The following is a 72,089-nucleotide window of genomic DNA, read 5'->3' as shown; positions in this document are numbered from 1 at the left end:
CATTCTCTTTGTGTCTTCATTTGTATAATTCTTCTATTTATTGTTGTTTTCCCATTTGATTTTATATGTAAGATTAATCTTTCAGTTACAGCCAAAAGTAATTTACTTGTTCTATAAAACATTTTAAGTTAATATACTTATAAATTAAAAAACTAAAAATGATGTTTCAAGTAAATAAAATATGATAGATAAAATTAAATTATGATAAAAAATTTTCTGTCCTTCACTTTATTGGAGCACCTCTATTGAATTAGCTAAATATTTTTCTCCCTTTTCAATAACTCATGTGACCAATTGGAGTGAAAATAATATTAGAACAAGTTATTTCTAGGACTTAACTTGAACCAAAAGAGTGAAACATGTATTCAAAGTAATAATAAATGTTAATCAATTAAATTTATATCATTTTTGTTATGCCCAATTTGTACAATATTATATAATTGAAGTTCCTTTAATATCATAGAATATAAACTTGAGTATGAATTTATTTATTCAGTTATCAATTAATAGTAAATACAAATCGTTAATGTAAACAAATACAAGTGTTAAAGAATTGTGTTTCTTTTTTATTTTAAATATTAAAATGAGATAATAAAGTTTTACAAGAAGGAGGAGTGTAATCTTTTCTAAGGATATCTGTTGCAGCAGGTGCTTTATGGTAGATGATGTTTTAATGTGTTAATTGTTGTCTCATCAACTATTATACTTATACTTTATATATATTATAATGTTAAATGATAGTACTATATACAATAACAAATAGTATTATATATAATAACATTAATATACTTTTATATAATATTATTTGACAAAGTTTTATAATTATTTACAGTTAAATTTATCTTTGGTAAAATATTTTTGAATGGGTGTCTTAAATATAGCATGCTCCCACAACAATAGGTGAAATTTTTTTTAATGCAGTTGGTAATCCTACCTTACCTGGCATATCAACCTATCATATTTGATAGTTATTATCTGGAAATTCTTTTTTTTTTATATTTTTAACTATCTTATATTTGCTAAATTTGCTCAACGAAATCATGCTATTAATTCAAAAAAAGTGTAGAAAACCAAATATTTTGTACTTTTTTTGTTGCAAACTTGTTTTCTAAAATAAATTATTAAAATTAAAGCAAACCTTATCATTTGTATTTCATAGTTTATTTTCCCACAAATGTAAAAGTCATTTTAAATTTTAAAAACCAAGTGTGATTGCAATGATTAGGTTATTTACCATGGTTTTACTAAATAGTTATTAAAATTGAGCTTTCAGACCATCAGAGAGCATTAAGAGCCTCTAATTGACCATTTTATTTCACCAAAAATTAGAAAAAGCAGATGAAGTATCAACTGCTGAAGTGCAATATTTTAAGATTATAGAATTTCATTATTAACACCAAGAGGTTAATTGTTAAATATTAAAAGAAAACTGTAAAGAACATATGCTTAGAGTCAATAATATATAAAATAGAGGTGCTTCATATGGCAGTGAAAAAGTCTACAAAGATTGATAATATGCATCATTTGAAGAAACAGATCAAATTATGATCAGATACATTTTTGACAGTTAAAAAGCTTAAACCATCAGTTTTTTTAAGTTAAAGCTATTTTATAAAAGTTGTTGCCAATCCTCTTAAATTAACAATAGTGTGTAGGATAATTGTAAGTTTTTCCTCTAAATAACAGATCAGTGTAATCCAGTGTATTTTTGTAATCCACTGAGCTATTAAAGTCATTTTATGAATATAATGCAATTGCGTAATGGGATTAAAAGTTCTTAGTTTTTTTTTTATTGGTTTTTGTATTTTGTATTTTTTTAAACTATTACAATTTATTAAATTACATCAAAACTAGGTTAATTGAAAAATTAAACATTATAGAAATGTGCAAATACTATAAAATGTTTATTTTGCTTCTGATTTTAAAACTCCTGGTTTTAAAGTTTATTTTCTTTTCTTAACATTTAATACTATTTTTTTGGTCTATAAAAACTAAATAAATAATAAGGTTTGTTGCAAATATTTTTTTGCAAATATTTTATTTTTATTTTTAAGTTTGTATTTACAGTTTCGCATGTATTAGTTATTTTTACTGTTTAATAGTTGAGTAGTTAACTAAAATGTTTTGGGTAGGTTTTTGATGCAGTGTTAAAATGCATTTACAAAAAATTTGCAGAAAAATGAATTGAAAAAAGGGAATAAAGCTTTTTAGGCTAAAAAGAGCAAAATTTCTGTAGAAAAAATAAAAGTTGACTATTGAACAACATTTAGTAATAGTTTAAAAAGTCAATCAAGTTAAACTTAAAAGCTTTAGTTTTTATTTTTAATATATATATACATATATATAAAAGTATCAAAAGCTTATTCAACCAAAATGCATGCACATGCATTTTACAATAAAAAGTTTAAACAATAATTTATTTAAATAATCCCTTTTTTTACACTTGTTTTGTTTACAGAAATTTCTGTAAACTTATTCGATAAGTTGTGACCAACCAATTGATAAGTTGCAACTTGCCACTTCTTGTTACTTATAGATTGTGGCCTTTTATTACTGGTGTTACTTATTGATAAGTCACCGCTTATCACTTGTTGTTGCTTATTAATAAGTTGCCACTTACCACTTGTTGTTGCTTATTGATAACTCCCAACTGGTTGTCAGAAAGTTTTTCCGTATTTTGTTGACAAAAAATAAAAATTAAAATACAAGACAGGAATTTTTTTTTTTATTACTTGATAGACTGCCTGCCCCAACCAAACTCTCAGTGGATGTAGCAGCACTCCCTTGCGAGTCAGGCTATTTGTTAGTCAATGTAACAGCACTCCGTTGCGAGTCAGGCTATAAGATAGTTGATGTAACAACACGTACATGATTTACAGTAAAAAAAATAAAAATAAAGACATTTCATTAAAAAAAATAAAAAATAAAAACATTTTATTAAAAAAAATAAAAATAAACATTGTTTATATTACTAAAAACATTGTTTATATTACTAAAAGCATTCAGAACGTTTTTAAAAACATTTTGGTCAATTAAATTTGCGTGTTTGCAGTTTTTTTAAAAAACGATTAATTTTTAATTAAATTAATGGTTTTAACTTTCTGACAACATGGAAATGTTGGACGAAAGTCAAAAGTAATTAAAAGTGACATATTTGTTGGCATAAGAATCATTTTTACTCCCAAATGCAACAATTTATATATATATATATATATATATATATATATATATATATATATATATATATATATATATATATATATATATATATATATATATATATATATATATATATATATATATATATATATATATATATATATATATATATATATACACACAGTATCGGACAAAATGAGTGCAACCAAATAATGCTAATTCAGTTTCTTTATATAAAAGTGCTGCATTTTTTCAATTTAGAGAAATAACTATGTAACTGTTTAGAGACAAAGTTCTTCAAGTTTTATTCATCACAAAGTTCATTATTTGTACACGAAAATTAATAAATTAATCAAGAGTAATAAAAAAAATTTCCTTCTGGACAAAACAAGTGCAACTCGACAAGATGTTGACTAAGCTATATTTTGCTATCAATATTTCGTGGCGAATCCTTTGTTGTTGATCACAGCCTTGCATCTTCGAGGCATAGATTCGATCAGGTGATCAATGAAATTTTGTGCAATCGCTGCCCAGGCCTTTTGGATTTGTTCAAACAGTTGATCCTTATTACGAACACCTTCACGATTAATTCTGCGGTTGACGATCTCCAGGTTCTTGATAGGGTTAAGATCCGGAGATTGAGGTGGCCAATCCATCACCGATTGGTGGTTGTCTTAAAACCACTACTTGACTACTTTTGTAGTGTGTTTCGGATCGTTGTCTTGCTGAAAAACCCATTTTATTGGCATATTCCATTCAGCATGAGGTAACATAACATCTTTCAGGATATTTTTATACATGAAACAGTCCATTATTCCATCGATTCGATGTATTGGACCTAGACCGTTAGCAGAAAAACACCCCCAGACCATTACATTGCCTCCACCATGCTTCACGGTCTTATGGCAGTAACGTAAATCGAGGCGTTTTCCTGCCGGTCGACGTACACAGCAAATGCCATTGCTTCCAATGATATTGAACTTCGATTCATCACTGAACAGGACAGTTCGCCATTTTTGCACATTCCAGTCAATATGAGATGAAGCAAACAGGAGTCTTTTCTTCTGGTTTTTTAGTGAAATCAGCGGTTTCTTTGCAGGGCGTCGAGAAAACAATCCGGCTTCAACAGCACGTTGTCTGATTGTTCGGTCCGATACAGGCAGCTCTAATTGCTTTTGTATCTTGACTGATGATATGCAGGGATCCTTTTTGACGGATCTGACGACCATAGAATCCTCTCTAGAAGTGGTGGAAGTTCCAGCTTTGTTATCTGCTGCCAACTTCCCCGTAGAACGATATTTGGAACATAGTCTTGATACAGTCCATTTTTTCACGCGTTATTTATCACAAATACTTTTTTGTGACATTCCACTTACGTAATCGCCAATAATTTTCTTTCTTAGTTCCAATCCAAGACTGACGGGAGCCATTTTTGCACTTGAAGTCATAAAAATAGTAAAAATAAACAATCACGCTTCTCAAGGCTTACCGTGTTACATTTACCTTGTGATGATACAATAATGCTCTGTGGAACACAGCGTCTTGGTTGGATGTGGACTGTATTGATGTAATGAAACACTTGTTGTATTTCACTTCTTGTATTGATGTTCTTCGATAAAACACTTTGATAAAACTCACTTCGATAAACTGTCTTGATAATACTGACTGATTGACTTCCATATACTGACTGAATTACATGTCGATTTACATGTCTCTTATATAGTAAAATGAACCTGTGTGAACCTGTTCTGGAAGATTCTAGATGCTTCTTTTCAATGCTTCTGGAAGCTTCTGGATGCGTCTGGATGCTTCTGAATGTTTCTGGATATTTCTTGATATTTCTGGATGCTACTGGATGCTTCCAGATGCTTCTTTTGGAAACTTCTGGAAGCTTCTGCATGCTTCTGGAAACTTCTGGATACTTCCTTTAATTATTAAAAAACTTCCGTGATGTTGACACGAACCAGACTTAAGAAAATGAAACAAACCAAAAAAGTTGCACTTGTTTTGTCCGCTGCAAAATGGCACTTGTAAATGAAATTCTGCCTGTGTGCTGTCACCTGTCAGCTGATTGCTCATGTCATGGCATGCTATGACTCCAGACTCCTGAACTGTTTGCTGTGGTAGTATAGTTCGTTTCCTTTTTAAGACATGTAAAATTAGGAACACTTTTTAGCATTGTCCAATACTGTATATATATACTTGTAATAAAGGTTGCATTTGTCAGGAAATAAAATCAATCAAAACAAAACAATAGTTGAAAGTGTTGTTAAGTTTTTTAAAGTGCTCTTTCATTTAGATAAATAGAAATTGATTTTTTTATTTTTTTGTTTTTTTATTTTTATAATTTACATTTTGTTTATAATTTTTTTTTTAATTTTTAGATAAAAGTTTTTTTTTCAATGACACTTATACAGAAAAAATTTATTGAAAATTTACATAGAATTGCTGGTTTTTTTCAAAACTTGAATAAAATATAACATAAAACTAACAAAGTTTAAATTTTCTATAAATAAAATTCAAAGTTCATATGCATGCTAAATAATGTGTAGCTATGACATAGTGATTAGAGATCTGCCCAAGAACCAAGAGGTCTGAGGTTCAATGCTGGCTCCAGTTCAATAAATAATAAATAAAAGTAATAATAATTTTGATGATTTTTTTTTTAATGTTTTGTTTATTAATATTATATTAAAACAATCAAAAAATCTTTCCTCTGTTATTATTTTTATTAAAAAGGTTATTTTGATAAAGTTTAACATATTCTAAGATTTTTTTAATATTTTAATTATATCTTAAGTTTATTTTATTTGTAAATAACAAGTAAACAATCTCACATATTATTCAAACTTTATTTTAAATGTGATTATCATTTTTGTAACAATATGGTCATACATAATATATGTTATGCTCCTAGGGGGTAGGAAGGGAGACATTTGTGAATGTGTTAAAAAGGGGAGGGGGTTCAAGTTTATTTTTATAATCTCATCTGCCCATTAGTGCAGGCTTGTCTACTTAATTTGAAAAGTTTGTCTATTTTCTCCTTAAGCAATATTTAAATAAGCATACCAAGCACCACAAAACATGTGAAAGGGTGTTGTGATTTTGAGACAACTTAAACAGGACACATTAGGCCAATAAGTTTTTTGAAGACAAATAGAGCTTGTTATTGTTTACAAAAAAATGATAAAAATATAAATAAAGATACGAAGAGTGAATGATAAATTACTGAAAATAAAATCAATGTTTCGAAAATTGTCATTTCAGAGGAAAAAAAACACAGTTGTCTGTTTTCACTTTAAATTAGCTCTAAAAATCTCCAATGATGAATGCTTCTAAATATTATAATTTCTAAATTCAAAAACCTCTTAAAATTATTAAATGTTATTTATCAATTTATAATCGTGATATTTTCAAATAAATTAAGAAAGTATTCATTTTTCAAAATATATGATAAAACTAATTAAAAATAGTTCAAAGATAAATACTTTACTTTTTTGAGAGTGAGGGGATTAGAAATGTGTGACAGATTGTGACAGGTAAAAAGTATTAAGATTAAAGATTGATAAAAATAGGTTGATGTACTTTATGAATGACACTAATGGTGTTCAAATTGCTTTCATTTATTAAAATGCTTAAACCCTGTACAAATTCAAAAGTGTTATGTACAAATAACACTTTTAAATATGCCCTGTAGTTCCCTGGTGATTTAGGCCGTTCCTAATTTGATAATACTGATGGTTTTTTTCAATTTTTACATTAAGGGGTGATATTGGTTTAGTGCTCCATTTTTTTAATCATTAGTTTTATTGTCTGATTTTATAATGAAAACGCTAAAGTATTGGTGTTAGTTTAGCCTTAAAAGCAACAAGACTCTTAAATAGTATAAGCTTTAAATTATCTTATTTTTTTTAAATATGTCTGAATCAAAATTATCTTGACGAGGCAATTTTTTTATTATTGTTATGATTTTTGATTACTTAAACTTTTTCTAATTAATTTTATACTTTTTTTTATTCTATAATATTTAAACAGAAATAAAGAATTGTGTCAATTCCAACCCTAAAAGTTCATTTGTAATAAATTTTTTTATTGACAGTTTCTCTGCTATGATTATATTGTGTTGTGAAAAGCTTCATTTTATTATTTTCTGTTTAATTCTTCTTATATTTGGATCTATATATTTTTTTAATTTATCAAATACATAAACAAAATTATTTAGCAACCACATTTACTAAACTGGTTGCTGGCATGCTGTTGTTGCAATGATAAAAACGAGAAAAATTGGTTACTAAGATAACAACATGCTTGGATACTAAGATAACAACATGCTTTTTTTTTTTTGTAGGGTTAGAGTATTAGGAGCACCGTAAGCAACAATTGAAATATTTTCAAAAATAAGCTGGATCTAAAATTTTTGTGAATAAACAATTTTTTAGGGATCACTTCTCATGATCATTTAGATATTAAGGCATCTGAATTTTTTCTTAAAAATGCAGAGGTTTTAAAAATAATTCATATTACCCAAACCACTTGGTAGTATGAGCACTTAAAATTAGTGCAAAAAAAAATAACATAAAGTAAAAAAATACAAACCTGATAATTAGAACTAATTTGCAAAATATAATGATTCATTATTAACAAAACTTATCATTTGAAGATCAAATTTTAAGCCACTTTTTGCTGAAACAATACTAATTTGTTATACGCGGAAAAAAAAAAAATATTTATTCACTATTTTTTCAATTTTATTAACTCAAACCTTTAAAAGTTAAAATTACAAATTTTTTCAATTTTAATTACAGAAAGATATTTAGTATTGTTGAAATATTAAAATTTATACTATGTTTTGTTTTTATTCCAAAAGCATTTAAAACCACTGAGTTTTTAAGACTTTAAATTAGGTAATTTCATTAAAAAATACTGGGTAATTTGAGCATGGGTTTACACAAAAGTGGTATCTTTAAATAAAGTCAAAACTAAATGTTTCTATGTATTGTTTTTCTAACAAAATTTTCATTATTTTAGCATCAAAATTTTGTGTGACAGATTTATTCAAGTAATGATAAATGTAATGATAATATTTTAACAATGCAAAATGTTTAATATCGCTTTAATTAGATGAGAGCCACTAATTATTACATATAAATTTACACTAATTATACTTTTTCCTGTTATCACCACATAAAGTCAATTCATAAAATACAAATCAACTTTTACTTTACTGCTTGCATCTTAGAATCCTTTTGGTATGCTCATATTACCAACTTGCTTATATTACCCCAATCTAACCTAGATGGCTTTTTTATCTGTTCTAAAATAAAATAAAATTTGTAATAAATTTGCCATTTTGAGGATACTAATTACACTTGTTAAATTTTTAATGTTTGTTGTTAAATATACTTATAATGTTTGTTATTAAATATACTCATAATGTTTGTTGTTAAATACACTCATAATGTTTGTTGTTAAATATACTCATAATGTTTGTTGTTAAATATACTCATAATGTTTGTAGAACATACTAGTTATATTAAAATTGTCATTGAAAATCATAACCATGTTTGTTGCTATATTTTAAACTAATGTCATGAAATTATATTTCTAATATATATTACATCCTAATTGGTTATAGTTTTTTTAGTTGTAAACTTCACAATTTTGAATTGAATTAATAAAATTTTAAAAATTATTATAAAACTTTGAAATTTTCAAAACATTTTTTACCATATAAAGTACTTAAAAAAAAAGAAAAAAAATGTGTAAGAAAAACAGATAATAATAGTATATAATTGGAAAAAATGAATAGCAAGTACTGTTTGCAACAATTGTAAACAGAAAATTCCTAACAAAGGAATAAGTAAATAATGTATCTTTGAAACAGATTTGATTTTAAGTATTGAATTTTACTAGTATAAGTTTAGAAAGCTATCAAGTAAGAAACATTAACTTAATATTGTTTATTCATTGAAATTTAAAAACTCTGTACAATATAGTGTATATTATGTGAGCTTTTATTTGCGGTGACTTTTTATTAAAATCTTTTTGAAATGCATTAATTATAACCAGTATTATTTGATAGATTTTTTATAATTATTTTATAAATCATATTAGTTTGTAGATCGTAAATTGTAGTTTCATTTTTTTCAGTTGCTACCATGTTAGATGAATTAGTACACAAAACTGACAAGTAAGAACAAGTTGTTATAAAATTTTTCATGCTATAAAAAAAAACAGAAGGTTGTATTTTTATTTGTCTTGTCTTACATTGTCTTCCATAATCCTATATTTATCTTTTTTTTTTTATTTACTTGTTTGTTGTTGTTATTTTAATTTTTTGTTTTCAAAACATTTATACTTAAACATATATTTGTGAGATATTTATAAAAGTTTATAGGATTCTGAAATCGAATACTTTTTAAAAAAATTTTCAGTATATAGTTAAAGTTAAAGGAATTGAAAGAACAAAACTTAAACATTTAACCCTTAAACTATTAAGACCGTCTACAGATGGTCATCACTAAAATGTAATACTATTCAGATTAAATAAAAATTTGGTTTTGAGGTCATTTTTCGTCGGTAAAATGACAACAAATTTGAACACCTTCTTGCTTGATTGTTTTGGTTATTCTTGTTGAGAATTTTCTCAACAAGAATAACCAAAATGACAAAATTCAAGTTATTTCTGTTTCAGTGGTTTAAGGGTTAAGCTAAAAGAATATTTTATTATACCAAGAAAATATTTATTTAAAAAATAACTGTAATATATATATATATATATATATATATATATATATAGAGAGAGAGAGAGAGAGAGAGAGAGAGAGAGAGAGAGGCAGAGAGAGAGAGAGAGGCAGAGAGAGAGAGAGAGAGTGAGAGAGAGAGAGAGAGAGAGAGAGAGAGAGAGAGAGAGAGAGAGAGAGAGAGAGAGAGAGAGAGAGAGTATGTATTAGTATAATTTTATTGTTTTATTTATTTTTTATATATTTTTATATAAATAATACAAAATCCTTTTGAAACAAAATAAATCAATTATTAATGGCTTACTTTTTATTCTTTTTTTTTTTAATTTTATATTTTAATATTCTCAAAAAGAAAGTTTTGGCAAAATAAAAATTATGTTTAATTATTTTGTTCTTATAGGGAAAAATTACAAATAAATCTTTCATCTCTAAAAGAAAAATTAGAATGGCTAAATGCATATCAAGTTTCTTTGAAAAGAGACGTCATTCAATGGCTGAGGTAAAGAATAAACTTTTATAAATCTGTTGTAACACATTTACAAAAAATAAAATATTTTGTAAATGTGTTGTCAAATTTGCAAAAAAAAAAAAAAAAAAAAAAAAAGGCCTTTTAGGCTGAAAAAGCCAAGTTTTTAGAGATAAAATAAAAATTAATTATTGAACAACATTTAGTAGTAGTTTAAAAAGTCAATCAAGTTAAACTTAAAAGCTTTAATTTTATTTTTAAATATATATACATATATATAAATGTATTAAAAGCTTATACAACCGAAATTCATGCACATGCATTTAAAAATAAAAAGTTCAAACAGTAGTTTATTTAAATAATCCTTTTATTTAAACTTGTTTCGTTTTCAGAAATATCTGTACACTTGTTGGATAAGTTGCCACTTACCAATTGATAAGTTGCTATATGTTACTTGTTGTTGCATATTGATTATGGCCTTTTACTACTGGTTGTTACTTATTATTAAGTCACCTCTTACAACTTGTTGTTGCTTAATGAAAAGTCCTTTTGTGTAAATTTTTAAAAAGAGTAAAAATATGGGTAAGCTATCAAAATTTTTTTCCATTTTTTGTATAAACAAAGTATTAATAATGTCATTTTCATGAACTTTGAAACATGATTTTTTGTCCCATTTTATCTCACAGTTTGCATTTTATTCTACATTTGTTTTGTTTCTTAGTAACGTCAGGGTCAGAAGCCACCGATAAATTTTTAAAACAACCTTTTAAGTTCTGAAACTGATTTTTTTTCTTAATAACTTTTGCACATTCTCATTTGGCTGTAATTTCCTTCATGCTTTCCTCTTTCCATGGGTTCATGTTATTGCTTAGCTCAGTTAAGCTAAAGTATGTCCTAGTAGTTATTAGCTGGTGTCAATCTAACCTAGAGTATTTTTTATAAAAGAATTATAACAATCTCCTTATGTTTGTATGTATATATCTCCTTATGTATGTTTCTTTATGTTAATTTTCTGATTCAATGACAACTAATATTTTGTCATGTTGATTCGAAATGTAGTCAGTTTTCTATTTTCCTCGATGTGCAAAAGGTATATAACTAGATTGCTGGTTGTAGTACCACCTTCTTGACCTGATAAATTTGCAAAATCCCACTTAATTCCTATTCTTTTTCTAATTAACTCCAGCATATACTTCTTCACTACTTTAAGAGAATGGTACTACTGGTTTTCTTAAACTCTGACTATGAATGGTCATAAAAACCAATCATAAAGTAGTCAAATCCATGTAATGAGTAATGCATGGAGTATTTGTAAAAACTTTACATTCGATTCAGCTATTGGACTTAATTGAAAAATCTGAGTTTGGTGATTTTTGTTCCTATTTCAAGTTAATTCCATCAGCATCAGAGTTTGTAAGTTTTGGCGAGCAAAGCATTGCCATGATAACATTTTTGGATTTTTCATTGCAAAGCTGATTATAAATTTTATGTCCTCCACTGCCTTCATAACCAAGTTTGATTTCAATCACTAAAATTTTTTAGTTCAAATGTGACATTGGCATTTTTAATTAAAGAATCTGGAACACTCTGATTTTGGTTGACTCTGAAAAAGAAGTGTAAACTCTAATATATGGCACAGGTAGGAGAATTGTTCTCAGAGGAGTGATCCATGTTAAGAACATCTATGGGACAATATCTCTCGAAAGTCAAGAAGAGGTTATCCCATCTTTTTCTTTGCCTTAGTGTAACAACTTCTGAGTTGTATCATCTTGATTTAACTTTGTTTATTGACAGCAAAACCTACATAAAAAAGGTTAACAATAAATGTATTTAACATTCCATAATAATTATGTTCATTTGATTAAGTTATTTCTTTATACATTTGAAGTTTATGTTTACCTGCAGTTTTTCCAGTTTTATGAGAGCTTCCTTGTCAATTTTGATATGTTTTGCATATATAGCAAGGATAGAAATCAAATAAAAAAAGGTTTTTGGTTTTTTAGTTTTCATAACAACTACATAATAAAAATCTCTCTTTCTCTCTCTCTCTTTCTCTCTCTCTCTCTCTCTCTTTCTATATGTATATATATATATATATATATATATATATATATATATATATATATATATATATATATATATATATATATATACACACACACACACACCCACACACAACCCTTGGAATTAGGAAAAATAAAAATGACCTCAAATTGGTAGAGGTTGGCAAAAAAATTTGACACAAAGGGAATACCATAAAACATTGAAATGAGATCAGCAATTTTTTGCCCACCTTAAACACTTAGTTTGGCAGTTAGGTGGCATTGCCAAATGTCAACCCTAATTCTGAGGGTTATATATATATATATATATATATATATATATATATATATATATATATATATATATATATATATATATATATATATATATATATATATATATATATACATATATATATATATATATATATATATATGTGTGCGTGTGTGTATATATATATATATATATATATATATATATATATATATATATATATATATATATATATATATATATATATATATATATATATATATATATATATATATATATAATATTTATCAGAGATGGAAACTAATGAATTACATTTACTCACGTTACTGTAATCGAGTAGTAACTTTTTAAGGATTTTTAAAAATGTGTTTGAAATGAATAAGCTTTAGTAAAGTTTTTCATTTTACTTAAGTTTATTTATGACATACTATAATTACATGGCTGGGTTTGTAGGTTTTTAGGTTCTCTTAATTTTTTTTTTTTTTTTTTTAACTGAGAGACCTGTTTTTTGAAAAAAAGTTATCAGGTTTTTTACAGAATATGCTTTTGAATAAGACCTTTATAAATAAAAATATGTTAAACCTTTTTTTTATTTAAAAAGATCTTATTCAAAATAGTAAACGTTGATAGTTATATTATTAATAAATGTCATACCACTATTTAAATGTTGATCACACATAAAAATTGTGTTATCCACAATTGAGGAGCTTTCTGGCAACATCTTGGATATTATTAGTATTTAAAAATAATTTGTTTTGAACCAAATCTAGTTAAGAAAAGCTCTGTGATACATATAGTGCAAGATATTTTCCAGATAACTGAAGCCCCCTTCTAGTGACCAAATTTGTAAACTCAATGCAAATAGTGACTTTTTCAAGATTTAATAAAACTTCACATTCAGCACAATAAATTTTTTTGAGAGTTTTTCATAATAATTTTCGAAATATAGGTCGCTGTTTCCTTGCTGTCATTGTTTAAATCAACCTTTTCAAAATCATTTTTAAAATTGATTTCACATAAATTATCTTGACTGGACTCTGGTTGAAGATATAAATCCCAGTAATTTATATACTTCTTGATTAATAACTTTATTTGAAGAATCTTTTCTGAAGGCTCAATTTCACATAAACCAACAAGAAAATGACCTCCACTTCTTTGTTAATGTCTTGAAAATCAATGGATGTAAAGTTTTAAATGTGAGTTTATGCTCCTTATTTAAAATTGCCTCTAAGTTTTTATCCTCTTCATAAACTTTACAGAGAAGATGAGATCATCATGATGATGTCATCATCATGATGATGTCATCATCATGATGATGTCATCATCATGATGATGTCATCATCATGATGATGTCATCATCATGATGATCTCATCATCATGATGATGTCATCATCATGATGATCTCATCATCATGATGATGTCATCATCATGATGATGTCATCATCATGATGATGTCATCATCATGATGATGTCATCATCATGATGATCTCATCATCATGATGATGTCATCATCATGATGATCTCATCATCATGATGATGTCATCATCATGATGAGCTCATCATCATGATGAGGGCATCATCATGATGATCTCATCATCATGATGATGTCATCATCATGATGATCTCATCATCATGATGATGTCATCATCATGATGATCTCCTCATCATGATGATGTCATCATCATGATGATCTCATCATCATGATGATGTCATCATCATGATGATCTCATCATCATGATGATGTCATCATCATGATGATCTCATCATCATGATGATGTCATCCTCATGATGATCTCATCATCATGATGATGTCATCATCATGATGATCTCATCATCATGATGATGTCATCATCATGATGATGTCATCATCATGATGATCTCATCATCATGATGATCTCATCATCATGATGATCTCATCATCATGATGATCTCATCATCATGATGATGTCATCATCATGATGATGTCATCATCATGATGATGTCATCATCATGATGATGTCATCATCATGATGATGTCATTATCATGATGGTGTCATCAGAGAAGATGTCATCAGAGAAGATGTCATCATGTTTCACCAGCAGTAACTGAGTCAGTTCATTTATTCCATTGAAATGGAAAGCAGAGATTATAAAGCCCTTTAAACTGAGAAGATTATTTTGAATATTTTTTAAGAGAAGAACACTGTTAAAAATAAGGTAAACTTCCCTGTCTTTATATTGAATAAAATGTTCTTCTTCAGCTTTACCAGTTTCAAAGCATTTAATTACCAGCCCATATCCTAATACATTTACCAAATGATTATCAGCAACTGAACATACAATAATTTCAGCAAATTTCAAAACTGATAAACTTTTTTCAATTTCAAGGAATATTGTATCTCCATTAATTTAAGTTTGTGGACAAAAATTTATGACATAAGGAATAGATTCTTTAATCATAAAAACAAGTTTACTTTTAATAAATTTACAATTTTTATCCAAACCAACTTATCTACCACCACAATACTCACACAATACTTACTGTAAAAATATTTCATTAAGCATCAAAACACAATCACTCTACTTTTCCTTCCTCAAAAATGTAATTTAAAAGCTTTTAAGGGCTCAATACCTCCAGCTGCTTTTTTTTTTAAACAGACAATGGTACACACTAAAAAATAAAGGTAGAAATTTTTAGTTAAAGTAGGATATGTGATATACCTTTAGTAAGGTATAATTTTCAACCTTAAAAGGTAGAAAATTATACCTTTAAGTTAGAAAATTGTATGACAAATATTTGCTTTTAATAAAATTTTCTACCTTAAAAGGTAGAAAATTATACCTTACTAAGGATATATCACATATCCTACCCTAAGGTAGAAATTTCTACCTTTTTTTTTAGTGTGTAGAGGTACTTTTTCTTGTGCGAGAATGTATACTTGCTTAGTAGTTTAATGTTGCAACAATGAAAAATGAAGAACTTCAGATGAATATGGTTTTCTACCTTTTGGTTTAAAATATTGGATACTATGAATTTCTAAAATCTAAAGCAGCACTGATTTTTTCTTTAAAGGGAACTTATCAAGAAAATAAAAACTCTGATATGATCTCTTAGTTTAATTGCAGGTAAGGGTAGGAGGGGCTTGTAAAATGTGGATGATATTTTACCTTGTGTTAGCATCATAAATATGCTCAGTCTTGTTCTGCAAAAATGTTTATCTTCAGAAAGTGCATCTGGTTGTAATAACCAGATGCACTTTCTGAAGTGTCAACTAAGACTATTAAAAATAAAAGTATATGTATATATATATATATATATATGTGTGTGTGTGTGTGTGTGTGTGTGTGTGTGTGTGTGTGTGTGTGTGTGTGTGTATTTTTAAACAATTTTAAAAATATACTCTGTTCTTTTAAGAACATTGAGTGCTCAATGTTCTTAAAAGAACAGAGCAATTATAAAGTAGTAGAAAATAACTTAACAAAAATTTTTTCATTCAACACTGTGTTTCATCGATAAAGACTCATCAGAAATCAGATTTCTGATGAGTCTTTATTAATGAAACACATTAGATGTTAGATGATAAACACATTAGATGTTAGATGATATACACACTAATTTAGTTTCAGGAAAAACTAATCTGTTAACTCTAAATATTTATGTTTTTTTAGAAGTTTATAATTTTTCCTTTTTCTCTATGTACTAAGAAATTTTTTATTAATTAGTTATTTATTTTTAAGGTAATTTTTTAGACATCGAATTTAATGTATTTTTTTCAGTTATTTCCATGAAGAAAAACAAAAGATTTCTGCTCTGACAACAAAATTGGACCAAACTTTTAAACTCCTGAATAATCACTTTGAACAAGAGTCAATTAATGTGAGGCTTTTATATTTTTTTCTCATTTGGTAGAGTTTAAAATAGCGTAGTTTACTGTTATAATTTAAAGCTTCAGTTATAGTTTAAAGTTTAAGTCGCAGTTATAGTGTAATGAGCAAGTTATGATGTAATGAGCGAGTAAAGTATTTAACACTATTACGATATTACTTTTAGTAATTATTTTTATTGAACATGATACTTAAAAAAGTAAAAGTAAAAACACAAACATTACAATATTTAAACTTTAAACAGTTAAAGTTATTTAGTACTCCATTCATACTGACATTAAAACAGGTATATATACATACATACTTGAACAATGTGCAAGTATTTAATACTATTACGATATTACTTTTAGTAATTGTTTTTATTGAACATGATACTTAAAAAAGTAAAAGTAAAAACACAAACATTACAATATTTAAACCACTTGAATTAGTTGTAGAAAACTATTTAATTCGATTAGTCAGGCGTTATTTTTTAGGAGTTAAATTATTATTGTAAAAAGCTATAAAACAATACTAAATATTGTAGTAATATTGTGTTGGATATTTAATAAATATCCAACATAAACTAATTAATATAAAACGACTTTGTGTTCGTTGTTTTCGTTGTATTGCTGTTTTATGAAGTTAAGTGTTTATAACATTAATAACATAAAACGCGTTTAAAATAAAACAAATTAAATGAATAGAAATGTTTAATTTAAAACAAAATGCATAAGCATGCATATCCATAGATCAAATGAGTAGGGTCAAGGCAAAAAAACATTAGATATCACGTTTTTTACAATTTATTGCTGTTATTATTAAAAATCTAAATATAATAAATGTACTATTAATTTAAGTAAAATAAATTTAAGTAAAATACTTTTTTTAAGTAATTTAAGTAAAAATAGTTTTTTAATTTAAGTGGTTTAAAAATTAAAATTAAAAGGTAATACTTTCATTCAATTTTTTCGTTCATATTGTTTTGTAACAAAAAATGAGAAAAAAATTAATTTTTAGTTTAATGTTTGTAATAACCACTGGTTTAATTTTTAAAATTTTTGTTTCTACTTTCTTTGAAATAGAATGTTTCTACTTTCTTTGAATAGAATGTTTCTACTTTCTTTGAAATAGAATGTTTCTACTTTCTTTGGAATAGAATGTTTTTACTTTCTTTGAAATAGAATGTTTCTACTTTCTTTGAAATAGAATGTTTTTACTTTCTTTGAAATAGAATGTTTCTACTTTCTTTGAAATAGAATGTTTCTACTTTCTTTGAAATAGAATGTTTCTACTTTAAAAACTATTTTCAAGAAACAAAAAAAAATTTACTATTCAAAATGTTTACAATTTAAATAAAATTTTCTTTCTCACTTGCACTATGTTCTAAATCTGATATTGTTACTGCAGCTAGATATATGTTTAACTTTCAGGAATGACCCTCGCTATGCCACTGGGTATTACAAATGCCGCTGCAATTAAATTTATGATTTTTTTAGAATTCTAATGAAAATCTCCGTGTGAAAGAGTAAATGATCATGCTTCTTTTCAAAAGATAAATTTAGTGTGGCGTACTTCATGAACCTTAATTAAAAAAACTTAGACAAAAACATTACTTTTAAGAATTGCCAAAAAAAGCTAAATTAAAAAAGCAACCAAAATAGGTGTGAAAACAACCAAAAAAGGTGTGAAAAACAATCACGATATGCTTAATTCGAAGCCTGTTCACCATTAGTTTTTTCTTTAAAAAAATATTTTTGCAATTTGCATTTTGTTTGTTTTTATATATAGCATATACTTAATATGTTCAAAGACATTTTCTTATTCAAACAAATTTGAATTTGAAATATGAACTTTTGAAAAACTTAAAAGATTTTTTCCAAGTTTTTAATGCTTGCTTACAGTAATTTTAAATTTAATTGAATGGAAACTGCAGCAACATCTGTAATATCCATTAGTATAGCAAGAATCATTTTTGAAAACTAAACATAAATTTATAGTAACAATATGAGAAATAGAACGCAAGTGAGGAAGAAAGTCTTTCTTAAATCATAAACATTTTTAATAGTTAAATATTTTTTGTTTTGGGTCATTATTTTTTTGTTTTTTGAAAATAGTTTAAAAATTAGAAACATTCTATTGGAATATTAAATGAGTAAAATAAAAACTAAATTATAATCTATTTAAATTTTAAAAAATAAATAATTCTTATTCTATTCAAAATATATACTTTTTTTTTTTTCTTATTTTGATATATACTAAACTTATGGAAATATAATTTGGTTTATTAAGTTTGGTTTATTAAATTTTTTTCTCTCACTTTATTTTATAGTAAAACAATTTGAACAAAAAAATTGAATGAAAACATCAACTTAAAAACATATTGGATGAAAAAATTATTCATACTTAAATTTTTAATAGTATGCAATAAAACAATACATCTTTTTACAGTGTCAGTTCCATACCTTATTTTACACTTTTTTTGACCAAAATCATAACAAACCTTATGCGGTCTTAAGTAACAGTTATATCAAATATGGCAGCAAGTTCAAACTCCAACAAACTTGTAATGGAGTTCTTTTGTTACAAGATTTTAAACTTTGGAATATATGTATGTATGTATGTATGAATGTATATATATATATATATATATATATATATATATATATATATATATATATATATATATATATATATATATATATATATATATATATATATATATATATATATATATATATATATATATATATATATATATATATATATATATATATATATATATATATATATATATATATATGAATATACATACATACATACATACATACATACATACATACATACATACATACATACATACATACATACATTCATACATACATACATACATACATACATACATACATACATACATACATACATACATACATACATACATACATACATACATACATACATACATACATACATACATACGTACATACATACATACATGAGTAAGCAATAGCAATATTAAAAAATTAGAAAATATTCTCACAGAGTGAAATATTTTCTAATTTTTTGACAACTTTTTAACAATTTTCATATTTGTGTTATTAATAGTAGTTGACTTTAAGTAAATGTTTTTACTCAAAGGTACTTTTCATTACTGCATTGATAAAAGTCATTGTCATTGATAAAAGTAAAAAAATCTTAGTAAAAAAAAAAAGTAAAAAAAAGGTTCATTAGATTTACTGCATTGATAAAAGTCTTTGTCATTGGTAAAAGAAAAGAAATCTTCAAAACTTATGTCATGATATTTTTATAATGAAATTTTACAACTTTTTATCTTCATAACTTCTAATTTTACTCAAAGTGCATTTGCTGCATATGAAGAATGAGCTGAAATTGATCCTGTAAAGGAGCACATAGAAAGAAGTATTTTGTATGAGTATAAGCATAAACTTCAAATTGAGAATGAGGTTTTGTCAGATCTCATGTGAATGTAAATGTGAAGTTTTTTTGAACAACATTGATGAAAATTCAACATTTTGGTAGTTGTAATCACTTAGCAAGATTATTATTTTGGATTAAAGCTGCTATTTTTATAGAGGTATCTCATATAACTTGCACTAGTGCTTAATCTAACTGAATTACTAGATTACTTAATCTGGATTAACTGGATTACTTTATCTAACTGGATTACTGGATTGCTTAAACTAACTGGATTAAAAAAACACTCAAAAAACAAATGCAGAAGTATACAATTTTTTGTGTTCAAAAGAACGAGGCTATTCAAAAAAAGCTCAGAAACTCCAAAAAGAAAAATTAAATCCTAAAATAAATTTCAGACAGCCAACTAAAATTCTTTGAGGTAGTAAATGTGTTTGTGATTAGGTAGTAAATGTGTTTGTGAGGACTTTTGTGAGAAAATTAAAGATTTTATTCCAAAAAGTTGTTTTTTTGAAAAGATAAATTTGTTTGTACCTGCAATTTTAGAAATTGGGAAGAATTTTGTAGAAAATTGTGATCCAGAACTTGAAATTAGTAATTTGTCTGATTTTTTTGCATTCCTTTTTTTATTCAGAGAACAAACCTTTATTAAGAAACTGTTGAACAGTCAAATAGCGTTATGTGGCATAATCATTGTGTTGGACGAGTTATAGCATCGTGGTTCAAATCAATTGTTGATACTGTTGACAACATGGTTTTGATTTAGAACACCATTTTGATAATATCACATAATGGGTTATCAAACAGTAGATACACCATGCTACCATGCTAAAGTAAAGTTTACTTTCATTGTTCAAAAAAAAAAAAAAATCATTCAAATTGTACATTTTATGAGTCTGGATTATTAATTGGTCAAATTCCATCAACTGATAACTATAAACATGATAAAATGAACAAAAATCAAGAAAAAATGTTAAGAAAATTTAGCAAATATTGTTATCAAGTTCAAGGTCAAATGACAATAACAAATTAAAAATACTGTTAATTTTTTGTATTTACATTTGAAAGTAGTATCACTATTAAAATCAATTTTTATAAACTTTTCTGGGACAATATATGCAAAAAGTTATGCTAATTATGCTAATTATGGGATAAAAATGCAAAATATGCAAAAAGTTAGCTTTGAAGGTAGTTGTTTGTTTTTGTTTTTTGTTGTTTTAGAAGTTTAAAAGAACTTTAAAGATTTTTTTTAATAATTAAAAGTTATTTTTTTATTATTTGGTCAAAAGTTTCTTATTATTTGTATGTAAAACTTTGTACTCAAATTTTTTTTATCTTGTTTATTAAAATAATTTATAAATTTGTGAAACTTTAACCTTAGTTTTTCATTATAACTTCTCAAAAAATTAAATTAAAATGTTAAACTTTCAACAAATGTATGAGAATTTAACAAAAATGAAATTCAGTTTTAAAAATTAAATTTTTAAGGAAAGTCAGAAAAGATCTGAGAGCCTTATCACAGAGCACCCAGATATAGACAATTTATGTAGTTGGTTCCCCTTGGATCATAAAGTCCTAAAAGAAGGAGGCTTTTTTCTGTCACAAAGCAAACAATGTTTTTTTGATAGTATTTTTGACTTTTTGATGCAATCATCTTTCTTCTTTTACATCAGGTTTCAGATGTAGGGTAAAACCCTTAATATTGTGGGAAAAAAAACTTATTCAAAAGTTTGTCAACCTGAGTGTCTCAACAGATACATTTTTTGATAGAGATTCCAGATTATTTGAAAATTTTAGACACAAAAATAATTAAAGTATTAAAAAATTTTTTTTACAAAAATTATTTTTTATTACATTATTTCTAAAATCTCTATTAGAAATGGAGACTGAGGATGATATATTTTTGCATAATTTTTTTTATTGACAATATAAGAAGTTTTAGCCTAAATGTTAAGGAAAGGATTTGAGTCCAAGCATATTTGAAATCTGGCTACAAAATAGAAAAAATTGCATGTTTGAAAATAAACCAAGAAACACTAAAAAGCATATAGTTTGCTTTGCAACAAAATTGCGTGTGTGTGAAATTGTTAGTCTTTTTGGAATAACTAAATAAGTAAATAAACATATAGATTAAAGAACATATTTTTTGAACAAAGTTGATGTGAAAAGCTAAAAAGAAGTGAAAAGAGGTTAGTAAACATAGTTAGTGGATGTTGTTTTAACTTTTGCGGAATAGGCTTACAGTTAGAAAAGTGTCTATTTACTGTTTTAACTTTTTACTTGCTGCCTTTGCTAGCAAAATATATTTGTTTCAAGTTTTTAATAAAATTTTAGTAATGCAGTGTTTTTTGTAGTACAAAAAAAACCAATATTTATTGCTATGCATTTAATGTCTATTATTTATTGTTTTATACTTTATAGGCTCCTAAACACATACGTGAAAGTACTCAATGTGCAGCCCTGTACTTGATTGCTAAAGACATTCAACCCTTCTTGTGTGTTCATGATGATTGGTTTTGTCACTTTGCTCAAGCAATGATTGATATTGGATTGAATTATGAATCAGTACAACTTAAGAATATTATTTGTTATAAAACAACACTGTCTTAGACACTACTGCCAAAGTTATACAAAAAATGTGTGCATGTGTTCAAAAGCTAAAACTCAAACTTGCTGGGGATAACAACTGATCACTGGACCGATGACATTCTAAAATTTGGTCACGGTCAGTTTGTAAGATAAATAGTTTAGCCAATGACAGAATGAGTATTTGAAGGCAGCTTTTCTGCTTGGCAATTTGAATGCAGCTTGAATGAAAAATAAATTATTCATCCTTTGCACAAGTTATCAACACCTATTGTTCCTTCACAAATACAAATACTTGTCTTTCATCAGTACAGAAGATTGCAATTTTGTTTATTCAGAGATGCATAGTATGGTAGACAAAATTAATTCTTCAGCACCTTAGGTAATACACAAGAGCTCAGGCAGTACAGATATAGACAGCTTTAGTGAATGCAGTCATTCAGATAAACTGCCTCTTTCAAAAAAGAGTATAGCTGACCCTGAATTGTATGATTTGTTGGCAGATTTTAAAACAGCTGCCACTCCAATTTTCTAAGGCTAACAGTAATGAAACAAGACATAAGTTTGACAAATACTTGGTTCTTCCTGTGACACCATTTAATACATTTCAGTGATTGCAATGCTTGCCTTAACCATAACATTAGAAATGCTGATATTTCTCAAAAATAATATGCAGCCCTGATTACTAGACTGACAGTAGACTATTTAAGCTACCACTATTTATATTCAGAAAGTTACTGTTTTATGTTTTTGTGCACTTTAATTGCAACATTTTATTTTTTGAATTTTTGAAGTTGCAGAAGTTATAGCATTGCAAATTATTTCAAATGATTTGCAATTTTTTAACTACTTAATATTGCTTTAATTTATTTGTGTTTTATTATTGTAAATGAAACTAATAACAAATAATTAAAAAACAATTGTGTTGATACCAAACCGAACCAAACCCAAACTTAAGTTGTTATCGAACCAAACTAAACCCAAACTGCGCTTAAGACCAAAACAAATCAAACTTGAACATTAGATATAACTGAACTGGACACAAACTTTAAAAAAAGGGTTTGATTCCCATCTCTAGTAGAAATGCATTAAGTCTAAGTTTTGCATAATAATGGATAGAGCACTGTGACACTAAATAGTTGCAAATTTAACAATTAAAGTTGCTTTTAATTATTTATAAAACTTTTTAAAAAAATTAGGTTTGATATATTTTGTAAATATTTGTGGAATAGTATATATAAGAATTGAAATTTTTTTACATATAATTTTTTTAAAAATAATTTTTTTTAAAAAGTGGAGTTGGCTTTTTTTTTTCAAACTCTACTCCAGATATTTTGAAAAATGTGGAGTAGAATTTTGAAAAACAAATTTTTTAGAACATTTTTTAAAAAATGTGAAGTGAAAAAACAAGTATGAACAAAATAAATTTTTTGTTATTGCTGCATGTAGATTACAAAGTCATAAAGTTTTTCAATCTTGCTGAAATATCAACTGAACTAATCCAATCCAATTAAAATCCGTATTTATTGTAAAAATTCCTCTTTTATTAATTTCAAGAAAATTTTCTCTAACTGTAAGCCTATTCAGCAAGCTTTACATGTATTAGCTAAACTTCTTTCAAGAAATCTTTTAAAAAAGATAAAGAAATAAATTTGAAAATTGTTAAAAGAATTTATTGCTTTTATTTCTATTTAATTTATTACTGAAAAAATAAAGTTACATTAAATTAAAAATAAATATTATATGTCATAATTAAATTTATTAGGTTCATTAAAATTGCACAATGCGGAGCAAACTAACAGAATATTATCGATAATGGTATTAAGTTTTTTGGCACTTCCTGTGACATAATTCGAAAGGTTTTAAATCTTCTTCTAAACAGTTTCATAATTATTCTAACTTTAGCAATAGTACTAGTTTTGCTTACATCACCAAATGTCCTTTGTGAGGTGCATCTACAACCAGGTGAAAATAGTATAAAATAAATTTTTCTTGCAACACTCTTCAATAAGATTAAAACCTTTATCAGCCATCAGTGTACTATAACTTGGAACTTGATCAAGAAACTTAGAGTGTCATCTTTTATTTGACCTGTAAATGAAATAAATATAATACTTGATTTTTGTGCAACAACAATATGAAACTTTATTGCGTTATGATGTTTATATTCAGACTAAGTTGCACTCTGAAGTTCTAAGTCTTTTGGTGTTTCTATGAAATTTTTGAACAACCAATAATAGCAAATAAGTTTTTAAGCTGATGAAATCTTTCAGGTGATGTTGCAATTAATGTTCCAAGGTCTGGTGCATAAACAAAACTTTTCAAATACTCTGTAAAACCCTTAACCAAGATTTGAAAATACTGCTATGTAATCCTTCTGAAATACCAAAGCAGTCTGTCAAATCTGTTGTTAGTAACCCCATTCAGAGTTTCATCAAACTTGAAAACTATATTAGAGGTGAAATTTGTTTATAAAGTTTGTGAAACATTCCTTGATTTTTAAGATTAGTATAAAACTTTATATTTTTTTCTGTAAATAGTTTTTTTATAAAGTTGAAGTATATGTTTTGTTAAATTGTAAATAATAGATAACAATATTGCAAATATTAAATCTTTGATGCTCAAAACCTTTTTAATTTTTTTTAAATTAGAATATGATTTTTCATGTCACAGTTTTCTACATTAATATACAGTTCAAAACTTTCAGATCCATCAGTTAAATGGGAAAAGGCATTTAGCAGTAATAGAGTTTTAGTATAAGTTGGGTTATTGAGCAAAGTTGTTAAAATGCATTAAAGTTACCAAAATAACAATTTCAACAATTGGCAAGGAAAAAGAACCCAAAGCATTATCAAAAATGAGTCATTAGTAGGATGAAAGGCCTTCTAGGCCTTGGGAAGGTTCACTTCATCAATACTTTATTCACTAACAGAAAAAAACCTTTTTCCCGTTAGTGAATAAAGTTTTGATGAAGTGTTTTATTGTGGCATTTATTGAAGGCAGAGTTTATAAAACAATGTTTTTATCTAGTTTTAAAACTATAAATCTTTACAAAGAAATACAAGCAAAGATGATATGATCACAAGTAAAGATGATATGGTTCATAGTTTTTGTGTTCAAGATAGATAGATAGTTTTTTTGTTTAAGATAGATAGATAAATAGAGTGTTTTATAGGCAAGAAGTTGTTTGATGTATTTTATTAGGTTGAAAAAAAGTTCTAGAGTTATTTATTTGAATTTGAAGATTTTGCTTAGAATGCATTCATCCAGAAAAAATCATAGTTATCATCATAAGTAAAATGGAATCTTCTTTATATGTACTCCAAATTTATCCCATGACACCAAGTTATGTTTCAAAGTTAACTTTGCAGAGTTAATGTTTTTGTTTCTTTTAAAATAATCTAACAAAGCAAAAACAACTTGACAACTAGAAAAAATAGGTAAAATAGTTTACAGAGAAAAACAATTGTGACTAGTTATAATATAAATGTTATAGTCAAGTTGAATCTTAATCAAGTTTTTAAAATTTCTGGAACTAATATGGAGAATATAATCAATAATGTGGATAATGGAAACAAATTCCACTAAACGCTCTTTCAATACTTTTTTTCTCACAGTGAAAAGAGGACAAAAGACTAAATTTTTTTTTAAATCTGCCCAGTTGTATGGTAACAAAAGCACGGAATTTTATTATAGACCAGACCTTTGTAAATTGTTTCAAAAAATCAGAGGTAATGATGGTTTTTTCAGAGATAATTATGATTCTTTCTGTGGTTTAGATATTGAGGAGGATGTTATGGAAAATTAGGAGAAAAGAAAAAAAAGATGAATTTAAAAGAATTGTTAAAAGAAAAGTTTTCAACATCCTGACCAAACGTCATTGCTTAAGTTTCTGGAAACAACAATAAATCTCCAGAAACTTTTGAAACTAAAGAAACTCCATGAAACTATTAAAGAAAACTCCATGAAACTATTGAAACTGAAGAGATATTTGATAAAGAGCATGTCGATGTTTTTTACAACAAAACCTTGAAACTTTGAATGAATATATGTTCGATATATGTCTTCACTGTATTAAATGTAAAAGTCTATATTTTAACTTTGCAGATTGTTGGCAAAGACTTATAAAGGTGCAAATTGTGTCATTTATTTACAAGCTCATAAAAGACAATCTATAATTACAGACTTATTTTTTAAAATGTAAAACTTGTATAATTTAAAGCACATAATATATTTAGGATTAAGGATCACTATCGGTTTCATTTCTATTTGTTTATTTGACCAGAATAACTCAATTTAAAAAATTTAAAAATTTCACAAATTCGAACTTTTATTTTATTCATAAAATTCTAATCAGAGATTGTACTTTATATGTAGATATATATTTATATATGTAGATATATATTTATATTTGGTATTTTATTTATTTTTTAGTTTGATGATGAAATGAGCAAGTATATCTTTTGGTCAAGGAATTTAATTGACTTTAATAAACTCCAAAAACAGTAAGATTTTTTTTTTGAAGCGTTTTATATTTTAAAATATAAATATAACAAAAAAATAAATATAAATATGGTAAAAATTAAAAAAACAAACATTTTGGAACAAAAAATATTTCCAATCCAATTACAAAAGAAAAAGTGATGATAATTATTACTGGTTTTTTTATTGCAAAAAGATTTTTAAACTGTTATGTTTTGCTTTAGCAGTTAAAAACTAAAAATGATTAACATATTTATTTACATCTTACCTAGAAGATTACCAATTGTATTCTTTTTTTTTTTTTTTTTTTTTAATTGTTTACACATACGCACCAATTGAAACATTTTTAAAAAATATTCTGGTAAAAAGTAATTGATTTTTTAATAAAGTATTTTTTATAAAAAGAATCATTTTATTTAATGTCTAAAAATATTTATAGTCAAAATATAAATGACTAAATTCCAAAAGTAAATAATTCAAATACCATAAATACCTTTTTTTGCAAAGATTATTGAACAACTGTTTTGTTGCCAAGTTTTATCGTTTTAATCCACAATTTTTTTAATCTGTGTTTTTAAGTCTTTTTAAATAATAATTGCTTTTTAAGTGCAATACAAAACTAATAGATATCTAATCACATAATTATGTTTTTAATTAGTTATATTTTAATGTAAAAAAAAATAAAAAGTATAATCCAAAGTGTATAAAGTAACATAAGAGTATGTAAATTTACCTGTATCTGTAATTTCTTTTTAAAAGTTGAAATGAATATGCAATTTAAAGGATTTTAGAACTAAGTAAGTTAAACCACTGTGCAATAACTGAAAACATTTTTTAGTTTAAGGAGCTGATTAAGTTATAGAAGCCATATCAATTATTACCATTTGTTGAGATGGTTATAGCTTTCAAATTATTAGTTTACATAAACATTTGTCATAAAAGTAATTTAAAGAAATTTTAATCAAAGTTTTTGTTACCAGTTTTTAGTAAAGTTTTTTAATCAATGTTTTTGTTATCAGTTTATTAACGTTTTTTAATCAATGTTTTTGTTACCAGTTTTTAGTAAAGTTTTTTAATCGATGTTTTTGTTACTAGTTTTTAGTAGAAGTCCTTTGTAGAAGTCCTTTGTAAAAGTCCTTTGTAAAAGTCCTTTGTAGAAGTCCTTTGTAAAAGTCTGTAGTTGAAGTGCTTTTTAGAAATCCTATTTAGAAGTCCTTAATAGAAGTCCTTTGTAGAAGTTCTTAATAGAAGTGTATTGTAGAAGTCCTTAGTAGAAGTCCATAGTAGAAGTCCATAGTAGAAGTCTTTACAGTAAAAAGATTTCTTTTTTAAAAATATTGATTGTTCTAAAGCAACTTTAGTGTCATCCTCAGTAAAAAAGTTACTTTAAATGTGTTAAATTTTCTTAAACTGTTAGCCAATTATCTACAAAGCAAATTTCAAATCACAAAAAGATTCATATAATACTTTAATATTAGACAAACTAAAGAAAAAATAAAATAGTAAAATTCAAAGAAGCAGTAGCAAGTTCGCTACTATAATATTATATATGATTTATAATATTAAATAATGATTGTGAAGATTTACAAAAGATTACAGCTTTAGTTAATTAAAATTCCGGAAATAGTTATTGGGAAAATTGTCTTGAGGGTTTAAAATAAGATGTTAAAAAAGTTTTAATATAGAAAAAAATGTATAAATTAAGAAATACTTTTTATATTGTGTGCATCTTTTAAAGTTGATTATACCCCTCATCCATTACGTATTGAATGCTTTTTGCAGATCCCTCCTCCCCCTAATTTCCCTTAGATACTTTATAGTCTCCCTTAGATACTGTACATGACCACAAAGCCCTTGATTTCAGCATAGGATCTTAACTTTAAAGACCTATGTCGAGTTGAGCAGGGCATATCAGTAGTGGAGCATAACAGCACTTTTATTTCAGCTGATAATTTTTTTTGATAATTAATTTTAAATTATTGTGCTTCACTATTGTAAAAATTTATTTTAGTAATACCAAAATTTATTTTAGTAAAAATTAAAAATTAAAAGTGCCAAAATGCATCAGTAAGTTGGCGAAAAAACAAAATTTGCGTATTTTTTTAAGCGATATAACCTCAATTGATTTATCTTTAACTATTGCTAATTTGCTTTATTTATAAAATGTTTTAATTTTTTAGACGGTATTTTTTATCCTCTTTCAGAATGTGGTTTTAAAAAAATATCTGGAATTGAACTTTTTGATTAGTAATAATTTTAGTAAAATGACTTTTGTGGGGCGTATGGGGACAACAAGTTATTTATATAATTGACTATATTACTACCATTTTATGGTGCTGTTTACAGGATAATAACTTTATTTTTAATCTAAAATATTATTTTCCTTTTTTAGAAATTTAATATTATTAGTATTTATGTTAATATTATTAGTATAGTAATTAGTATTATTTTTATTTAATATTAGTAATAAATTCAAAGTAATTGTTATTTTTTTAACTTAACTTCAATGATTTTTAGTATTTAATGTAAAACAAAAATGGTAAGAAAATTTTATAAGATAAATCAATCGTCTTAAATGGGATCAAACTTTTATGAAAAAAGCAGTTTTAGCTGTGAACCAAAAGGATCTTAGTATAAGAAAAGTTGCTGATACATATGGTGTATCTAAGTCTGTTTTACACCTACGTATTGCCAATAAGCCAGCTGATTTAGATACAGTAGCTCATCATATTTTTGCAATTCGGTTTTTTCGAACAATTTTTATCAATAGAAGCTGAACAGAATCTTTTATTTTACATTAAGTCAATGGAAGAGTCATTTTATGGATTATCAATAAAAGATGTATGTGCAATTGTATATGAATATTGTGAAAGAAATAAAGTTCAACATCCTTTCAATAAGGCAACTAAACTTGCTGGTAAAGACTTTGTTGCTGGGTTTTATTACAAAAACCTGACTGAATTGTGTCAAATATCTGAATTGCCAACTATATTCCTAAAAACATTGACTAACTAGAAAATCACCTTCATTAAGGGAGGTGAGACATCCCCCCCCCCCCTCACACTCACCTCAAATTGTCTCTATAAAATGTCTGTGTGTGGGTTCAGTGGCGGATCATGGTTTTTTGGGGCCCTAGGTTGATCAAAGCTTTGGGGTCCTACTCTAGCACACCAGAAGCTAAATTTTCTAAATATCTGAAATTGCCTAATTGTCCAATTCTATTAAAACTAAAGAATAACATTTACATAAAAACTTTATCATAGTTACAAGTAATTATAACAACAAATTCAAAAAATTTTTCTCTTCTGCACTTAACTGATATTTTAACTGAACCTTTCATTCGTCATTGTTGATTTATATTTATTTTTTATAAAAGCCGTTTTTGAAAAAAACCGTTCTGCTTCGCAACTCGTTATAGGTACTGCTAGTTAAACTTTAAGAATTATATAAAGATTCGGAAATATATCAATAAAGGTTTTTTTCAAAAATTAGTGTCAATATTTTTGAAGCATTGATGCAATCATTTTGTTTGAAGCATACCATATCTAAATAATGCTGAAGTTGGCTGAATTTACTAAAATAGTTCTTCTCCGATATCATTTTTATATAATGACAACGAACTCTATTGGTTAAAGTTAAATAACTGAACCTCTTCTGCCCAGGTTCATCAAAAGTTTGAATTTATCTCCAATATTCTTATATACAACGCTTCTTTTTTCAAGTTCAGCCCCCAATTTATCTAAAAAAACATTAAATACCTCTATACAAAACTTATCCCTTCCAGTAAAAATATCTCTTCTTTTTTCTCCATCCGAATATATTTTTGTTCTTACTCTTTTATGGGTGTCACTAAGATTTTTTTTAACTTCTGGACTCATTTTGGCTGCTTTGTTTTCAAAGTCTTTTATTTTCGGCTCGGAATCTTGACGTAAAGATTTTATATATAATTCTAGTAAATGGAGTAAAGTGTGTTTTTCACAAACATCTAAACCAGAATTATTTTGTTAACTTCATTAAATTGCTCTAAGATTATTTCCCACCGGTTAAAACTGTTGTTTCCGCTTCGTAAATCTTTTGAATAAACTTTTTGCCTCTAATTAACATTCTGCTTTTTCGGAACTTTTATCAAATATGTATTTAAGGGTATTGAGTATTTTTTGATAGCTAACTTTAAACGCATGAACTGAATCATAATGAGAAGACCATCTGATGGTGCTTAAGTTTTTTAGTGAAAATGCCAATGATCTCAACGCCCTCTTTCACTCAAATTTTTCCAACAGTGTAGCACTTTTTGTCATGACCTGGTAGTGGCAAACCTCTTTCAGATAAAAAAATTTTTGCTGCTACTACCCGTAATAAAATATTGTAGTAATATTGTGCAGTTTTAATATCCTGTTCTTTTAACTCTATATCTATTGTGCTCTTATTCGATTTTCGTGCAAAGTAGATTATCATGGCTTTTTTATAGTCATCTGATTCTTCATGGGTTAAAAAATTTTTCTTTTATCATGGGATAAAAAAAAACATTCATGGGATAAAAGAATTTTTCTTTTATCCCATGAATGTTTTTCCAATCTTTCTAACCGATGCCAGCACAGCAATGTTTCCTGAATGGGGAAATAATTTGCATGGTAAATAAAATGCTACTCCTTTGCATAAAGAATAACAAAGACAAATTTTTCACAACAGTTTGACCTTTTTTCATGAATTAATTAAAAAAACTGTTCAAAAAAAATCTGTTTTGATCTTTATAATTTCGCTTAGATTCTGGATATGAAGCAACTTCCTTTTTATTTTGGAAAATTCAACGATGGCCGGTTTAGGCAAAAATCGACTCAGAACTAATGAACTTTGGTCAGTATCCTATATCGCTATAGTTTACTCTTACAACAACAATATCAGTAATTTCAGACAATTTTTCTATTTCTTCTTGCATGCAGCTCTTATCTCTGTCCTGAACAAGATTTTCGGCTCGACATTCGGTATCTACGTTGCCCTCAGCAGTATGCTCTTCAATTGGTTCTACATCATCAGTTACATTTACCACTTCCGAACATGTCATTTCTTTAAATGTTTCACCTGCTTCGACAGCGTTGGATTGGAAAAAAGCTGGGTAATTTTGGAACTTTTGATGTTTTAACCTTTTGTTCTTTTATTTTTTGTCTTTGACTACCACTTAAACATCCGGACAATTTTGACTATATTTATAAGCTCCTAATCTTCAAAATAAAATTTAAAGAAATACAAGAACAACTTTGTTTACAAAAAATATGGATGTCCTTAAATTACTTAAAAGGGAATTTTAGTGTTAAAAAGTATTTTGTATCTATATAATATATATTTCCGAATAATAATACAAAATCAACTATTTTTTATTTCCGAATAATAATACTTTTTGCTGAGATCGCACCCGAATTGCACTGCTCGCAGCTATTCATTAAGTACGATTTGTCTAAAATATTTTCAGTGGTGATTAATTGTATTATTTTTTTATTACCTTATTTCTTAGCTCAGCGCAGGCGGACATTAGTTTGTAGTTTGGTGCTGGGACTCTTTCTCATTGGAGGCCCTTTTTCTAATGGGAGAACCGCTACTCTGTGTCTTTATGTGACAAATATTTATTTGTAATAAGGTTAATTTACACACTAACTTGTGAGTTTGATTGGCCGAGAGGTTAATGCAACGATTCCGCGGCGGAGATCGTATGTTAGTCGAGTCATAATTTACTTATTATTTTAAAAAAAGTTTGTTTTGATGACGAATCAAGTAAAAATAAACTTTACTTTAGGCGGCCGTTTTTTTCACTCAAGCCTCTTTAGTAAGTTTCACTCATGCCTCTTCCGTAAAAAGCGAGTCTTACGTGAGATGAGTAATATTGAAAACAAAGCCTAAAACCCAGAGCCGGGGCTAGGCTATCCTGCACATCCTAATGGGGTAGGGGGTAGGGGAGGATTAAACAAATTTAGGGGCCCTTTTGAAAATTTAAGGAGCTTTTTTTTTAGCAATACCTAGCCCTTGAATACTAACACCCCCTCCCCCTCTCTATGCTTTTGTACACTATACCCCCTCCTTCCTATGAGCGTTCGTACTTTATGGACGACACCTTACTGGGGTGTATCTTTTTTAATTTACTATATGCTTTAATTTGCACACAATTAAATAAAAAATTTTATAGTTTTTTAATTACGGACCTCAATTTATTATGTGGTTTTATAACATTTTTTCAGGTTAGAGTTGTTGGAAAATATCATGCCCGAGCTCATAGTTACCGCAAACGAACAACAACAAAAACTTGAGTATCTCGAAAATTTTGACATGATGCCCTCCGATTAGTCAAACAGTGTTGCTCACCTACTGAATAAACAGGGGGAAGAGGGGATAAATTATAATTTTAAATAATTATGAGGGGATAAATTATAATTATAAAGAGAGGATAAATTATAATTTTAAATAATTATAATTTTAATTAATTATTTAAATATATATTTTAAATAATTATAATTTTAAATAATTAAAAATTTTAAATAATTTTAAATTAATTAAATATATAATTTTAAATAATTAATTAAATATAAATTTAAAAAATTATAAATTATAATTTTAAATAAATTAATTATAAATTATAAATTTAAATAATTAAACATAATCTAATAATTTGTAAATAAGTATTTATAAATTATTAGTTTTTTGTTTTTTTATAAACCGAACATAGACGTGTTTTTTTTTAAAAGAACTTTCTCCACCAATGAAATTCCTTTTGTAAGCTTAAGGTGTTCTCAATTAAGAGACTAACATGAACCCATAAAATGACTGTGTTTATTTCTTTTAGTGTTTATATGTTTTTAGAGTTCGAAGTTTTTTTTAAAATTCCAATTCTACTGTTTATTAAGATCCATAAGACCAACCCTTCCCTCCAACCCCTTCTCCGTTTATTCGGTGGGTGAGAGTAGGTTTCTAATATATGAATAAAAGTTTTGCAAGTGATATATTTTAATTCAGACTTTAATTCAGTCTAGAATAAATGTAATTACCGGATGTCAATTATGGTTTGTTATTTTGATCTTTTTTAATATTTGATTGTACATTATATTTTGTAAAATTTATGCAAAGCACTATTAAAAGTATTTAAAAATAGTTTAGTTAATCAAAAAAATTATTTTATTATTATTCATTATTGACAGTGCTGAGCATAGCTTGGTGCTCTGAACTCAGGAATTTAATTTTATGACACACTCAATGCAATTAAGGCATGCTACATGTTTTTTCGAACTCAATACCCCCCCCCCTCCCTCCATAGTGCTTCACCATCTTTAAAGTATACAAAGTGTTGTTTTCTTGCTTTATAAGACGCCTAGCAAAGTACTCTTAAATAAAAATTAGTGATGTCACGAATATTCGGTGACTAGTAATAATAGGCAATCGTTTAATCGTCTTTCCCATTAAAGTTAAACCATGCTTTAAGTTCAGGTTGTCGTGAAAATAACATTTTTAATAAATTTAGAGTTTTCTATACTAATTCAATCTATAGCATTTTCTGAAATTACCTCAGAAGTGCAAGATATACTTGAGCTGGTTATTTTTGAACTTTTCTGAATAGTTTGAAGAGTATGAAACTTTTAGGCATAACTGTAGTTAAAATATTTGTTGTATCAGTCAACAAATAATGTATGCTGTGACACAACCTATTTATAAATGCCCATAGAGTAGTTGACTTATGCACTACAACAAAGCAGGTCGGAGCCCTCAATATAATTAAGTGTTGCCGAAAATTCGTGGCATCTCTAATAAAAATGTTTCCTTTTGGAAAAGCGTTTTATGGACTGACGTATCCAAGTTTAATAGTTTCCAGTCTAGTGAGAAAGTACATGTTAGGCGTCCTATGAAGCTATATAACAACCCTTTGTATACTCTAAAGACGTTGAAAGACAGTGGAGGTAATATTAAATTTTGGGGAGCTATGTCCCGGTATGGTATTGGTCTACTGGTCAAAATTATAAAAACCACCAAGAAAAAAAAAAGACAAGGCTTCAATATGTTTGTTTACTATACATTAAGTTTTTTTTTTTGTTTGAAGTTTGTTTTATTAATTTTGTTTGCAACGATTGCAAGAGATTGCAACGCCACCTCCCTTGTTCCATTTAAAGTGTTTAAAAGAAATTTTTAGAAACTTTTACTTAGATGTGGGCGACTTATTATCTAATACGAAGTTAAATTGAACAGAGAACTTTTTGATAAGAGCATTTTTGGATCTTTCCAATTTTTTGAAATACATATGATATCAAAAAGATAACTTACAATGTAATAAAAAAGTTTAAAAGCTTTAGAATTTGATTGATCTTATGTTTACACTTAAAATGCCCAAATCATTTTTTTTTTTTTTTTAATATATTAAATTCGCCATATTACCATATAAGGAAAAGACGGAGTAAAATGACTTTTTCTATAATAACTCAACAAAAGAAAACTTTAATTTTCTTTTGTTGAGCATACATAGCTTTTATTTTGAAATTCGCGCCGCAAAAATTAGTCTATAATTATTACAAACTAATTTTTTGCGGCGCGAGTTAGTTTTGCAATTTTTCGAAAGGCGTTTGTTCAAATTTTTCAATTATGTAGTCTATCATAAAAATTAATGCCATATAAATGTAATTTTAACTCGTTTCACTCTGACGTGCCAAATAAAAGAAACCTACTTCTTCGCGAAGAAAAAAACTTAAAATAACTTTCAACGTCCCATCCCCACTTCCTTACCCAACAGGACTTTTTTATGACCTTTTTCCGTTTATTAAACTTGTAGTTGTTTTTTCTAAATACATATATATTTACAACTGCAATGTAACTAGTAACCATTCTAAAATAACAGATTGATGGTACAGATGTATATATAAAAAAATATATCGTAAGCATAAAGTCTAAAATGTACAAAGCAAGTATCCAAGAAACAGTCGTATACAACTTCGTACTTTTTCTTCGTACAACTTTGTAATCGATGTAACTAGGATTTAGAAAATTTTTTTAATTAAAATTTTTGTTATTCTTTTTTTTTTTTTAATATTAGATTACATTTTGGTTTGGGTTTAGATTTTTGTTTTGAATAAAAATAGTTTAAAATAATTCCTTATATTTTTTTAATTTAATAATTAAATTTTTTAATTTTATTTGATTGTGATTTGTTATAAGCAAGTATTTTATTGTATAAACGGAAACCTCGATATGAAATCGAGAATCTTGAGTGTTTTTTTGTTTCCAATTTTCTTGTCGCACTTGTTATTTTAACACTTGTTAATTTTATTTACCATGCAAATTATTTGTTAAAGTTTTTTTTTGAAAAAAGTTTGACGTAAAATGATAAAATCTTATATGCGTATCTTATTTTCTTGTTTATTGGAGTGAAATAGTATTTATTTAGTTTTTTCTATACTTATTGTTAATTTATTTCTCTTAAACCATAAGTTTAGCTTTTTTAGCTCAATATTTGTTTTTTAAAAATTTAAATAGGTTTTCGACAGTAACAGATCCAGGAATTTATGGTGGTGGTGTTGTGTGTGTGTGGGGGGGAGGAAGGAGGAAGGGGGCGGGATCCGTCACTGGTTTTCGATTGTTGTTGAGGAGTAGAACAATCTGCAAACATTGTAGTTTTATAGCTGTTTGATGCATTTGGAAGGTCGTTATTATAAATTAGAAACAAAAGGGGAGCAAGTATGGAATAGGGCTTCTAGTTCGAACATGTTCCGGTTCGAACAAATAAAATTTTGCTATTTGTTGCGAGGTTCAAGTTCGAACTTTTTTTCTCTAAAAATTCGAAATGTATATATATCAAAATTAGGTTCTTTATGATCTTTTTTTTACAGTTGAATCAAAATCTTTTTTAAACTGTGACTTTTTTTAGATTTTCTTTACTCTTAATTTTTTTTGTGCAAAACTTTTTTACAAAAGCAACACAATGATTTACTTTTAAGTTTTAAATTAAAATAGTACGCTACATATTTTAATTTTTAAAGAAATTCCATGGTGATACCCCTAAAATAGATCGTTTAAATTTCTGAGTTAAAAAAACAAAGACTAGTTATTATAGCTTTGACGAGCTAAAAAAAGTTATAAGTTGAATGAAATAAAAAATATGGATAAGTTTAAAGATGTAAGCACAACTAGAAGATTTGAGGCATGGGGCTATTTCGATTATTTTGAAGAACTACAGAGTTCAAAGTGTATACCCTGTAAAATTATTTTCAAAACACCTGGCTCAACAATAGCAACTATTACAAGGGATTTAAAGACAAAACACAAAATTAAAATTCTTAAATGCAACAACTCTGTGCCTGAAGCTGCAGCAAATATTGCTGCTTCCATAATACCGCGAATTGAAAGTTTTTCCAAGGATGTCCATAAAACACTACCTGATATTTTGAGGCGACTATCAGCTATTGATGGAATTTCACACCATTGCACAATGAACTTAAATTTACATGATAATGAAGGATTTCAATTGCTTGGAATGTTAAGAAACCAAGGTACAATTATAAGAACAAAAGCCATAAAATTGATCATTGGTAAGCTTATTTCATTTGATTTAAATTTGAACATTGTAGCTTCTGTTACTGATGGAGCTAGCTTAATGAAAAAAATTGGTCATGGCGCTAAACCTGAGCATCAAATATGTTACAACCACGCTATTCATCTATGTGTAATGATTTGTCGTAAATGAACTTTGTGTTGCTTTAAAACCACTAAAATTGGCCATTAATACTCTTTCAAAAGGAGATGCTGATTTTTTGTATTCTGAAATTGTGATTGAATTTACAAGAAAAAATTTTATCAAGCTAATACGCCTAAAAGTCAACTTGTTAAACAGATATTTGAATATAGAATAATTGAAAGTTACATAAATGTAAAAAAAAATGTCGTATCATCTTATTACATTTATATCATTTTATATTGAAGTTGTATACAACTGTTTCTTGGATACTTGCTTTGTACATTTTAGATTTTATGCTTACGATATATTTTTCTATATATACATCTGTACCATCAATCTGTTATCTTAGAATGGTTACTTGTTACATTGCAGTTATTAAATATATATGTACTAAAAAAAAAAACTTTAAAAGGAGCAAGGGAGGTGGCGTTGCAATCTCTTGCAATCGTTGCAAACAAAATTATCAAAACAAACTTAAAACTTAAAACAAAAAAAACTTAAAACAAAAAAAAACTTAATGTATAGTAAACAAACATATTAAAACCTTGTCTTTTTGGTTTTTTTGGTGTTTTTTATAATGCTCCCAGAAGTTCTTACAGTCTTGTCACAGAGCACCGCGGGAGAGCATTTAACTAAGAATTTCACGTTTCCTTGCTTACTAATGACGTTTATTGGGCTAGAGTTGACGTCAAACCACGAATCTTTTCGTTCTGAGCCATGGCTGCACATGGTCAATAGAAAAATTAAATAAAACTGGTAACCTTTTTTTAATCTTTTTATTTTTTTATTTTCTTCAGGTGTATAAATGTATAAATACATTTTTTTATCGTGAAATACAAACAAAGTTATCACGTATCAGATTGATAAAAATACATTTATAAAACATTCAATTATTCTATATTCAAATATCTGTTTAACAAGTTGACTTGTAGGTGTTTTAACTAAATGAAGTTTTTTCTTGTAAATTCAATTACAATTTTAGAATACAAAAGACCAGCATCTCCTTTTGAAAGAGTATTAGTGGCCAATTTAAAACTACTAAGGTCTTAAAGCAACACAAAGTTCATTTATGACATCAAGCTCATTTTAGTTAGAGTAAAATCAATATTCATACCAATCAGATCTATTTTTACTTGTTTGCACCTGTAAAAAACGTTGCTTTTGGAAAACGTATTGGGTTTTATTTATAATTTTGTTCGAATTTAAGTATTTATATACTCTATAATAGACTATTTTTTAATGAAGTTTTGAAAATACAGGAAGGATTGAGATTGGCTAATAGCTGCTTAAAGGCTATATTTTTTCCTGATTTCTATATGGTACAGTTTTATAAATTTTTAACTTTTTTGTTTTAATAAACAATACCTGTTTTAAGTGATGAATCAAATATTTGGAAAATAGAGTAACGTATCTCCTTAAACACATCTAGTACTGCTTACAAGAGATGTCATCAACACCTGAGGATTTGGTTCTTTTGAGAGATTTGATGGCTATTTCAAGTTCGTTTTAATTCGTTGAAGTTTAAGGAGCAGCGAGAGATCATTAAATAACTTTCAAATGGGCATTAAGTTCTAGACGCAGGACCAGCACCAATGTTGGCGAAGTAGGTGTTTTATTCATTTAAAATATTACTCTTTTCTTATAAATCTTTTTCATTACTCTAAAACGTATTTTGTTACAAATAGCTTTAGGGTTAGGTGAGGTATTCTAAGCCTATTTTTACTTATTTCTGACTTTGAGCAAAAAATATATATATAGCAAAACAATTTTTTTTTATTGAAGAAAACTATCTTAAAATCACGATTAAACATCATTTTTAGTAAACTATATCAAAAATTTATACATAATTTTAAAAGATGTCTGACGAGCATTAACTTGACTTGTACTTTATAGAGCAATATTACCCGTTTAGTGGGGCAATGTGGGTCTAAGTTACATATTTACCTTTTTTTAATGAAATATACCAAAAAACACATATTCTTCTAAAAGCACGGAAATAATCAACTTTTATTTATTGAAAAATCATGAATTCAAATTTTTTTTTTTAATATTAAATTTCAGAAAATATTACCCCACTCTTCTTTACTTTTACCAACTATTTCCTTCAAAATGTCCCTTTTTTTAAATCTCTATTTGGTTATTGTACATAACTGGAATAAAATATGTATTTGTAATCCAATATTTTCCAGCAATCCAATTACAAGTACTTATTATTCCAGACAAGTACATTGTACTTGTCTGGAATAATAAGATTTTTTAGATTCGTTTTTAATTTTTTAAAATAAATTTTTAAATTGTTTGTAAATAGACAAGTTGGATTCAGTTATATTTTTTGTTTTTTTACGGAATGTTTTTGTTATAGGGATTTTCTCATTTCTTTTGTGATCCATGGACAACTTAGATATTTTATTTTTATTTCGTTTTTTTTTATTATTGGAAAGCTCTCATTATTTATCTTGTATTGCTAATACGTCGTCAATGGCAGTTATCAAGTTAGAGGTTACCCTTGTCGGTTTGTTAATGATAGGAAATATACCAACCTAAAGCAAATCGTCAAATAAAATTTTGACGATTTGCTTCAATATAATCGAAAAAGTTTCTTTATTTTAATGCTATTATGAGTACCAGATCGTTAAAGCAAAAAGTTTAAAAGTAAACAGCCGCCAAAGCGAGCTATTTCTAAACATTTTCTATTAACTATGCACCCTGTTTTTTAATTGAATAAAAATATATATCAAGAGTTAATGCAATAACAATAGAATTAATTTAATTTGAAAAGTCAATTATACAAAATTCCATTTAATAAGTATTTTTAAAAAATTAGTAATTAAAATTTTATACTCACAAATATTATAAACATTAAATAAACTTGTGTAATCAATACTAGTAACATAAATTTAGTATATACTCAATCAATTAGTATATACTCAATCAATTTGTATATATTCAATCAATAAAAATAACAACAATCAAACAGCTTATTAAACAGCTGGCAAAGATAAATGCAAAAACATTTCTCGTTCGTTAAACGGAAAAAATTACAATGTAATCCATTTACGAATTTTGCCCACAAAGTCACGAATACTGACAAATGACCTTATATAAGATTTGAAAATGTTTTGCAAATACTCTATGATGTTCGTCTTTTTCATTATTTAACCAATTTTATCTAGCTAAATAACCCTTTTTTTCGATTTTAGTAATTTTTAGTTTCCAATGAGATGCAATTAGATTTTGAAACATTTGTCATAAACTCAGAGAAATTTTTTAATACTGAATAAAAAAGGTTTAGTTCCTGTATTAAAAGCATTAAATCTTTTATTGCAATTGTAAAATATTCAAATATTTTATTGAAAACTTCTCGCCTATATTTTTACTTCGGAAATTTTTTCTCCGCATTTTTTCAGCCACGCACGAATTTCATAAAAATATTTGTGAGCTACATACTAAACAAACTCCTGGTGTCTAAAAGGGATGAACAAGATATTTTTGATGCCGTCAACTTGCATATGCTTGAATACCTATAGCTATGCAGTTGTCTTTGGCTTTTCTGCCTAGAAGATATGAGACAAGTTTTGTGGGTTAATTTTGAACAACTTCAAAAACATTTACATTTTGCTTTAATAAAGGACTACTGAGGATTTTGATATTGTAAATTCGTCACTCTCTTTTAGAATAAACTAAATTAGCATCATAAATTAGCATCATAACTTTTAACTTTATACAATCTAGACTATTTGAAAATAAGTAGAAATTGATATAAGATATTTTTAATATGAATGTCTTTATCACGTTTTCCTTTAAAATATATATTTTTTAAACTTTAAAAAAATATATATATATTTTTTTTGTTCATTATTCAATAATCTAAATAATCAAAATATATATTTAAATATATATAAATATTATTTATAACACTTCTATCGTTTTTATGAGAAGCTTTATTCATATATGAAATTCATATATGAAATAAGAAACTTGTAAAACAGTCAATACGGGAAATTTAATTTTTTAGTTTTTTATCTTAATTACTTTTTTCTTTTTAGTTTTTATTAATTTTTTGTTTCGTTTATTAGATAAGTTTCTTAGATAGTCATTTTTGTAAATTTTTATACTTTACTGATTTGTAAAATGTGTTTCTTAAAATGCTTTCCATAATGAGGGTGCTATATGCCTTGTGCTTGCTCCTGCCATTTCTTTTTTTTTTGTTACATATTGTACCATAAAACGAGGGGGAGCGACTTTTATAATGGAAGTGACTTTGATAATTTTGCTTTTTTCTTTTTTTTTTCAATTTATTTTTTTAATTATTTATTTTCAGGTGTCCCACGACGTTCTTACGGTCTTATCATAGAGCATTGCGGAAGAGCAATGCTCTGTGATTAGACTAAATTTTTTACCGATGTTATCAAACTTGCCCTGAGGTGGCGTTGAACCAGGGATCTCTAGCTTTTGAGGCGGGCGCACTAACCACTGTGCTACGGCTGCTCAAATTAGTTACGAAGGTATTCGCCTAAAAATACTATTGTAAAACAACCATCCATTTAAATTTTTTTTTTTATATAAAATTATATTCTGTGCATGTTTTTGAAATTATAATAATTGTGAAGTGATTCTAACTTATGGAAACGTGTTTGGGTTAAACTGACTCAAACAACAAAATAACAATTTATAAATGTCCCCAAAAAATACCCGAAATGTTATAAAATCAAACTTTTTTGCATAAATTGTTAATTTAAAATCTAAAAAGAAAATGTAGATGTTAAAGTGGTATATTTCAGTTATAATACCACTGGTATATTCCACCCATTTTTGGTTACTCCAAAAATCATTTCGACAAAAATCTCAAAAAAAAATGTCACATTTTGAAAAAAAAATTTCATTTTTTCAGATAATTTTCATTCCTTGACATTTCAATCCTATTCAAATTTTTCAATGCTTCAAGGATTTTTTTTTAATGTTTGAAACGATTATTTCTGGTTAAAAAAGACATAAAAACAAAAAATATTAGCAAATATACAAGAACTATTGCAAGGAACATGAAAATTTATAAATGTAAACCAGGTTGTCGATCATATGCATCATATCCAGTAGAAGCCATGCAAAATACTTTGTTAAATATCTCAACCATCAAAATGTCAATCTTCAAGGCATCAAAGTTATATGGAATACCATATGATACTAGCACAACAATAGAAAGTTAAAACATATAAAAACGGCAAACCAGTACCAAAAAAATAATACTACAAACTCTTAACCTTTTGACAGTTTGGAAAATTCCTTTGGATAGTATACGTCTGCTAAGAAAAGACTATTTAGACAGGATTAGTGTCACTGATTCAAAATTAAAAGTAACTTTAATAGCCTTGATTGAATGAAATCTTTTACTGTTTGCAACAATCTGACTGCCAGAATTGCTGACAATGTAAAGCTGGCAAGAGCTGAAATTGATAGAGATGTAGTATTATTACTAGTTTGATGAGTCATCCGTTATGCTTCAAAAAATTCCTTATATTTATATAATTAACAATGATGAAACAAACTTGAGCAATACTCCAGACTCTAAAACAGTAGTATGTAAACGTTGTCTTAAACATATGAAAATAAAAATGCAGCATTCCAAAAGAGCTGTTACTATTATGTACTACGGGAGCATCAGTTTCTTTCTCCCACGGTTGTTTATGAAGCTGCAAACTGCTACCTAGAGTGGAGACATGGTGCCCTTCCTGCAAGTATATTCGATGGTTCAAAATCTGTTTGGTTCAATTCTAGAACCTTTGAGCGTCGGTTCACTGAAATTTTTATATCTAAAAACGGCAACTCTAATAGGAATGAATATCGTTGTAAATAAATTTGTTGACAGAATGAGAGAAAACAACAGAAGAAGGCAAAGCATTCCATTGGGATGCAATTCTATTAGGTAAGAAGTTATGTATTTGCGAATTATTTGAAATTTCTCTGACAATGGCATGGTTATTGGAGATAATTTAGCTTTACATTTTTCATCTGATATCCGCACAATAAACCGAACCGAACTGTTCTTTTGGTAAAAACCGAAACAATAAACCCGAATCGAACCGAACCGATCAAATTATTTTAAATAATACAAAAAAACCGAAGCCTTACCGAAAAACCTTTTAAAAACCAATATAATTTTAAAACACCCAAAAATTATTCTATATTGAATTATTAAATAATATATAATTGTTTATTTAACTTGAAAAATTTCAAACCACAGAAAAACAAAGTAAAAAAGGAACACAATGTAAACATAATGAAGTAACGAAGTAGTACGCAGAAGTAGTAGGCAGTAGTACGAAGTAGTACGCAGTAGTAGGCAGAAGTACGAAGAGCTACTCGTCAGGGATTCCGAAAGCAACCCTAAACGCTTACATGCATATGTAAGAAGCAAGCAAAGCGTCAGTAACAACATTACATCGCTTGAAACAGTCAATAGCAACATCACAACCGATACCGACGATATATGCGCATCGTTAAATAACTATTTTCAATCAGTCTTTGTTTTAGAGCCCAAAGGTTCAATGCCAGGCTTTGAAAGTCGTACTGAAGCTGTTTGTTTCATCGATCCAGCAAGTTTCTCTATCGATATGGTACAAAAATGCCAAAACAACCTTGATGAAAGAAAATCAACCGGCTACGATGGATTACATCTAAGGGTCCTTAGTAAATGTTCAGCTACCTTTGCCAAGCCTCTTTCGCTTATCTATAAGTGCTCGTTTGCAACTGGTGTAGTTCCTGAATTATGGAAAAAATCGATTGTATCACCTATTTTCAAGAAGGGGAGTAGACTTAAAGCATCCAACTACCGGCCAGTCTCGCTCACTTCCATACCTTGCAAAATTATGGAAAGTATTTTACAAAAAAGAATAATGGAACACTGCGTTGCTAATGGTCTAATTTCTCCAAATCAGCATGGCTTTGTTCATCGTAAGGGATGTGTATCAAACCTTTTAGAAACTCGGGATATCATGACGGAAGCAACTCACTGCAGACATGCAGTAGACGTCATTTACACAGACTTTGCAAAGGCGTTTGACAAAGTACCACATAAACGCCTTCTTCATAAGCTGAGAGCGTACGGTATTCAAGGCGCTCTTCTTGACTGGATCGCAGCTTGGCTAAGCAATCGATGTCAATGAGTGGTTATAAACAGCATTACTTCTGAATGGAAAGCAGTCACTAGTGGTGTGCCTCAAGGCTCGGTCTTGGGTCCATTGCTATTCGTAATCTTTGTAAACGACCTGGCGGACAGTATTACTCATCATATGAAACTGTTTGCCGACGACAGCAAAATAATAGGGATAATTAAAAAGGAGTCGGACAACATCACTCTCCAAGATGACGTTGACAGAGCAGTGAAATGGTCACATATTTGGCTCTTGCATTTCAACGTTGAGAAATGCAAAGTAATGCATGTTGGGCGCGGATGTAACAAGTCAACGTACAACTACTCAATGTCAAACGTCGACGGCACCCGTCGTCCTCTCGAAGAAACCGAAGTCGAAAGAGACCTTGGTGTGATGGTCTCGAATGACCTTAACGTTAGACCGCAAATAGAGTCAGCCGCATCAGTAGCGAATAGAGTGCTATGGCGATTCAAAAAAACATTTCGCAGTCGCAGTTTTTATTTATGGCGCACTCTGTATCTCACTTACATTCGCCCCCATCTTGGGTTTGCTGTACAAGCCTGGTCACCGCATTTTAAATCAGACATTGCCATTCTCGAGCAAGTCCAACATCGAGCAACAAAAACAATATCGACTATTAAACACATGACCTATGAAGATCGACTCCAACGGCTCGGTTTAACAACTCTTGAAGAACGCCGCAAAAAAGCAGATCTAATCGAGCAATTCAAAATCACTCGTAAACTCGAGCTTGTTAGTTTTGTCGTCCCGCAAAAAATTTCAAAAAGTAAAGATAAGTATATTCTAAGAGGCCATAACCATAAACTAGAACGTCAGATGGTAAAAAACTGCGAGGAGCGGTATAACTTTTTTTCAAATAGAATTGTCGCCCCATGGAATGCGCTTTCGCAAGAAGCAGCGAACGCTCAATCCATCAACGCTTTCAAAAACAACATAAGAAAGTAACTTTATAGATACAATCGCTGCTTTGTCTGTAGCTTATGTATCTCCATGTTCGTCAGCATAGGGGGGCCTGGTGTAGCACCTCTTTATCAAATTATAAAAAGATTATTGTATTTGTATTTGATCACTGAATAATAATAATAAAAAAAATAAAAAAATAATAATAACAATAGTCCGCTAACAGCTTGACGTGAAATTAGAATTATTATTGCGGACCATGATGGAGTAAGATTTATTGAGATTTGGATATCAACGTCTTGTAAAATGAGAAGAGAAAAACTGACCAATTTATGATCACGTCCTCAAGCTTCCCGATGCTTCGAAAACATACTTGAAATATTTAATAAACTTTTTGGTTCCGTAAACTCAGTGTTTGGTATTTTCAAAGTTTTTATTATTACATTTAAATTATTTTTTTCGAGATTTATAAAAACTGTTTGTAATTTGTTCGAATTGCAAGTAGTGTTGGAAAATAATATTGTTAAAATTGTATAATATCAATAATTCTTTTAATTTGTGAGTTTCTTTATACAACCAGAATTAAGTTTAAATAGCCAGAAATAGGTCTTTTAACTAGCATCTAGAAAATTGATTATTAAACACATGTTAACATCAATTTTTTTGAAAATTTTTTATAATTGTTTTCATTGTTAAATAATCTAGTTAAATCCAAATTTTTTTGTTTATATGACCCAATGTGAACTTATTTTTTAAATAGTAAATGTTAAGTAGCCAGATATTTGCAAGTTTACCGTAGCGTATAAGCTTTTTCTAAAAAGATGCATTTTTTATTTTACTTAAATTTTTAATATTGTATATAATATTCAGGGCCGTTCCAAGAGGAAGGGGGCGTAGGGGTGTCTAATCCCCTACAAAAATCATATTCAAAAATTAGTCGGCAAATTTGGATAGTGGAGACGGCAAAACAGGATCTGTTGTTGGCAATCGGCAAATGTTAGTCAGCAAAGCCCTCTTCCTTTTTTCTTTCTTTTTTTTTAAAGATCTTGGTCGTCAAAATGTTTTTTCTAGGGCTTAGTCAGTGAAAACCAAATTCGTCACCCCCCCCCCCCCTTTAAGATTGCTTTGCGATAAACGTGATAATATTTACCTTATTATATTGTTAATTTGAAAACCTTGTTTTCTAAACTGTTGTTATTGTATCCTAATAAGCAAATAGATAATAAAACTGAAATAATCAAAATATTTTATAGTTAAAAGACGTAAAATAATTTAATATTTGGATTGTAACTAACATGCATTATAACTAACGTGCATTGTAACTAACGTGCATTATAACTAACGTGCATTGTAACTAATAATGCTTTAAAAAAATAACTAAAATACTTTTTAAGGAATTTGAAAAATTGTTTAGTTAAATTTATTTATGTTGAAGTATGTTATCTGCTTATATACTTGTTCAAAATCATGTTGTTTATTTATTTATGTTCATTATACGGTTTGGTTGTCTAACTTACAATTTTTATTTTATTCACATTAAAGATGCCGAAAGATAGTGATATTTGGAAATTCTTTGAAAAGTTAAGTAAATAGGAAGCCAAGTGTAAAATTTGCTTTAAATCTTACAAATTAAACTGAGGCAGTACTTTAACAATAGCCAGTACGTCAAAACTAAAGATGAAGTATTTTGGAAAGAACATCTTTTGAAAACCATCGAGACACTAAATAAACAAAAACTCGGTAAAGAAAAAGAGACAACTACAATTGAAGTTGCATTGTAAGAAACCAAAACTATGGGTTAAATGATCCATTAGGTCAGTTCTTGAAGGCAAAGATGCAATCAAAACACTTGAAAAAGCCAATAATGACTTTGAAAGGTCATGCCCTTCAGATGATCAATGGAATGCATTAGAGTACAGCATTTAATTTCTTGAAAAAATTTACAAGATTTCAGTAACCTTATCAGCCGATAAAAGATTATGTGGTACTAAAGATGTGGTTCTTGAATTATATTCTTTGCACCAAAAGTTTCTATTCCATCAACATCACAAACACAACCCAACAAGCACATAAAAAAGTGATAAAAATGTTAAAGTTAGTTACCGCGAAATACTTATAAAAAGTCTGAAAACAAGGTATTTCAGCACGTAGCACAATTATTAAATTGGATTTAGAAACTGATCATTATTTAGCGGCCAAAATAGCTGAATAAACAACAAATATTTTAGAGGGGTAGAAAGTAATGAAGTTGCAGTACCCAATTTTATCAAATTATGCACGAAAATATCTTTGTATATCAGCAATATCTGCAAATTTAGATTGGGTTTTTTCTCAACACATCAAACGTCAACTTCGTAGTTTTTTGAACTATGTTGGCGGTTAAAAATATTGAAAACTACTACATACCAACTCCGTATTAGAAAATTGTTGAACTCAGTTTCTACAAGACCGAATCCATTTAAATCAACATCTGACTAGTCATTATTCTCTTGAGTGAACCACTCCAACTAAATTTAATGTCTTCTGATTCAGACAATATAGATTTAACATCTTTTGAAATTGTCTTTAGTTTTTGCTTTTAATTTGTTGGTGTTTGGAAGTTTTCTGTTTTGATGTTTGTACAAAACTTTGGAGGCCATTTATTTAACAAATTTAGAGTTACAGATTTTTAAAAATACCAAAGAAAATTGCTCAACTCTGGCGTTATATTGACGTTATGTTGAAGAAAAATGAACTAACGGTAAAATTGTTATATTTGGCGTTATATTTATTATACTTATCTTATTTTTACAAGCACAATATTAAAAATACAATAAGAAGTTTAAAGATACGAGTCACTAAAGTAAACCAAAGTCACTTAAAATAAAAAGTTTTAAGATAATAGTCATTAAAGTAAATTATATAAAGTAAATTTTTTTTATTTGAATATGTCCATTTAAATTATATATAGTTTGAGAACATTTAAAAATGTAATACAATTATTAAATTAAACTAAAAGTAATTAAAACAACGTCTAAAGTTTACTGATACAAAGTTAACAATATTGGGTAGTTTATAAATATTTTTAAAATATATAATCTGTAATCTTATCATTGGGTACAGGATGCTAACACCAATAAAGATTACAAAACGAGAAACAAAAACCTGCGAAAAAATATCTTTAAATCATGTGTGGTTTATAAAATTTATTCATTTAATTGAGCATTTATAAGTATTGTGAAAAAGTATAACCTTACCATTGCTACTAGATTTTGGTGTCACTAAAAGATACAAAAGAAAAAATAAAATAAGCAAATGACCCCAGTAAATTTATGGAATATATACTTGATAAAAAAAAGGCGTGTAAGTTTGCCACTGGTACAAATTGTTGTTGCCACTAAAGATTACAAAATTAAAGTGAATATAAAAAAAGATATCTAATAATTCATTTAATCATTTTTGAAAAGATATAATATATAATATTACCATTGGTTTAGATGTTGTTGCCACTATAGTACAAAATAAAAAGGATGTAACACATAATATTAAGATGGGTCTTAAGTATTTTGAAAAGACTCAACCATAACTACTAATGCTATCAGAATCAATGCCATTAAATACTAAAAAATAAAATGGAAAATAAGCAAATTGGTAATGTTCAAACTTTATCATATATAATCATTTTGAATAGAAATATTATATCACATTATTATTGGTACAACATGCCGATGCAACTAAACAACACAAAATAAAAAAGACAATTTAAAAAATGCCTTTCTTTTAATTTAGTCTTCAAATTTGTAGTCGTTAGTATTAGTTTTGAAAAATATAACTTGTAACATTATCATTTGTAACACGTTTACCACATAAAATTGCTAAGTCAAGAAGACAATAATAAGTAATCATTTGACGCGCAAATTTATTTTTAAAAGATATAATCTCACCATTGCTACCAGATGTCAATTCCGCCCCAGCAAATCACAGCTTTAAACTTTATGGAATACTTATTTGTATTGAAAAGATACATACAGCATAACCACCAGTACCTAATGTTGTTGCCACTAAAAATATATTGTTAATAATTTAAAAGATTCCTTCTCATATTGTATCATTTATAATAATTTTGAATAGATATAATATATACTAAATTATCATTTGTGCAAGATGTTATTGCCATTAAAGAATACAAAATAAAAAAGCTAGAATATATAATATTTTGATTAGTCGTTTATAATTATTTTGAAAAGATATAACATTACCATTGCTGCTAAGAGTCGATGCCACTAAAGAATATAAAATAAAAGGGTAGTAAGCAAACGACAATTAATAAATTTATGGAATTTAATCTCATATTAAAAACATACATGTAACTTTACCACTGGTACTTTAAAGCTGTTGCCACTAAAGATTACAAAAAATACATTTTCTTATACTAAGTTATTTATAATTATTTTGAAAAGGTACAACCTTACCATTGCTACAAGATGTCAATGCAATTAAAAATAGCAAGCAAAAAAAAAATCATCTAAATGTATGTCATTTTTAATGATTTTAAAAAGATATAATCTGTAATATCATATTTGGAAAAAATTGTTAGCACCACTTAAAAACACATCGTAAAAAAAGATATAATAAAAAATCATTTAATTGGTTATTTTCAACTATTTTGAAAAGATATAACTTTACCGTTGCTACTAGATGTTGATCTCTCAAGCAAATTCAAAATAAAAAACTAAAACAAGCAAATAACCCCGTCAAAACTTATGAAGTAAATACTTGTAATGATAAGATAAATTTACCTCTGGTACCAGATGCCGATGGGACTAAAATCTATTTAACAAAAAAGGTTGGTTAGTAAATGATACCTATAAATTTTATGAAATAATTACTTGTATTGAAAAGATAAACGTGACTTTACAACTGCTACAAAATGTTGTTGCCAGTAAACGATTGTTCTTTTATTAGTATTATTTCATTGCTAACTGAGTGTAAAAAAGCAGCTATACCTTATTTTCATCGTTAAAATGATAAAAAAACAATATTTTTGTATGTTATGCTGTAATGCACTTGGTTCTAAAAACAATGTGTCAGAACCTAATTTTCTAAAAAATTCACTGAATCACATTTTCTGAAAAATCACTAAAAATTTCTTCATGGTATGCTGCAAAACGCTGAGAAAGTTAAGAGCCAGTTCTCTTGATCAAATTCATCAAATTATACCATTCAAGAAAATCAATCGGGATTCCAAACAAAAAATCAAAGCTATACCATTGAACTTCAAAGCTAAGGTTTGGAGCAAGTATTATAGGGAAATCAATCTAGATTTTAAGCCATAAATCGAAGCTAAGGCAGTTATACCCTTGAACTTCAAAGTTGAAGTTTAGAGTTTATTGATGTTAGCGCTGGTTGATGTTGATGTTGCTTTTTACAATTTGAGAGTCCTACTTCATTTTTTATTATCTCACGTAAGTTACAACAAACTATTCAAACTGCTAGAAATAGTTTTTTCACTGATCAGCCAGCTACTCCAATCGGTGGAAAGAACTGTAAAACAATCATCTGAAGCCTTAAAAAAAATTTATGGAAGGGTGAAGAGGCATATTTGCATGCTGGTTAAAAACAATATCATTGCATACTATATGCGATCATTGTATACGTTCTTCAAAGTAATTTAATCATCTATTATGTCACAAATATATATTGAAAACGACAGACATTTCTTTAAAATACAGTTTGTTATTTCTTTCAATATGAGAAAAATAAAAAGTTTTGAATTGCAATAATAAATGTTAAAAATTAGATAAACCATACCCAGGGCGCAACATGCGAGATAAAAGTTCTAGCTTCCATTAAAGTAACCTCAATTAAATCAAAAGCAGAACTCTCTGTGAATACTCTCAAATAAAAAAGGATCTTGCAAAAAAAAAAAAAAAAAATGATAATAACTTTTTTGAGAAAACAGACAAATAGTCGAAAACTTTGAAGTGATTTCCCAAAATTGTGAGCCCATGTATTCAGAAAAATAAAGTATGTTTAGACCGTGGCTTAATGTATAACAAGTATTTTTTAAAACATATTTAACAACTTTATATTTATTAAACATAAATTAACAATCATATAGATTACTAACTTATTTTTAGAAATAAATTTTTTTAAACTTGTACTTCGTTATTATACTTTGTATAATATTATTATAAGAATCTAGAGAAATGATTTAAAGAATACGTCAGTGTTTGTTAGACAATTTCAACAGGTTTTGCTATTTACTATTACTATTTTGTTGATGCCTTTTTTATTTCGTTTTTAGTTCCTATATATTCATTTTTTTTTTTCTAGTTTTTTGAAAAAATGTGGTTTCTTTTAAAATTAAAATAAAACTTTCAGCGCATTAGTATTAGGACTTCCAAATGCGACCGCCGAACTATAGTTTTGGCTTCAATTTTGATAACAGAAATGCCTTATTCAGTCATTATATAGATCGGTGGTTTCTGATATACGATATATCAATGTAAATCTAGTTTGTATCTATGTACTATCAATACATTCCTACTTTGTTGAACAAATGCAGGCAAATTGGAACTTGTCACGACTATTTCGCTACGATTTTTATAAGCAGCTTTTATAGCCTTCATGATTTTTTTATGTATATAAATAATTTTTACTAAAGTAATATAATCAATAAATTTTATTATTATATTCATCTATTAATATATTTAGCACTTTGCAGATTCATTTTCAGCGTTTTGATCAGGAAGAGCCTAGAACAAAAAAATATAACTCAGAATGTGACTGAAAAGTATAACGGATAGACTTCACTATTTGAAAAAAACTAGTGAAGCGTACACAATTAATAATGCAAACATAAAAGTATAACGCCAAAATAACGGATAACGTTTACTTTTTTCAAAGTCATACGTTTCATTGGCGTTAGTTTTTTTAGAGTGTACATAATGGAACATCTTCAAACAAATAATAGATATCAGCTACAGTTAAAAAATGTTAAAAAATATTAATATAATTCATTAAGTGTGTATAAGATACGCTATCAGCAGATATCAGAAACATTCAGTAAATAATTGGTCTTAGATCATTTGATTTAAAAGCCTTTAAAAATTTTTTTTTTTAAACTAATACCCTGCAGCACTTGAGGTATACAAGATAGTACTACTTAATTACTTGTCACTAGTTGCTAGGTTATTTTTGTTTTGGATGTCTCTCAGAGATATTTCTAACTTTTAAAAATGTAATTTTTTAGTTGTTTTTTTTTTGGTATGATTTTTTATTTTTAAATATAAATGTTAAACTATAGTTATTTAGCAAAAATGCACCACAACCTATAAAAGTCCCTGTTTTACGGTACATATTATGCCTTTTTAACTGGTAAAATAAACAATGCTAAATTAAACTATAGACAAATCTTTCAAAAAGATACTATAGTATAATTTAATTCTACATTAAATTGTTTTTTTAATAAGGAACTTCGTATTCCGAAAATAGCCATAAAATTCATATACTTTAAATTATCGGCCCCCGTAAAAAATTTTGCTATAAAACGTTTTTAAAAAAATTAAATTTTACGTTTAAGTATTTATTTATAGCTTTTCAAAAAATTTTCAAGTGATTACACAAAATAAAACATCAAGTATTTAATATATTTGTCTCTGTTTTTTGTCAAAATAAGATGGAGCGAAAGTTTTTTCTAAACACTCTGCTTTGAATCGAATATATAATGGGGTTCACAAACGAATTGGATATACGCCAAAGTTCAAAAACCTGATAAACATTTGAGTTAACGTCAAACTCAGCGTTGAAGATAGCAAGAAAATACATCAACCTATTCGGCAAATTACAAACGATAAATGCAAATAAAACAATTTGCATTGTTATTATTGTTTTTTTTGACATTCAAGTAAAAAGTTTCCATTTAATTTTTTATGACTTTCGCTGAAATTGCTATTACAAATAAAAAAAGCTGTATTTTTGATTGATAATGAAGTTCTTTGAAAGCATATTATTCATAAAATTAATGGGATGAGGGTATTTATTACAAGCTTAATTTAACGAAGTAATATTTTTATTTGATTGGAGAAATAACTATATAAGGAATAACTACAAGTGTTACCTTGAGAACTGTAAGAAGGTGTGTACTTCATATTTCCGACTCTTGTAATAAAATGCAGTAATAGTGCGATTAATAGCAAAAGCAAAGTTTAAAAAAATCGTGTCTTTTGTTGATTTCGTTTATAACGAAAGTGGTTGAACAACAACTTGTTGACGCTCAAAATCAGTATAAACTAGAAAAAATGATTTTTTTTTTTTTTTTTTAAATTTTTATTTTTAGGTGCCCCAAGAAGTCCTAACGGTCTTGTCACAGAGCACCGCGGAAGTGCATTTAACCTGGAAGTAAGTTCACACCTCCTTCCTTACCGTGACGCGAAAATTTGTCCAGAGCTCGTTTCGAACTTGAATCTCCTGCTCATAAAGCAAGCGCTTTAACCACTGCGCCACGGCCGCACAAAGTATTGTGCGGCCGTGGCGCAGTAAGATGGACGCGTCATCATCCAAAAGTATTTGGATGATCACGCGTCCATCATCCAAATACTTTGAAGATCCAGCAAAGGTTTTACACAACCAATCTCCTAAGATACCCTTTGGGTGTTTAAATGCATTAGTTGTGTGTAGTAAGCTAATGAAGTAATTGACGATATAAAGTCGAAAGCTGCCAATGAAAATATTAAAATGAATAATTATTGAATGTTAAACATTTTTTTATTTCCTTACCTAAAAGAACGACAATCATCACAACTAAGTTTCCAACAAATCCAAGTATTGTGATGCCTCCGTACCAAAGAACTTCCATGTTTGGAGTTTAAAAGAGTTTTTAGAAGCTGTGTCCTAGAAGAACTATATATAAATTTATGAAAGTTAATAAATATTGTTTTTTTTTTCTTATTTAAATCAAATAAAAATAAAAGTTATTGATAAAAAAATCTAAAATAATCATTAAATTTTTTTTAATAAGTATTAAAAAAAAGTTGCAAAACATAGTTGCACAAAATCATCTAGAAACGCGGACCCCAGTTTTTATATTTTTTCGTTAAAATAGATTTGTTTATCTTGCATTAAATACTATGGCAAGCAATTTTGTAAAATACTATGGCAAGCAATGATGTAAAAATTTTAAGGTGTTTTGTTCTATTTTTAAGATTATGTGATTTGAAATATATTGACTTGAACAAAAGAGTTACATTTTTTGAAGTCTATGTGAAGCGTTAAATTTCCAATGTAAGCTTTGCAAAAAAGTGTTTAGGTTTACAAAACTTTAATGGGTCTCAAATTCAGCACTTATTATGTCCTTCAAGACAGAACTCTAAAGACCCAATAAGTTAAAACACAAGCCAAAGCACTATGGTTTCTGAGACCCGAATTTTTGGCAGAAACTTTTAAAGTATTAAAAAAGATTTATTTATGTTGTACCTTAAAGTAAACCGTTCAAAGAGATAATAAACGTGCTCTATTTTTAAAATTATAGCTTAGTTGGTTAGTAATATGCACTCAAGTTGAGAATATTTTTAACTCAACTCACTTTCTGTGAGTTAGCGTAATGTGAGCTGTTAATTTATTAATACATATCTTGAAATAATTAACATTTTTAAATTTTTTTGTTGAAGTTATTGTTGTTGTTGCTGTTGTTGTTGTTGTTGTTGTGGTAGTTATTATCTTTATTACAATATTTATTCAAACATATACAAGAAATAATTTACAGGTAGAAAATTCGTTAAAAAGAGGAAAACCTTTTAACGAATTTTTAAAATTAATAATATTTGATAAACAAAACAATGAACGCGGACACTTGAAGAAAACCATTAAGTCTTGTCACCAAGAACCGCTAAAATTAAACGTGATATATAAATGATTGTTAATAACTGTTAATTTGATAAAATAGATTATATATGATATTATAATTGATACCATTTAAAGCAAGTTCTTCAAGTTCTCTTTTTCTGAAATATATGCAGATTAATATTATCTTTAAATTCAACATTATCATTAAAACAGTCTTTTAGAACTTCTTTCTGTTTATAATTACTTCTGATTTTATTGCAACTGATATTGGTCAGATTAGCTAAAACCCTGATACTGGTCAGATTAAAAGTCATTAGCTGAAACCCCACAACAAATAATGTGAAGAATATTAATAATTAAAATTCGTAACTTTAATTTATTTCTTCATTTTTGGCTTAAATTATTGAACTAAAAACCATAATTTTAATAAAATTTTAAACTGAACTAAACTAGTTCGATGTTTTGATGATTTGGTAATTTGTTTGGACTTTTCTTTGTGCTATTAGTAGCTGCGAAGTTTTCAGTTAATGGTTGGGTTTTCGGATTCCCGTAAATGTTACGCATAGTCCTCCTAACTCATCCAAAATTCCAAATGGCTCAACCATTTTAACAAATTGTAAGCAGATAACTTCTATAAATCAAAAATTGGCTGTCAGATAATTTATAATTAGTAGGCTGCATTCAACCCAAAATATTGCAAAACGGTATTTTAAAACACCATTTCTTAAATCGGCTGTACCTTTTCAAAAACTTTTTTAATAAACTTTACCGGGGTTCGTGCCATAAAAAGATTTTTTTTTATATTGTGAGATAGTTACACACTCAGGCACACACACATACACCCACACACGCACACACATACACACATATATGTATATATATATATATATATATATATATATATATATATATATATATATATATATATATATATATATGCATATATATATATGCATATATATATATATATGTATATATATATATATATATATATATATATATATATATATATATATATATATATATATATATATATATATATATATATATATGTATATATATATAAATATATGCTTTTCAAACTAAATAAAATTATAATTAACAAAAAATTCAATTCAATTACAGAATTAAATTTTGCAATCAAATAATAAAGAAACCGGAGACTCAAAGGGGAGTTAAAAATTAATTATGTTAAATAATTGCCGTAAATAAAAAACACAAAAAAAAATTACATTACGTTACAGTACACACAAATAAAAATAAAGTCAACTTATAAATATGTTTAAAAAAGCAGTTAAACTCGTATTGCAACATATTTATGCAAATACGTATTTACACAAAGTATCTGTATTATATTACAATAAGCTTCCTGTTAAAAAAATAAGAATATACACATTCGCATACACACAAATATTGAGCTTCGTCTAAATTTTAAAAGTAAATAAGTTTACTTTCATTGAAAAATATGATTTTTTTTTTTAAGATTTTGTTTAAAAGAATCAAACTTAGGTTCTTGAGAAATGTTTTTAGTAGTATTTAAAACTATAATAATCCATAAATATGGTCCGCGAAATGAAATAAAAAATCTTCCAAAATTAGTTTGAGAAAATGGTTGTCAAATTATATTTCATTCCAAAAAATATATGTATTTATATCTCTTTGCAAATACAAGTCGCAGATAGAAATTTTACATTTATACATAAAACAAAGAATATTAAAAACATTTAGCTCGTATATATTGAGACCTGTTGCGTTAGTTCGCTAACGCAGCAGCTTGTTGATTTCTTGATACTATATATAAAAGAGAAAGCGCTCTTTTCGCTGTCTCTCTCTTGCGTTTCATATTATTCAACGCGTGACTTGGCTTTTGCACTTGGCGCGATCCAAGATTTTATTGTAAATAACAAGTCGTACCTTCAAAAAATATTTTATAAGGTAATCTTATGAACGCGATTTAATACTAGAGTCCCTTCTAAACTCTTTATGGAGCCCACAATTTAAAAGAGAATCGAAGATTTAACTAGCTAAGTTGTTTTTATTTTTATCAATTATTTTGAGATTTGAGATTTTTTGAGATTTATGAAAAGACTACTACAGATTATTATATATTAATTTAGGTGAAATTGATAATGTTCTTCGTGGAGAATACGATTTACGTTTAAAGAATTACGTTTAAAGACCAAGTTACCAGCTAAGTGATTTTATTATTTGAGATTTAAGTTTATGTTTAGTGATTTTAGGATCTATTTAAGTTAACATATCGTATGTATAGGAAAATTAGATTAAATTATATTAAGATCAAATTAGACAAGATTTGCGATATCCTTTTGCGAAACTTCTTAAGATTAAATTCAGTTGTTCAAAATACTGTCTGCCATTTTGAATTTTACTTTATTGCACTATGTTTGTCGTTTACTGATAAGTTTCAATTAAATGAATTATTACAAACTAAAAATTACAATTAAAAAATTTTAAAGTCCGTGAAAATTAGAACTTTAAAACGTTCTATTTAACTTAAACATTCTAAAATTAATTGTCTTTATTGAGAAATAAATACTTTTAAGTTAGAAATTCTCCTTCAAATTTGACGTAAGATTTGTGAAATGTCTGTACAAACAACAAAAAGAAGAGTGCGAACTATGAATGTTAATTCTTTAAAAAAAATATTCGATCAGGCCGACGATTTAATGGAAGACGTTAACCATAATGAAAATTTATCAGAACTTATTAATTCAAGAGAGACGGCGAATGATAGATTTGAGAGTCCTAAATCCTACTTATTTTAGATGACGAAATTTCAATTTTAATTGATGACGTGGATGAGTTACAAATTAACGATGATTTAGCTATTGACTTTACATTAAGCTTCAAGAGAGAGAATTCTAAAATAAACAATTTTTTAAATAAATTTTCTATTAAATCTAACGACGATGTGAGTTCTACAGTACCACTTAAAAGTAATCAAATGATTAAACTTCCAACCTTGAAAATTGAAGCATATGACGGCAATTGGGAAAATTGACAACCCTTTTGGAAAAATTTCGACTGTGCAATAAATAAAAATGATGACCTAAGTAATATTCAAAAAATGACTTATTTAAGGAACTTGGTTCAAGGACAAGCATATTCTGCAATTAATCGTCTGTTGCTTTCAAACGATAATTACATTATAGCTTTAGATATTTTAAAACAAAGATTTTCGAATAAACAATTGACAGTGTGCTTTTATATAAAAAAATTATTAAAGCTTGAACGCATTAACAATATTAAAAATGTAAATTCTTTGCGAAATCTTCTAGATACTGTGGAAATTCAGATACGTAGTCTAAAAAATATTGGTATTGATTCTTCAATGTATGGGTCTTTACTTGTCCCAATAATAGCTTCCAGAGGAGTTCAATTTAATTGTTAATAGTAAACTAAATGAAGATGGAATCTGGGAAATTAAAGATATGTTCGATATTTTAAAATCTGAGTTAAGAGCGCGAGAACAAATTAATTCTTCTAACTCAAATACTTTACCTTTCACTTCCAGTATGTTTCATTCGAGTGATAATCCGATTAGTAAATACGATAAGAAAACTTATTTATAAGAGAAATGACTCTTATTCACCTGTTTGTTTATTTTGCGATAACCACAAATTGTATCAGTGTAAATTAGTAACTAACATTACGGGTAGAAAAAAGATTTTAGGTGATTAAAAATATTGTTTTCGTTCTCTTAGTAATAAACATTATAGCAATAAGTGTTCATCATAATTAAAATGTTTTTCATGCAATCGTTTTCATCATGTATCTATTTGTGACAGTGACAATAGAGATAAACAAAATAACAACAAAGACGGCGAGTTGGCTTCAGTAGCGAGTACATCCTTTCTTTCTGCTTCTAAATCTGTTCTTCAACCTACTGAAACCGTATTGTTACAAACAGCATTAGCTACTATTAAAAATCAAGATCATTCCAGATTTGCAACAAGTCGAATTTTATTTGATAATTGTTCGCAGCTAAGTTACGTAACTCCTGAGACTTGTGCCAAACTTAATCTAAAATGTATTTATAGTAAAGAAATTAACATTAAAACAATTTGGGCACGGTAGCATTTCTGAAGTCTTAGAGTGCGAGTTTCTATTAAAAGTATTTATGGTTATTTTATAGGTGTTGAGTGTTTCGTAAAGAATATATGTTCCCCTTTAAGTGGGCAGCATATTAATATAGCATGTAACCCAGTGAAAAATAAAACCGCGTCCCACATGGGTTCCGCGTGGGTTCCGTATGGGATTGATGGGATTTACGTGGGACGGATTTTCCCATGTGGTATCCGTATGGAAATTTGTCACCTTAAACCCATGTGGGTAATCCCACATGGGTTACATATGGGAACCATATGGTATTTACACACATGGGAAATCCCACGTGGGTTTCCTGTGGGATTTGCATGGGAATTAATTTGAAAGCTGGAAACTAAAAAAAAAACTATTAAAAAATTTTTTAAATCGACATTGCATTGCGTTACGTTTATATTGTGTGAAAATATTTTATATTAATAAAGAGAATGGCAAGCAAGTATGTAAGTACCTCGAATAATGTTTATTTTTCCTTATAGAAATAAGATTAAGATTTGTGCAAATAGACGTATTATTAGGATAATATAATAGTTATTTGAATATAGATCTTGAGTAAATTATTTGCAAACAATTAACTGATGCAAGTTGAAATGTTGTCAAAAACCAATCTTGCATGCATGGGACACTGCAGTGTCCCACAAAGAAATGCAGGTTTGAAAGTCAAAGAATTCCCAATTTTCTTTATTAAAAAAAGAAAAAAATAGGATGGGTTTCTGTAACTTTTTTTATGCTCCAAAACTTTTAACTTTAGATGTAATAAGGTTCATAAAACTTAAGGAACTAACGAAGTACATTGAGGAACAAAAACAGGATATTTACAGAAACTTTTAAATTTTTAATCTGGAGTACCACAGTGTAATTGGTGAATAAAGTCTCTGGGTCCAGTATTCAAAGTAATACGATCTAAAGTAATATATAAATTAAATAAAATGCTTTAAAATGCATGCAGTTATACATATAACTCCTGATAGTTAACTATATGTATAACTAGTTATACATAAAATTTATTATATAAACTTATTTTTTAAGGTTATGCTTGAACAAATTAGAACCAATTAATTCAAATTCAAGATTTAGTTCAAGTTCAAGTTATTTGTTCATTGTTTTTTCACTATTTTATATTTATTTGTTCAAATTTGTTAACTAGTACTAATTCTTACTACAGTAAGAATATTTATCATTGTTGAACGTGATTTTATTAGTAACTTAATTTTACTATCAACATATTTTGACAACACCCTTTACATTTTAAATGATGACAGCTTTACTTTTCTATTGATGTTAAATTTTTTATGTTTCAATAACTCAGATTGAATTTTAACTGAATTATTATAAGCTTTGTAAGGGTTTGTTGTATATCAAATGGTGTTGTAAATAAAGTAAAAATAATATATATATATATATATATATATATATATATATATATATATATATATATATATATATATATATATATATATATATATATATATATAGTATTTAGGCTATGAGATCATCCATAAATGATGCCAGTAGATAGAGGAGCAGCGTGAGTTTAACAATAATTGACAAGAAGAAGGGGATGTTGAGACCAAAATATTTTTTTTAATTTAATTTTTTAATTGACATTAAAAAATTAAATTAAAAAAAAAAGTAAAATATTTTATTTTAAAAAAAGTAAAACTAGCTATGAGCAGGTTTTAGAGGTATTTACACCAACAATGTGATCTAAAAACTTCTTGCTTTTGTTGCTTAAAACTGTAGAGGATCATAGGAAAAACAATTTAAATTCAGAAATTAGCTTGCTTATCTGAAAGAACAATTTATGTTTTTTTTTTTTTTACTTTTAGTACTGTTGAAAATAAATGTATAATTGAACCAGAAAAAAATTGATGGTATATGCATTTTTTATATTATATTAACAATTCAGATATACCATCATAATAAGATAACAAAAACTGATATCATTTTCAATGGGAGATAGCAAAAAATTGACTGAGTTTGATAAAGGGTGAAGTTGTTCAACAAACCGGGTCATCATCTGACATCATTATGCATAGATGACCCTACGATTTAAGTAAAATAAGTAATCAATTTGCCATATTTCTCTTTAGAAAGTGTAAGAAAAAAGCATTGTTATGCTGAGAACCTACCTATTGAGCAAGCTTTGACCACCTATTTTATAAATTTGAGAGACAGAAGTGGAAGTGCGAATCACAAAAGAACTAATAACAATGCTCTAAATTGATTTTAACTTTGTAGACTAGCATTAATATAGTATTTAGTAATAATACATGATTTTTATAATTTGTATTTATTTCCATTAATTATCAGTTGTCAGTCTCCATTTTATAAAATGAATTAAAAAACTATTTATTTATAGTATAATAATAATACATAAATACTAGTTTCCTAATGCTATTATCATCACAATGTTAATGGTATTCGTTTTAAAGTGAAATTTTGTATCAATTTTATTGTTTTAATGTTATATATATATATATATATATATATATATATATATATATATATATATATATATATTATTTTTACTTTATTTACAACACCATTTGATATACAACAAACCCCTACAAAGCTTACAATAATTCAGTTAAGATTCAATCTGAGTTATTGAAACGTAATAAATTTAACATCTTTTTTTAGGCTCCAGTTTTGGAGCCTAAAAAAAGTTACAGAAACCTCCTTATCTCCCCCCTATTTTATTTTATTTTTAAAGAAAATTTGACTTTCAAACCTGCATTTCTTTGTGGGACACTGCAGTGTCCCATGCATGCATGCTTGGTTTTTGACAACATTAGAACTTGCATCAGTCAATTGTTTGCAGATAATATACTCAAGAACGATATTCAAATATCATATGAACATGTTAGAGAATGTTCATATGATATTTGAACATCACAAATTTAATAATATTGTTGTGATATGTTATATAAGTAATTCCATAATAGATTATGATATGAAAATAAGATAGGATATGAAGGCAATGATCAAAGAATAAATTTACTTATAGAAATTTAGATGTTTGTTTATTAGTTTCAGAATATTATATTGTGTGACCGCGGCCTTCTATAATAACAGGCCTTGACATCGCGCAACAAAGTTGTTAAACTGAAAACCAATTCCTAATCTGTGTTTACATTTTCATCTTTTAACATTAGACGAAAGTTTGTGTTCGCGCTTTTTTAATAAATCTTTAAAATGTGATGTGGTTTATAAATTAGATATCTTTAAAATGTGATGTGGTATATAAATTTAAAATGTGATGTGGTTTATAAATTAGATAATATTGCTATTATGTTATTATAGAAGTCTATATCATTGAAAAAGTAGGTTTTTACATTTTTGTTTTTGTTTTTTTGTTTAACTACTTATCCTTATTGATCACTTTTTTTCAGGATTCTCCTCATGGGTTCAAGCTCATTACGCATAAACGTTAGTCATTGTAAGTAATAAATTAGGAAATAATTATTTGTGAAATATTGTAGTCATTAATGACTTCAAACTGGATAATAAATAAAATTGCTATAATAATAAGTTTAATTATTAATATTGCTCTCTTTCTCTCTCTCTCTCTGTCTCTCTCTCTGTCTCTCTCTCTCTCTCTCTCTCTCTCTCTCTCTCTCTCTCTCTCTCTCTCTCTCTCTCTCTCTCTTATATATATATATATATATATATATATATATATATATATATATATATATATATATATATATATATATATATATATTTATATTTATATATATTTGTATTTTTTTTTTTTTTTTTTAGAAAATGTTTGAAGAAAGTTAGAAGATACTAAAAACCTTGGTATTATACAAGCCGAAGCGATTTAATTAATTCAATTGACAAAAAACGGCGTGTAAATCGCAAAAGAAAAAATAATATTTTTAATATTCGTTTTGGATGTATTGATTAATAGCATTTATTTTTAAATAAATTCATTTTGCAACACGTTTTTTAATTTTATAAAATTTCGTCATAATAGTTTAAGGTAAATCCCACATAGGTTATAGGTGGAAAACATCACATGTAAAAGATCAAAAATGCTACACGTTTTGAATACCGAATGGGATAAAGTAGCAAATACCAGATTAAGTTAAGCCTCTCTGAAAGCTTCGATGATTGATTTTAAATTACTATTTAAAAAATTTTTAAATTAAAAGAATTTTAAAAATTATCATAGAAGCACTCGGACTTTCATTTGTCTAGTTTTGACTACTTTTATACCATTTGGATTAAAATATGTGGCATTTAAGATCTATAACATGTCGTATTTTCCACCTATATCCCATGTAGGATTTACCACATAAAACCCATGTGGGATTTACCATATGAAACCCACATGGGACAAAATAATAATCCCCATATGGGTTACATATGGTAAAAACCCACGCGTATCCCATATGGGATTTACCATATGGAATCCATGTGGGATTTACCATATGAAACCCACATGGGACAAAATAATAATCCCCACATGGGTTACATGTGGAAAAAATCCACGCGTATCCCATGTGCGCTTTTTAACTGGGAATAATTATAAACAACTTTAGGGTCTTTGATTAGCCATAATAATTCTAAAGAAAATTTATCAGTTGATATTTTAATAGGAGCAAATTCTTATTGGAAATTTATGGAAAATTCAATTATAAGGGGAGTTACTGGTCCCGTAGCAATTAAATCTAAATTAGGATATTTAACCCAGTGAAAAAGCGCACATGGGATACGCGTGGATTTTTTCCACATGTAACCCATGTGGGGATTATTATTTTGTCCCATGTGGGTTTCATATGGTAAATCCCACATGGATTCCATATGGTAAATCCCATATGGGATACGCGTGGGTTTTTACCATATGTAACCCATATGGGGATTATTATTTTGTCCCATGTGGGTTTCATATGGTAAATCCCACATGGGTTTTATGTGGTAAATCCTACATGGGATATAGGTGGAAAATACTACATGTTATAGATCTTAAATGCCACATATTTTAATCCAAATGGTATAAAAGTAGTCAATACTAGACAAATGAAAGTCCGAATGCTTCTATGATAATTTTTAAAATTCTTTTAATTTAAAAATTACTTAAATAGTAATTTAAAATTAATCATCGAAGCTTTCAGAGAGGCTTAACTTAATCTGGTATTTGCTACTTTATCCCATTTGGTATTCAAAACGTGTAGCATTTTTGATCTTTTACATGTGATGTTTTCCACCTATAACCTATGTGGGATTTACCTTAAACTATTATGACGAAATTTTATAAAATTAAAAAACGTGTTGCAAAATGAATTTATTTTAAAATAAATGCTATTAATCAATACATCCAAAACGAATATTAAAAATATTATTTTTTCTTTTGCGATTTACACGCCGTTTTTTGTCAATTGAATTAATTAAATCGCTTCGGCTTGTATAATACCAAGGTTTTTAGTATCTTCTAACTTTCTTCAAACATTTTCTAAAAAAAAAATATAAATACAAATATATAAATATATAAATATATAAATATATATATATATATATATATATATATATATATATATATATATATATATATATATATATATATATATATATATATATATATAGAGAGAGAGAGAGAGAGAGAGAGAGAGAGTGTGAGAGAGAGAGAGAGCAATTTTAATAAGGAACCTTATTAGTCGAGCAATTTTAATTATTAGCCAGTTTGAAGTCATTAATGACTACAATATTTCACAAATAATTATTTCCTAATTTATTACTTACAATGACTAACGTATTATGCGTAATTGAACACATATTATGCGTAATGAGCTTGAATCCCTGAGGAGAATCCTGAAAAAAAGTGATCAATAAGGATAAGTAGTTAAACAAAAAAACAAAAACAAAAATGTAAAAACCTACTTTTTCAATGATGTAGACTTCTATAATAACAGGCCTTGACATCGCGCAAAATGCCGTAAAAACTGAAGGCCGATTAAACTTTCACTTTTACTTATATTGATATATTTTTATATTAGGTAGGGTGTAATGGCAGTCTATGTTTTCTAATAATAATCTCTAGTAAAAACGGAAATATAAAAAGAAAACCAAAAAATTGTTAAAAGATAATCATGCTTTTCGTATTTCAAATTTCATTAAGAATATTTATGTAATATTAAATAGTATCAATAACAAGCAGAACCATAACAAAGTATATATCTATATATTAGAAAGATAACTGTATTTTTAATTTTTTTTGCTAAAAATGGTAACAATAAAAATCACCAACAATAAAAAACACCAACAAAAGTTGATTCAAGCAAAAAAAAAGTTTTATCAATATATCTCAACAGGGTTAAAGTCCTTATACTTGGCAACTTGTAGTCAATACACAAACAATCATATAAACTTCGTCGCATAGCAAAATACTCATATGCTCTACATATAATATCTGAAGTATATAAAACTTCACCAACATTAACTTTTCTCATAGCATTAAGGTGTTCGAATAGAATATTTGACTGAAGCGAACTTTCTTTATTTTTCAAAAATCTAACTGCTTCAAATAAAGCTGATTTTGTTTTTATTAACTTTAATTTGTTTACAGCTAAATATGAAATATTACAAATTGTGCCATTATGGTTAGCTACAAATGAATAATCATTGAAAATTACTAAAATAAATAATGGAACACCAAGTTTGTACATTTTGTGATTGCTGATGTGCAAACTTTTTTTATTAAGCTGGAAAACAATAACATCGTTATTATCACTTAACAAAGATTGAATATCATCAAATATAAGTTCATCCTCTTTTAGAAAATCATTTAACTCATCTGGTAAAATGTTTCGAAAACCGCTTGAAGTTACATTTTTTCTAACTTTACTTGCTGGTGTGGCTAAACAACTAGGCGGAATATTTTAAAAACAGATGGTGGGTTTAAAGGTCGTTGCTTCCCATATTTGCTTTCAAAAGGTGCTTCATTTGGCCAATGCAGTTGACATAATGCTGTATAGTCTGTAACAATAAAACCAGTTCTTGGGATAGCTTCACTACATCTTTTTCTCTCCTCTAGATTCTTCGGGAATTTATAAATTGATATTTTTGTCGTAGTTGAGTATTGATATTTTTGTTGTAGTTGTAATTGATATTGTAGTTGTATAAATTGATATTTTTGTTGTAGTTGAGATAGTTCGACTTGCAAAGAGATACACAGCATTTTAAAGGCATTTTTAAGGCATTTTAATTATTAAAAAAACTTATCGTTAGTTTGACAATATTATTACCTTACAATGTTAACGCCTTGAACCTTTCAACGTTATCGTCTTGATGTTGGGCTATCTAATTTATAAACCAATCACATTTTAAAGATTTATTAAAAAAGCGCGAACACAAACTTTCGTCTAATGTTAATAGATGAAAATGTAAACACAGTATTAGGAATTGGCCTTCAGCTTAACAACTTTGTTGCGCGATGTCAAGGCTTGTTATTATAGAAGGCCGCGGTCACACATAATATAATATTCTGAAACTAATAAACAAACATCTAAATTTCTATAAGTAAATTTATTCTTTGATCATTGCCTTCATATCCTATCTTATTTTCATATCATAATCTATTATGGAATTATTTATATAACATATCACAACAATATTATTAAATTTGTGATGTTCAAATATCATATGAACATTCTCTAACATGTTCATATGATATTTGAATATAGTTCTTGAGTATATTATCTGCAAACGATTGACTGATGCAAGTTCTAATGTTGTCAAAAACCAAGCATGCATGCATGGGACACTGCAGTGTCCCACAAAGAAATGCAGGTTTGAAAGTCAAATTTTCTTTATTAAAAAAAAAAAATTAAAATAGGGGGGAGATAGGGAGGTTTCTGTAACTTTTTTTAGGCTCCAAAACTTTTAACTTTATATATAATAAGGTTCATAAAACTTAAGGGACTAACGAAGTACATTGAGGAACAAAAACAGGATATTTACAGAAACTTTTAATCTGGAGTACCACAGTGTAATTGGGAATAAAGTCTCTGGGTCCAGTATTCAAAGTAATATGATCTAAAGTAATATATAAATTAAATAAAATGCTTTAAAATGCATGCAGTTATACATATAACTCCTGATAGTTAACTATATGTATAACTAGTTATACATAAAATTTATTATATAAACTTATTTTTTAAGGTTATGCTTGAACAAATTAGAACCAATTAATTCAAATTCAAGATTTAGTTCAAGTTCAAGTTATTTGTTCATTGTTTTTTTACTATTTTAAATTTATTTGTTCAAATTTGTTAACTAGTACTAATTCTTACCACAGTAAGAATATTTATCATTGTTGAACGTGATTTTATTAGTAACTTAATTTTACTATCAACATATTTTGACAACACCCTTTACATTTTAAATGATGACAGCTTTACTTTTCTATTGATGTTAAATTTATTACGTTTCAATAACTCAGATTGAATTTTAACTGAATTATTGTAAGCTTTGTAAGGGTTTGTTGTATCTCAAATGGTGTTGTAAATAAAGTAAAAATAATATATATATATATATATATATATATATATATATATATATATATATATATATATATATATATATATATATATATATATATATATATATATATATATATAGTATTTAGGCTATGGGATCATCCATAAATGATGCCAGTAGATAGAGGGGCAGTGTGAGTTTAACAATAATTGACAATGGGGAGGGGATGTTGAGACCAAAATAATGTCAATTAAAAAATTGAATTAAAAAAAAAAGTAAAATATTTTATTTAAAAAAAAAGTAAAACAATTTATGCTAGCTATGAGCAGGTTTTAGAGGTATTTACACCAACAATGTGGTCTAAAAACTTCTTGCTTTTGTTGCTTAAAACTGTAGAGGATCATAGGAAAAACAATTTAAATTCAGAAATTAGCTTGCTTATCTGAAAGAACAATTTATGTTTTTTTTTTTTTACTTTTAGTACTGTTGAGAATAAATGTATAATTGAACCAGAAAAAAATTGATGGTATATGCATTTTTTATATTATATTAACAATTCAGATATACCATCATAATACGATAACAAAAACTGACATCATTTTCAATGGGAGATGGCAAAAAATTGACTGAGTTTGATAAAGGGTGAAGTTGTTCAATAAACCGGGTCATCATCTGACATCATTATGCATAGATGACCCTACAATTTAAGTAAAATAAGTAATCAATTTGCCATATTTCTCTTTCGAAAGTGTAAGAAAAAAGCATTGTTATGCTGAGAACCTACCTATTGAGCAAGCTTTGACCACCTGTTTTATAAATTTGAGAGACAGAAGTGGAAGTGCGAATCGCAAAAGAACTAATAACAATGCTCTAAATTAATTTTAACTTTGTAGACTAGCATTAATATAGTATTTAGTAATAATACATGATTTTTATAATTTGTATTTATTTCCATTAATTATCAGTTGTCAGTCTCCATTTTATAAAATGAATTAAAAAACTTTTTTTTTTAATAGTAATACATATATTTTTATAGTATTTTATAGTAATAATAATACATAAATACTAGTTTCCTAATGCTATTATCATCACAATGTTAATGGTTTTCGTTTTAAAGTGAAATTTTGTATCAATTTTATTGTTTTAATGTTATATTTATATATATATATATATATATATATATATATATATATATATATATATATATATATATATATATATATATATATATATTATATTCATTTACAACACATTTGATATACAACAAATACAAAGTACAATAATAGTAAGATTATCTGAGTATGAAACATATAAATTTATATAGAAAAGTAAAGTGTATATAAAATATAAAGGGTGTGTAAAATATGAAAATAAAATTAAGTATAATAAAATAGTAACAATGATAAACATCTATGTAGTAATATAGTACTAATGTAAATGATATATATAAAAAAATGAATAAATAAGAACATAATGAATTATATGATGAATAATGGTATATGTAGATAATAAAAAATAGTATGTATATATATATATATATTATATGTATAATAGTATACATATAGTTATAAGGAGTTATATGTATAACTATATGCATTTTAAAGCATATTATTTTATTTAAAAATTACTTAGATCATATTACTTTGAAAACTGGACCCAGAGGCTTTATTCTCAATAACACTGTGGTACTCCAGATTAAAAATTGAAAAGTTTCTGTAAATATCCTGTTTTTGTTCCTCAATGTAGTTCGTAAGTCCCTTAAGTCTTAAGGACCTTATTATATCTAAAGTTAGAAGTTTTGGAGCATAAAAAAAGTTACAGAAACCCATCTCCATCCTATTCTTTTTTTTTTAATAAAGAAAATTGGGAATTCTTTGACTTTCAAACCTGCATTTCTTTGTGGGACACTGCAGTGTCCCATGCATGCAAGATTGGTTTTTGACAACATTTCAACTTGCATCAGTTAATTGTTTGCAAATAATTTACTCAAGATCTATATTCAAATAACTATTATATTATCCTAATAATACGTCTATTTGCACAAATCTTAATCTTATTTCTATAAAGAAAGATAAAAATTATTCGTGGTACTTACATACTTGCTTGCCATTCTCTTTATTAATATAAAATATTATCACACAATATAAACGTAACGCAATGCAATATCGATTTAAAAATTGTTTTTTAGTTTCCAGCTTTTAAATTAGTTCCCATGCAAATCCCACAGGAAACCCACGTGGGATTTCCCATGTGTGTAAATACCATATGGTTCCCACATGTAACCCATGTGGGATTACCCACATGGGTTTAAGGTGACAAATTTCCATACGGATACCACATGGGAAAATCCGTCCCACATAAATCCCATCAATCCCACACGGAACCCACGCGGAACCCATGTGGGACGCGGTTTTTTTTTTCACTTGGTCTCAACGTATCTTTGGCCCATAATTCGATGGGAGGATTCACATCAAATTCTTCACTATTTGTTTCATTAGTGCGCACCCGAATTAAATTATTTAGCCATTTTTCAGTCAAGCGATTTCTTATGTCACTTTTAATTCTATTCATAAGAGAAAAAAGACGCTTAACCTTTCCATTTGAAACAGGCAATACGAACAACAATTCAACAAGAAGTAGAACTGGACGTCAATCTTTTTTCATAGAACTCGAAAAAATTTAATACCATACTTTACTGTACTCAGTTTTATCTGGTGCCAAATATTTGACAGTGTAATCAACTAAGTTATACCAAGTATCTAGCATGTTATTTACACTCCCAGTGAAGCCAGCATAACGTAATGGCATATTATAAAAGTCATACAAATTTTCGATGTTATCAGCAAATGAATTATTGGTGTTGTTTTGAAACCAGCCACCAGTGTTTAGGATTAACATTCCGTACATCTCAGGAACTGTATTTTGTGCTTCCAAACGCTCTTCAATGGATTGGGCAATTAACGCTACAATCATTGATTTCGAATTCTTAACTAAAGTTATTGCGTTTGTAAATTCATGAAGCTTAACATCCTGGAATGGATACTTTCTAGTGTTGTTTGTTAATTTTGCAAGGAAATGTTTGACTTTTTGTAAATCATTAAATTCTTTTTTCTTCAAGCGACTTAACTGTTTTTTAGCTTGTTCAATAAATCCAGATGATGCTACGGAATTGAAAAGATAAAGATAACAACTTTGCTGGCGATAAAACTTCTTTGAATAATGTTACATGAAGAGGTATTCGTCTATGATTCCACTTCTGATGATACCCTTTAAACTTTGCTCTTTCTGCCTGAGTAAAACTGAAATTTGCAGTCATGTTTTCGAGATGTTTCATATATACTCCATATTTGTCTAAGATCATCTCAAGTGCTTGAATTTTATGTGCAATCCATGGTGTTCCAATTTATTATTGCACAAGTATTTTACTTTATAGAAAGTTTTTATTGCTCAAAACACTGTTTTATAAAGAACTTTTGTTGTATAAAAAAACGAGCACATAATAAAGTATATTATTTTATAAAGTATTTTTTATAGATAAAATTGAAAAAGTTTTATCTATAAATAAATATTTTTATAGATAAAATTGCTTTTTTGCGGCAAATACCTGCAATGTCAAATGGATTACCCTCTTCAAGGAAAGCAACAAGCCCTCCTGTCGTAACTTTTTTGGGGATTTTTTATAAATGTTATACATTTTCAAAATAATGTTATTGACATCATTTTGAAAATGTATCAAACGCTTTTATTTTTGCAAATTTATCTTTTAACGCTAACTCGAGGCGATGTGTAACACACCAACTAAAAGTTATCCATGGAATTTCTTTCTGAAGTAATACATTTACACTTGTCCTACTATT

General features: G+C 27.3%; 2 protein-coding genes and 2 long non-coding RNA genes across 4 annotated transcripts in view; 3 read left to right on the top strand and 1 right to left on the bottom strand.

Moving 5' to 3' along the window:
- Positions 1-33,419, top strand: part of LOC100201666 (serine/threonine-protein kinase TBK1) — a 96,696-nt gene extending 63,277 nt beyond the window's left edge. Inside the window, exons 19-23 of the mRNA XM_065818237.1 lie at positions 9,310-9,349; positions 10,303-10,401; positions 16,441-16,540; positions 26,983-27,053; positions 33,258-33,419. Of these exons, the coding sequence (XP_065674309.1) occupies positions 9,310-9,349; positions 10,303-10,401; positions 16,441-16,540; positions 26,983-27,053; positions 33,258-33,363 (416 nt within the window). The 3' untranslated portion in view covers positions 33,364-33,419. The remainder of the gene's footprint in view (positions 1-9,309; positions 9,350-10,302; positions 10,402-16,440; positions 16,541-26,982; positions 27,054-33,257) is intronic.
- Positions 33,420-44,268: 10,849 nt separating this feature from the next.
- LOC136091029 (uncharacterized) lies at positions 44,269-44,886 on the top strand. Its single transcript, XM_065818013.1, has one exon. The coding sequence runs from the start codon at positions 44,269-44,271 to the stop codon at positions 44,884-44,886; it is 618 nt and encodes a 205-aa protein (XP_065674085.1).
- Positions 44,887-57,429: 12,543 nt separating this feature from the next.
- Positions 57,430-63,696, top strand: LOC136091204 (uncharacterized). Its single transcript, XR_010643777.1, has 3 exons — positions 57,430-60,188; positions 63,141-63,187; positions 63,514-63,696. It is a non-coding gene; the product is annotated as an uncharacterized LOC136091204 (long non-coding RNA).
- A 1,330-nt stretch (positions 63,697-65,026) lies between these two features.
- Positions 65,027-70,396, bottom strand: LOC136090534 (uncharacterized). Its single transcript, XR_010643474.1, has 3 exons — positions 70,328-70,396; positions 65,497-65,565; positions 65,027-65,209 (listed from the first exon to the last, which is right to left on the bottom strand). It is a non-coding gene; the product is annotated as an uncharacterized LOC136090534 (long non-coding RNA).
- Between the last annotated feature and the right edge of the window lie 1,693 nt (positions 70,397-72,089).

The sequence above is a fragment of the Hydra vulgaris genome, chromosome 14, assembly GCF_038396675.1.
Source record: "Hydra vulgaris chromosome 14, alternate assembly HydraT2T_AEP".
NCBI classification, from domain to species: Eukaryota; Metazoa; Cnidaria; class Hydrozoa; order Anthoathecata; family Hydridae; genus Hydra; species Hydra vulgaris.
The sequence above is the reverse complement of the archived record's forward strand: the minus strand, read 5'-3'. Positions and strand labels throughout refer to the sequence as shown.

Excerpts from the sequence above, each read along its gene's own strand:
- LOC136091029 (XM_065818013.1), top strand. The coding sequence starts at position 44,269 with ATGCCAGGCTTTGAAAGTCGTACTGAAGCTGTTTGTTTCATCGATCCA.